Source organism: Heptranchias perlo, chromosome 2 (genome assembly GCF_035084215.1).
Source record: "Heptranchias perlo isolate sHepPer1 chromosome 2, sHepPer1.hap1, whole genome shotgun sequence".
Classification (NCBI taxonomy): Eukaryota; Metazoa; Chordata; class Chondrichthyes; order Hexanchiformes; family Hexanchidae; genus Heptranchias; species Heptranchias perlo.
In genome coordinates, this window is record NC_090326.1 from 166,290,604 (window position 1) to 166,362,692 (window position 72,089).

General features: G+C 45.7%; 2 long non-coding RNA genes across 2 annotated transcripts in view; both read right to left on the minus strand.

Moving 5' to 3' along the window:
• Positions 1–8,725: 8,725 nt before the first annotated feature.
• On the minus strand, positions 8,726–42,926 carry LOC137334629 (uncharacterized). The gene is made up of 5 exons (XR_010966193.1): positions 42,896–42,926; positions 29,682–29,783; positions 14,171–14,221; positions 11,901–11,967; positions 8,726–9,016 (listed from the first exon to the last, which is right to left on the minus strand). It is a non-coding gene; the product is annotated as an uncharacterized lncRNA (long non-coding RNA).
• A 17,677-nt stretch (positions 42,927–60,603) lies between these two features.
• Positions 60,604–72,089, minus strand: part of LOC137334635 (uncharacterized) — an 18,302-nt gene continuing 6,816 nt past the window's right edge. Inside the window, exons 2-3 of the long non-coding RNA XR_010966194.1 lie at positions 63,365–63,412; positions 60,604–60,642 (exon numbers count right to left, since the gene is read on the minus strand). This is a non-coding gene — a long non-coding RNA (uncharacterized lncRNA). The remainder of the gene's footprint in view (positions 60,643–63,364; positions 63,413–72,089) is intronic.

Genomic DNA, 72,089 nt, shown 5'->3' on the forward strand with positions numbered 1-72,089 from the left:
TTTCTGCTTTATCTTGCCCCGTATACTTCCAGACAACCAGGGGGCTCCAGAGTTGGCAGTGCCACCCTTTTTCTTTGAGGGGACGTGTCTGCATTGTACCCGTAGAATTTCATTTTTTAGTGCCTCCCACTGGCTTGCCACTGATTTCTCCTCAAGTAGTTGTGTCCAGTCCACTTCTGCCAAATCACCTCTTGGTTCTGTAAAATTTGCCTTCCCCCAATTTAAAACGTTTACTCCTGATTTAACTCTGTCCTGTTCCATAATAATGCTAAAACTAACTGAATTGTGGTCACTGTCCCCAATATGGTCACCCACTGTCACTTCACCCACTTGCCCATCTTCCTTTCCCAGGACTAAATCTAGAATTGCATCCCCTCTTGTTGTCACGTACTGGCTTAAAAAGTTCTCCTGGACACTGATCAAGAATTTTGCGCCTTCTGTGCCCCTCACACTGTTTGAATCCCAGTTGATGTTAGGGTAGTTGAAGTCCCCTACTATTATTGCCCTCTTATTTTTGCACTCAGAAATTTGCCTACATATTTGTTCTTCTATCTCCCTTTCGCTATTCGGGGGTCTATAGTACACTCCTAGTAGTGTGACTGCCCCTTTTTTATTTCTTAGCTCAACCCATATGGCCTCGATTGATGATCCATTTAGCATATTATCCCTTCTCACAACTGTAATTGATTCTTTAACCAATAATTCTACCCCCCCCTCCTTTTTTATCACCCACTCTACCCTGCCTGAAAACTCTATATCCAGGGATATTGAGCTGCCAATTATCCCCCGCTTTAAGCCAGGTTTCTGTTATAGCAGTGATATCATGCTGCCATGTGTCTATCTGTGCCCTTAGCTCATCTGCTTTGTTTGCAATACTCCTTGCATTGAAGTATATACCCTTTAACCCCGTCAAATTCCTGTGCTGAACACTATTTAACCTTTGCTTCTTTTGCCTTTCTGAGTCGCTAACTATGTCATTAACTGCTTTTCTACTTCCCGTTTCCTGCTTTGAATTTGTCCTATCTGTACCTGCCCTTTGGTACCCATCCCCCACCATACTAGTTTAAACCCTCCCCAACAGAACTAGCAAATGCCCCCAAGAGGATATTGAATCATAGAATCATAGAAGTTTACAACATGGAAACAGGCCCTTCGGCCCAACATGTCCATGTCGCCCCGTTTATACCACTAAGCTAGTCCCAATTGCCTGCACTTGGCCCATATCCCTCTATACCCATCTTACCCATGTAACTGTCCAAATGCTTTTTAAAAGACAAAATTGTACCCGCCTCTACTATTGCCTCCGGCAGCTCGTTCCAGACACTCACCACCCTTTGAGTGAAAAAATTGCCCCTCTGGACCCTTTTGTATCTCTCCCCTCTCACCTTAAATCTATGCCCCCTCGTTATAGACTCCCCTACCTTTGGGAAAAGATTTTGACTATCTACCTTATCTATGCCCCTCATTATTTTATAGACTTCTATAAGATCACCCCAAAACCTCCTGCTCTCCAGGGAAAAAAGTCTCAGCCTATCCAACCTCTCCCTATAAGTCAAACCATCAAGTCCCGGTAGCATCCTAGTAAATCTTTTCTGCACTCTTTCTAGTTTAATAATATCCTTTCTATAGTAGGGTGACCAGAACTGTACACAGTATTCCAAGTGTGGCCTTACTAATGTCTTGTACAACTTCAACAAGACATCCCAACTCCTGTATTCAATGTTCTGACCAATGAAACCAAGCATGCTGAATGCCTTCTTCACCACCCTATCCACCTGTGACTCCACTTTCAAGGAGCTATGAACCTGTACTCCTAGATCTCTTTGTTCTATAACTCTCCCCAACGCCCTACCATTAACGGAGTAGGTCCTGGCCCGATTCGATCTACCAAAATGCATCACCTCACATTTATCTAAATTAAACTCCGTCTGCCATTCATCGGCCCACTGGCCCAATTTATCAAGGTCCCGTTGCAATCCTAGATAACTTTCTTCACTGTCCACAATGGCACCAATCTTGGTGTCATCTGCAAACTTACTAACCATACCTCCTAAATTCTCATCCAAATCATTAATATAAGTAACAAATAACAGCGGACCCAGCACCAATCCCTGAGGCACACCGCTGGACACAGGCCTCCAGTTTGAAAAACAACCCTCTACAACCACCCTCTGTCTTCTGTCGTCAAGCCAATTTTGTATCCAATTGGCTACCTCACCTTGGATCCCGTGAGATTTAACCTTATGTAACAACCTACCATGCGGTACCTTGTCAAAGGCTTTGCTGAAGTCCATGTAGACCACGTCTACTGCACAGCCCTCATCTATCTTCTTGGTTACCCCTTCAAAAAACTCAATCAAATTTGTGAGACATGATTTTCCTCTCACAAAACCATGCTGACTGTTCCTAATCAGTCCCTGCCTCTCCAAATGCCCGTAGATCCTGTCTCTCAGAATACCCTCTAACAACTTACCCACTACAGATGTCAGGCTCACTGGTCTGTTGTTCCCAGGCTTTTCCCTGCCGCCCTTCTTAAACAAAGGCACAACATTTGCTACCCTCCAATCTTCAGGCACCTCACCTGTAGCGGTGGATGATTCAAATATCTCTGCTAGGGGACCCGCAATTTCCTCCCTAACCTCCCATAACGTCCTGGGATACATTTCATCAGGTCCCGGAGATTTATCTACCTTGATGCGCGTTAAGACTTCCAGCATCTCCCTCTCTGTAATATGTACACTCCTCAAGACATCACTATTTATTTCCCCAAGTTCCCTAACATCCATGCCTTTCTCAACCGTAAATACCGATGCGAAATAGTCATTTAGGATCTCACCCATCTCTAGTGGTTCCGCACATAGATGACCTTGTTGATCCTTAAGTGGCCCTACTCTCTCCCAAGTTACTCTTTTGCCCCTTATGTATTTGTAGAAACTCTTTGGATTCACCTTTGCCTTATCTGCCAAAGCAATCTCATATCCCCTTTTTGCCCTCCTGATTTCTCTCTTCACTCTACTCCGGCAATCTCTATACTCTTCAAGGGATCCACTTGATCCCAGCTGCCTATGCATGTCATATGCCTCCTGACTATTCTTTTATATTTTTGGTTTCTAGATGATTTTCTATTGCATCTTTGAATAAGGATTTCATTATCTTTCCTACCACCAACGTTAAGCTAATAGAAACATAGAAACATAGAAAATTGGAGCAGAAGTTGGCCATTCGGCCCTTCGAGCCTGCTCCGCCATTCAAGGTCCCGTTGCAATCCGAGATAACCTTCTTCACTGATCCTGGCTGATCCTCTATCTCAATACCATATTCCTGCTCTCTCCCCATACCCCTTGATGCCTTTTGTGTCTAGAAATCTATCAAGCTCCTTGTTAAATATATTCAGTGACTTGGCCTCCAGTCAGAATTTTATATGCTTCAATGAGATCCCCTCTCATTCTTCTAAGCTCAAGTGAATACAGGCCTCGCCGACCCAATCTCTCCTCATGACAGTCCTCATATGCACGTTCCCCTCCAAGTCACACATCAGCACGACTTGGAAATATACCACCATTCCTTCATCGTCGCTGGGTCAAAATCCTGGAACTCCCTTCCTAACAGCACTGTGAGAGAACCTTCACCACACGGACTGCGGCGGTTCAAGAAGGCGGCTCACCACCACCTTCAAAAGGGCAATTAGGGATGGGCAATGCATGCTGGCCTTGCCAGAGTTGCCCACATCCCATGAACGTATATAAAAAAAAGTCCTGCCATCTTAGGGATCAGTCTGGTGAACCTTGGATGCACTCCCTCCATGGCAAGTATACCCTTTCTTAGGTAAGGAGACCAAAACTGCATACAATACTCCAGGTGTGGTCTCACCAAGGCCCTGTATATCTGCAGTAAGACATCCATGCTTCTATGCTCAAATCCTCTTGCAATGAAGGCCAACATACCATTTGCCTTCCTAACTGCTTGCTGCACCTGCATGTTTGCTTTCAGTGACTGGTATACAAGGACACCCAGGTACCTCTGTACATCAACATTCCCAAATCTATCATCATTTAAATAATACTCTGGCTTTCTGTTTTTCTTTCCGAAGTGGATAACTTCACATTTATCCACATTATACTACATCTGCCATGTATTTGCCCACTCACTCAACTTGTCTAAATCTCCTTGAAGCCTCTTTGCATCCTCCTCACAACTCACGATCCCACCTAGTTTTGTGTCATCAGCAAACTTGGAAATATTACATTTGATTCCCTCATCCAAATCATTGATATATATTGTGAATAGCTGGGGCCCAAGCACCGATCCCTGCGGTACCCCACTAGTCACTGCCTGCCATCCCGAAAAAGACCCATTTATTCCTACTCTCTGTTTCCTGTCTGTTAACCAATTTTCAATCCATGCCAGTATATTACCCCCAATCCCATGTTCTTTAATTTTGCACAATAACCTCTTATGTGGGACTTTATCAAAGGCCTTCTGAAAATCCAAATAAACCACATCCACTGGTTCTCCCTTATCTATTCTACCAGTTACAGCCTCAAAAAACTCCAGTACATTTGTCAAACATGATTTCCCTTTCATAAATCCTTGTTCACTTTGTCTAATTCCGTTGATATTTTCTAAGTGTCCTGTTATCACACACTTTATTATTGACTCGAGCATTTTCCCTACTACTGATATTAGGCTAACCGGTCTGTAGTTCCCTGTTTTCTCTCTCCCTCCTTTTTTAAATAGTGGGGTTACATTTACCACCCTCCAATCTGCAGGAACTATTCCATAATCCATAGAATTTTGGAAGATGACAACTAATGCATCCACTATTTCTATGGCGACCTCTTTTAGTACTCTGGGATGCAGATTATCAGGTCCTGGGATTTATTGGATTTCAGTCCTTTTAGTTTCTCCAGCACTATTTTTTTACGAATACTAATTTCCTTCAATTCCTCCTTCTCACAAGTCCCTTGGTTCCCTCGCATTTCTGGGAAGTTATTTGTGTCCTCTTCCATGAAGACAGAAGCAAAGTATTTGTTTAATTGCTCTGCCATTTCCCCGTTCCCCATTATTAATTCTCCCTGTTCTGACTGTAAGGGACCTACATTTGTCTTCACTAATCTTTTTCTTTTTAAATACTTGTAGAAGCTTTTACAGTCTACTTTTAAGTTCCTTGCAAGTTTATTCTCATACTCTATTTTTCTCCTCTTGGTCCTTTTTTGCTGAATTCTAAACTGCTCCCAATCCTCAGGCTTTTCTGGCAACTTTATATGACTCCTCTTTGAATCCTTAATTTCTTTTGTTAGCCATGGTTGGGCTGCTTTTCCTTTTGTGTTTTTGCGGCAGAAAGGAATGTGTAATTGTTGCAATCCATGCATTAGTTTATTAAATGTTAGCCATTGCCTATTCACCGTCATGCCTTTTAATGAAGCTTCCCAATCTATCATAGCCAACTCACTCCTCATACCATCGTAGTTTCCTTTGTTTAGATTTAGGAGCCTAGTTTCAGATTGGACTACTTCACTTTCCATCTCAATGACGAATTCTATCATGTTATGGTCACTCTTCCCTAAAGGACCCTGCACAACAAGATTATAAATTAACCCCTTCTCATTGCACAATACCCAATGTACTGGTCTAAAAAAACATCTCATACACACTGCAGGAATTCACCCTCCACAGTATTATTGCCAATTTGTTTTGGCCAGTCTATATGTAGATTAAAGTCACCCATGATTACTGTAGTACCCTTGTTACATGCATCTCCAATTTCCTGTTTGATCCCATCCCCTACATTACGACTACTGTTTGGAGGCCTATAGACAACTCCCACCAGTGTTTTCTGCCCCTTGGTGCTTCTTAACTCCACCCAGACTGATTCTACATCTTGATTTTCTGAGCGAATATCCTTTCTCACTATTGCTCTGATTTCATCCTTTACTGACAAAGACACTCCACCTCCTTTTCCTTTTTGCCTGTCCTTCCTAAATATCAAATACCCTTGCATATTCAGCTCCCAGCCTTGGTCACCCTGCAGCCATGTCTCTGTAATTGCAATTATATCATATCCGTTTACATCTATTTGCACTGTTAATTCATCTAAAATATTATGAATGCTTCGAGCATTCAGATACAGTGCATTTAGGTTTGTCTTTTTAACATTTTTTTGTACTATAGCCCTATTTGTCTTATTAACATTTTTTTTTATTCGTTCATGGGATGTGGGCGTCGCTGGCAAGGCCAGCATTTATTGCCCATCCCTAATTGCCCTTGAGAAGGTGGTGGTGAGCCGCCTTCTTGAACCGCTGCAGTCCGTGTGGTGAAGGTTCTCCCACAGTGCTGTTAGGAAGGGAGTTCCAGGATTTTGACCCAGTGACGATGAAGGAATGGCGATATATTTCCAAGTCGGGATGGTGTGTGACTTGGAGGGGAACATGCAGGTGGTGGTGTTCCCATGTGTCTGCTGCCCTTGTCCTTCTAGGTGGTAGAGGTCGCGGGTTTGGGAGGTGCTGTCGAAGAAGCCTTGGCGAGTTGCTGCATTGCATCCTGTGGATGGAACACACTGCAGCCACAGTGCACCGTTGGTGAAGGGACTGAATGTTTAGGGAGGTGGATGGGGTGCCAATCAAGTGGGCTGCTTTGTCCTGGATGGTGTCGAGCTTCTTGAGTGTTGTTGGAGCTGCACTCATCCAGGCAAGTGGAGAGTACTCCATCACACTCCTGACTTGTGCCTTGTAGATGGTGCAAAGTCTTTGGGGAGTCATGAGGTGATTGACTTGCTGCAGAATACCCAGCCTCTGACCTGCTCTTGTAGCCACAGTATTTATGTGGCTGGTCCAGTTAAGTTTCTGGTCAATGGTGACCCCCAGGATGTTGATGGTGGGGGATTCAGCAATGGTTATGCCGTTGAATGTCAAGGGGAAGTGGTTAGACTCTCTCTTGTTGGAGATGGTCATTGCCTGGCACTTGTCTGGCACAAATGTTACTTGCCACTTATCAGCCCAAGCCTGGATGTTGTCCAGGTCTTGCTGCATGCGGGCACGGACTGCTTCATTATTTGAGGGGTTGCGAATGGAACTGAATACCGTGCAATCATCAGCGAACATCCCCATTTCTGACCTTATGATGGAGGGAAGGTCATTGATGAAGCAGCTGAAGATGGTTGGGCCTAGGACACTGCCCTGAGGAACTCCTGCAGCAATGTCCTGGGGTTGAGATGATTGGCCTCCAACAACCACTACCATCTTCCTTTGTGCCGGGTATGACTCCAGCCACTGGAGAGTTTTCCGCTTGATTCCCATTGACTTCAATTTTACTAGGGCTCCTTGGTGCCACACTCGGTCAAATGCTGCCTTGATGTCAAGGGCAGTCACTCTCACCTCACCTCTGGAATTCAGCTCTTTTGTCCATGTTTGGACCAAGGCTGTAATGAGGTCAGGAGCCGAGTGGTCCTGGCGGAACCCAAACTGAGCATCGGTGAGCATGTTATTGGTGAGTAAGTGCCGCTTGATAGCACTGTCGACAACACCTTCCATCACTTTGCTGATGATTGAGAGTAGGCTGATGGGGCGGTAATTGGCCAGATTGGATTTGTCCTGCTTTTTGTGGACAGGACATTCCTGGGCAATTTTCCACATTGTGGGGTAGATGCCAGTGCTTTACCTGAACTGGAACAGTTTGGCTAGAGGCGCGGCTACTTCTGGAGCACAAGACTTCAGCACTACAGCTGGGATTTTGTCGGGGCCCATAGCCTTTGCTGTATCCAGTGAACTCAGCCGTTTCTTGATATCACGTGGAGTGAATCAAATTGGCTGAAGACTGGCTTCTGTGATGGTGGGGATATCGGGAAGAGGCCGAGATGGATCATCCACTCGGCACTTCTGGCTGAAGATGTTTTCTTTTGTTTGTACGCTCTCTCCCTTCCTGACACAATCTGGTTATCCTTACCCCAATCACTTTCCTGCACTGCTTCTTTGTCTTTTCTCTTTAGTATTCTGGATTTCTTTCCACTGGGACCCTCCCCCCCCCATCTTATTTAGTTTAGAGCCCTATGGGTCTATAGTTCCCTGGACTTGTTCTATCTCCCTTTATAAATATAGGAATCACATTAGCTGTCTGACAGTCCTCAGGCACTGTTCCCTTTTCAAATGAATTGTTATATATATGTAATAGTGCCTCTGCTATCTCTTCCCTCACTTATTTTACAATGTGGGACTAAGAGGTCACACATCAGCGGCAGGACTGCCCAGTGAGAAGGTACAGGCACTTGCTGGGCTACAGATTTCCTGGACACTAGCAGCAAGCTGGCAGCCTTACCCATGTGGCCATTCTTGATGTGTGAGCCTGAACAGTGACAATTGGGAGCTATTTGACCGCAGAAGATGGGGCCTCATAGCTGTGCCCATTCACCTGAGGTCTATAAAAGCCCAAATTCCAGCATGTGCACTGGCTAGTGACCAGGAGCAGGGCTTTGGCTGTTTTTTTTTTGTCCTTCTGTAGCCTAAAGGCACTGAAGGCCAATAGTAGCACCTACACAACTGCCCAATCTGTGATCAACCAACTCCACAAAGATGCAGGTAATAACCCTGTCATTATTCCTTCCTGGTTTATGAGATTACCATGTAGTGCATTGACCCACTGAGCCACAGAGGGCACTGTCATCGCTTAGATTGAGAACGTGAGAGGAGGACTGTTTTTACTCTACACTTCAAACTGAAATGAAAGTCTCTTTATTGCCACTGCTAATCAAACACCGTCCAATCAATGAAGGTGCCGCACTGCGATGACCTTTCCTCAATGCGGTGACCTTTCCTCACTGAGATGACCTCTTATCAACTTGTTGCTCACTGGGTAATTCCACAAGCTGCATCAGCATGTCGGGTGAGGTGGGGTTATGGTAACGTTATTGCACACTGAGCTTGGAACGCTGTCGGGATTCTCTGTGAATTAGGAGGATGACTCATTCCCCGCGTTCCTATGTTTTTGAATGTAGCGAGCGTCTATGTCTTTCACCTTCTAAAGCCTGAAGAAGAAATTGATAGTTCCATCAGACAGTTGTCCCCTTTTTTATCGGATTGATACCTGCCCAGCTTGGTACCACAGTGCCCTCCAGCTCCATAACTGCAGCATTGGCAGACATCAGGAAACAGTCCACACCCACCTAGACCATCGTCCAATGATGGCGCCTCACTCAGCGGGACCCGCAAAGGCCAAATGGGTGAAAGTACATAAAGGTCAAAGGATTATGGGGTTTTTGCCTCTGTCCTGAACCATAGAAGTTTGCAGCACAGAAGGAGGCCATTCAGCCTATCATGTTTGTGCTGGATGTTTGCAAGTCAAAACTGATCCCACTTGCCTGCGCTCATCCCCATTCCCCCATATGTTCCTTTACAACAACAACTTGCATTTATATAGCACCTTTAATGTAGTAAAATGTCCCAAGCGGTTTCACAGGAGCGATTATCAAACAAAATTTGACACCGAGCCACGTAAGGAGATATTAGGACAGGCGACCAAAAGCTTGATCAAGGAGGTAGGTTTCAAGAAGTGTCTTAAAGGAGGAGAGAGGCAGAGAGGTTTAGGGAGGGAATTCCAGAGTTTAGGGCCTCGGCAGCTGAAGGCAAATGGTGGAGCGATTAAAATCGGGGATGCGCAAGAGGTAAGAATTGGAGGAGTGCAGAGATCTCGGAGGGTTGTAGGGCTGAAGGAGGCTACAGAGATAGGGAGGGAAGTATCTACTTCTAATTGCTGGCTAGAAATTCTGGCAGAATTCATTGCCTTGAGTCCTTCTGAGAAACCTGGGGAAATGTGAGGTTATTCACTTTGGTAGGAAGAATAGAAAAGCAGAATATTTTTTAAATGGTGAGAAACTATTAAATGTTGGTGTTCAGAGAGATCTGGGTGTCCTGGTACAAGAAAGACAGAAAGTTAGCATGTCGGTACAGCAAGTAGTTAGGAAGGCAAATGGCATGTTGGCCTTTATTGCAAGGGGGTTGGAGTACAAGAGTAAGGAAGTCTTGCTACAATTGTACAGGGCTTTGATGAGACCACACCTGGAGTACTGCGTACAGTTTTGGTCTCCTTATCTAAGAAAGGATATACTTACCTTAAAGGCGTTCCAGTGAAGGTTCACTAGATTAATTCCTGGGATGAGAGGGTTGTCCTATGATGAGAGATTGGGCCTATATTTTCTGGAGTTTAGAAGAATGAGAGGTGATCTCATTGAAACATGTAAGATTCTGAGGGGGCTTGACAGGGTAGATGCTGAGAGGTTCTTTCCTATGGCTAGAGAGTCTACAACTAGGGGGCATAGTCTCAGGATAAGGGGTCGGCCATTTAAGACTGAGACGTGGAGGAATTTCTTCACTCAGAGGGTTGTGAATCTTTGGAATTCTCTACCCCAAAGGGCTGTGGATGCTGAGTCATTGAGTATATTCAAGGCTGAGATAGATAGATTTTTGGAAACTAGGGAAATCAAGGGATATGGGGATCGGGCGGGAAAGTGGAGTTGAGGTCGAAGATCAGCCATGATCTGATTGAATGGCGCAGCAGACTCGAGGGGCCGTATGGCCTACTCTGGCTCCTAAATACTATGTTCTTATGTTAAACCTGAGTGGGGAGTAAATGTACTGAGTCAAGGCCACCTGGAAGTACTTGGACCCAATACTGAGGGTGGGAAAAAGCTGAGATCCAATCATCCTGGGTAAGATTTACTGAGCCATGAAATTCTTTCAACATATTTTTACAGTAAAAACATCTTTTATATCTCTCATTTCCTTCTGTCTGATTGGTTAAGTGTCTGCATTTTCCCGCTTCTCAATAGGTTACCTCACCAGTCACATTGTACCAAAACAAAATTAGCCTGGTTTTTTATCTTTTTTTTGTCTTTCCCAGGAGATCAGATGGTTTCCGGGTGGGGTGGGGAATGTATATATTGTGATGCAGAGTCTGTTCCTGCCTGTCATTGTCTTACGTTCACATGTAAAAATTCTCCTTTCTGGGCCTCCCCACGGTTGACCGCTCAACTAAATGACCCGAGCCTCCAGCTCATGTGACGCACTGTAACAAAAAGAAACTTTCAAGGCAAGAGATAATAGGGCTTTGTATTTAAAAACACAAATGAAAGAAAAACAATGTAATGCCCCTTTAGTCAAATTTACGTGAGAGACTGAAGGGACTCACCACGTGTCCTGGACTCGCCCCATGTGTCTAGGACTCTCCCCGCGTCTGGGACTCTCCATGTGTCTGGGACTCTCCCCGTGTCAGGAATTCCACACCTGTCTGCGACTCTCCCCGTGTCAGGGACTTCCCACATGTCTGGGACTCTCCACCTGTCTGTGACTCTCCACATGTCAAGGACTTCCCATGTGTCTGGGACTCTCCTCGTGTCGGGGATTCTCTCTGTGTTTGGGACTCTCCATATGTCTGGGACTCTTGTGTCTGGGACTCTCTCCGTGTCAGGGACTCTCTCCGTGTCAGGGACTCTCTCCGTGTCAGGGACTCTCTCCGTGTCAGGGACTCTCTCCGTGTCAGGGACTCTCTCCGTGTCAGGGACTCTCTCCGTGTCAGGGACTCTCTCCGTGTCAGGGACTCTCTCCGTGTCAGGGACTCTCTCCGTGTCAGGGACTCTCTCCGTGTCAGGGACTCTCTCCGTGTCAGGGACTCTCTCCGTGTCAGGGACTCTCTCCGTGTCAGGGACTCTCTCCGTGTCAGGGACTCTCTCCGTGTCAGGGACTCTCTCCGTGTCAGGGACTCTCTCCGTGTCAGGGACTCTCCATCTGAAGACTGTCTGGTTACGAGTCCACATCCTGTCACTCGATGACACGTGGCTTTGCACTGACAGCAGAATAACTGTGAAAGCAGAGGCCCATTGTTCATGTTAAGGTTTTCAGAGCTTTAGAACTTACTTGATTCAGTGTCAGAATAGTTGCAGGGCTTGAGATCTCGGTGGTCATTGTGTGCATGGTCATGGTCCTGTCATTAATAAGGGAACAGAAACACTTAGTACAAACCTTGTAGATCAAAACCATCAAAAGCAAATCCAGTTGAGGATAACCAAACAGTATTAGATGAGAGTTGGAGGGGCAAGAGAGGTGGACTGTAGTTAACTACAAAACGTTTTCACCGATTTTATAACACCACTCCCCACCATCCAAGAGTGCACTGCACCTGTCCAGGTCTATGATCACCATTATTTCCTGTCCTGGGTCATTAACATGGTATGAGGGCGCCCCTAGCACAGACCCGCCCCCTGACAGAGATAGCAAAGGTGGGAGGAGAGCTTAGCACAGCTGCAGCAGCATTCCTGGTCATTGGGTACCAACCAGAATGCGCTGAGACCCTGAGGTTTTCCTAGTGGGGAGGTGGTGGGGTTTAAAGCAAATGAAATAAAAAAAACTTGCCTTCAGGTTTACTCACACCAAGTCCTATTCACCCATTGCCCCTGTGCTCATTGACCTACATTTGCTCCGGGTCTGGCGACGCCTCAATTTTAAAATTCTCATCCTTGTTTTCAAATCCCTCCATGGCCTCGCCCCTCCCCATCTCTGCAACCTCCACCAGCCCTACAACCCGCCGAGATCTCTGCGCTCCTCCAATTCTGGCCTCTTGCGCATCCCCGATTTCGATCACTCCACCATTGGCGGCCGTGCCTTCAGCTGCCCGGGCCCTGGGTTCTGGAATTCCCTCCCATAGCCTCACCGCCTCTCTATCTCTCTCTCCTCCTTTAAGACACTCCTTAATTCCTACCTCTTTGACCAAGCTTTTGTTCGCCTGTCCTAATATCTTTTTATGTGGCTCGATGTCAAATTTTTGTTTGATAACTCCTGTGAAGTGCCTTGGGATGTTTTACTACATTAAAGGCGCGATATAAATGCAAGTTATTGTTGTTCTTACTCAGGCTGGCCCCGGAACCCTCATAGACCTGCGTGGGTTCTGGCGCTATCCCTAACATCTAGTTTCTTCAGGTGCCCATCCAATTGGGAGCCCAACAAGCCAACAATGAGGAAAGTAAGGCAGGAGGCTGGGAGCTTCCGCTCCCACTCATTTGCATGGGTTTGTTTGGCTTGCATCTTGTGCAGCTACAGGCCAACCTTGTCTCCGAAAACTCCCAGAATTATTGGGGCAATATAAAGGGAGCATAGATCCAGCAAAACAAGTGTCATCCCCTTTCTCCTAGGGAATAAGGGCATTCCCTAGGAGAAAGGGGATGACACCATGTCCTGGGTACTCCCTAGGGACAAAGCCCCCCTTCCCCTTGTTAAAGATTCAGGAGGTTTAATAGAAATATTCTGGACATGGCAAGTGTGGTAAAGATTATTTTTGAAGAGGGCCGAAATTCCGATGGTCCTATTCTGCCGGAGGAAAGGTGCTAGAGCAGAGTCCAAGTCTGCTGACTCAGCGGGATACAGAGTCCATTCCAAATGGCCTAGGGACTGGCTCATCACCATGGTCAGGGTGGGCTGCATCGCACCTGTAAGAGCACATAAGTGGTACCTGTCCCAACGGAGGGCCAGAATGCCAGAATGTGGCCATGCTGTTCCAACACAACAAAGGCAGCCCAGGAATAGCCTCCCAGAAATAGTGCAGCAGAACTCCCACAGGAGCTATTGGGCCATCCCTACAAGGTAATCAATTCCCTGACTATCCAAAGATACTGTCAGGAACAACCAGTGTGCATTAAGAAGGATTAGGGAATTTCACGCTAATGCACAGATATTTTGAGGAGGTTTAAAGAATAACTGATGGAATGGGACTATCCCACGGATATAATTTACTTGGAATTTCAGAGGAATTTAGCAATGGTTGACAAGTCCACTGACAATTTCCAGGTCTTATATTGGATGCACCTTAATGGGATTGGGGTTGAACCTGTCTCTCGACAGTACTGAGTAGATCAGTGGTGAATCCCTCCCTGTAGAAAAGGGCCTGACCTTCTCCCCTTCAGCACATAACCATCAAGGCCTAGCTGAGGCTTGCCACACCAATCTAGCATCTCATTGCTCCACAATACAGGGCATCATTTGCATAGGTTTCTTTGGCTTGCATCTTGTGGAGCTACAGGCCCAGCATTCAATGGCCCTGTATCACTAGGCTGCTATCAAAACATTAGCATTTTTAATCTATAGCATCCAATATATATATTTCAATTTTAGTCTTTCTTCACTCTAGAACCTACCTCATCGACGCCGAGCACAGTTTCTTCTGTTAGCCCTCCTTCGTGCTCGACCTATTGTTATTAAACAATGAATAGAAGTACTTGGTTCAAACTTTGCACATCTAAATTGTCTTAACTATTCAATTAGAATTACATTTACAGTTAAAGGACTCTCCTTGGAAGGGATCAAGTTAATTTTTTTTTGCTTCATTCTCGGGGTGTGACCGTCGTTGGCAAGGCCGACATTTATTGCCCATCCCTAATAGCCCAGAAAAGGACGTGGTTGGTGGGCCTTCTTTTAACTAGAGTGGCTTACTAGGTCACTTCAGAGGGCAGTTGAGAGTCATCCATGTTGGTGTGGGACTGGAGTCACATTTCGGCCCAGACCGGGTAAGGACGGCAGGTTTCCTTCCCTAAAGGACATGAGTGAACCAGTTGGGTTTTTACGACAATCTGACAGCTTCCACGTGGTAACTTTTACTGATTTACTTACTTTTATTTCCAGATTTTTCTTTCAATTGATTTCAAATTCTCAAACTGGCATGGTGGATTACTAGTCCAGTAATAACCACTACGCTACCTTAGCCCTCCTTTTTTTAGCCAATGACATCATAGTCCACCGCCAATTTGACACAGGTCACGGGGTTATAAGTGGGTCCTTCCTGGCTACCTTAAATAACTACCTTCACAAACTGAGTCACAGCCGTTGCATGTCCCTGTAAAATGACATGTCTTCAGCCACCCAGTCACTCCTCTCCTGACACCGATGCTAGATGATGTTTACAATAGATCCAATTTTTTCAGGCACCAGCCCTCTCCATCGATCCCCTCTTCAAAAACAACGCCCTCGGCCCTTCTGTGCTCTCCTAGCTGCCGTTCCATATCTCAGCTCCTTTTGCTTTTACTTTCTTAGGTCCTCAAATGCTTCCCGATCTCTCAAAACTCCTCGGTCATATCCCTCCAGTCTGGGTTCTACTCTTCTTACGACAATGAGGTGGCCCGGGCCAAAGTCTTGAACTACATCATCGATGACAATTATCATGTTGCATGATCCCTCCTGGTCCTCCCTGCTGTGTTTGATACATTGGACCGTGCCAATGTCTCTCCTCTGTTGTCCTGTTTCATGGGACTGCCTGGCATGGTTTTATTCCTATCGATTCAACCATAGCCAACGTTTCCCCAGCAAAGGCTTCTCTTCAGACCCTGTCACCTCCTGAGTCCCCCTCTATTTCCTCATCTACATTCTGCTCCTTAGTAATTTCATCCACAGACATGGGGTCAGCTTCCATATGTATGTTACATCCAGCTCTACCTCTCCACCAACTCTTTTGACCCTACTGTTTATAAGAATTCTTTTCCAATATCAACTTCCTTCAACTGAACATCAGGAAAAACAAAGTCATCATTTTCAGCCCTCACCATAAAATCAGCTTCCAGGCCGCTAATTCCAACCCTCATCCCAGCCACTCATGCAGGCTGTGTCAGACTGTGCAAAACCTTGATTCCCTGTTTGGCCCAGACAGGAGCCTGAAATCCTGTCCATCACTAAGGCCATTTACGCTGAACGTTCCAGTGTCATTCGCCTCTGTTCTTTTCTCAGCCTCTCCATGCTTTTATCACCTCTAGACACCATTATTCCAATGCCCTCCTTGCCCTCCTCCCATCCTCCATCTGATACAAAATCCAACTTTTCCAAACCTCAGCTGCCCATATCCTGCTCGCCTATTATCTCCATCCTCACTGTTGGCTGCTTGTCCATCAATGCATTCAATTTAAAATCCTGGTCCTTCTCATTAAATCCACTCTATCCCTGTAACTTCCAGCCTTACATCCCATCCCACACCTTAGGTCCTCTGTCTCTGGCCTTTTGCGCTTCCTCCCACCTTCCTTCATCCAACCTGTGGTGACTAGAGTTGTCAGTTGCCTTGGCCCTACTCTCTAGAACTCCATCTCTAAAGCCCTCCACCTTTAAGCTTTTGGTCACCTCTTCTAATCTCTCCCTCCGTGGCTCAGCATCGATTCCCCAGTGACGATTTGGCTTTAAAGGCGCTAAATGAATACAAGTAGTAGTTGTTTCCATCAATAAGGTTGAGATGCTGGGAGTGATGGAGCTGCTCATGTTCAGACAAGCTCCCAACCTAGAACTCCCTCCCACAGGCGTCCCACCATCAAAACAAAGATGACAAAACAGAGCTGGGTACAGACTGAGGAGGCCGTCAGAACCCAGGAAACCTTCCACATCCTAAATCGAAACTGGGGACTGAACTTACTTGCTATGAAGGTGCCTGGAAATAAAAGTGATGCAAGCAAGTTTAGGAGAGCATAACCAAGGCCTTCCCACCCCACCACAGAAGTACACCAACAGTAGGCCCCTCCCCTGCTCAAAGAGCCAAGTGATGGCTTTAAGACAAGGATAAAGTGAGGGGATCTCCTTTCATTCTGATACAACTTCTTGGAGTGGTGGGTCTTATTGACCCAACAGTGCTCTGGAAAATGGAGCATGGGCTGGTAGACTGGAGCTAGGAGAAGGTCTGGATGGCCAAGGAACGAGATGGGTTGGAATAGAGGGAGTGCTCCTCATGGCACACAAGGTGCTGGGTTCATTGTGACTTTGGGCAAAAGTGCAATACAGGCAATATTGATTCAGACGCCGTTTATACATCTCTCCCGATTTTCATTTTATAGAATCATAACAGCACAGAAGGAGGCCATTCAGCCCATCGAGCTTGTGCACGCTGTTTGTAAGAGCAGAATACTCAGCCTCTGACCTGCTCTTGCAGTCACAGTATTTATATGGCTGGTCCAGTTAACTTTCTGGTCAATGGTGACCCCAAGGATGTTGATGATGGGGGATTCGGCGATGGTAATGTCGTTGAATGTCAAGGGGAGGTGGTTAGACTCTCTCTAGTTGGAGATGGTCATTGCCTGGCACTTGTCTGGCACGAATGCAACTTGCCACTTATCAGCCCAAGCCTGGATGTTGTCCAGGTCTTGCTGCATGCGGGCACGGACTGCTTCATTATCTGAGGGGTTGCGAATGGAACTGAACACTGTGCAATCATCAGCGAACATCCCCATTTCTGACCTTATGATGGAGGGAAGGTCATTTTTGAAGCAGTTGAAGATGGTTGGGCCAAGGACACTGCAAGGACCGAGTATGGTAGTATAGTGGTTATGTTTACTGGACTAGTAATCCAGAGGCCTGGACGAATAAGCCGGAGTGTACTACACTTCCAAGTTTTGTGTCATCTGTAGATTTTGAATTTGTGCCCTGTACACCCAAGTCCAAGTCATTAATACATATCAAAAAAGCAGCGGTCCTAGTACCGACCCCTGGGAAACATCACTATACACCTCCCTCCAGTCCGAAAAACAACAGCTCACCACTACTCTTTGTTTCCTGTCACTTAGCTAATTTTGTATCCATGCTGCCACTGTCCCCTTTTATTCCATGGGCTTCAATTTTGATGACAAGCCTATTATGTGGCACTTTATCCAACAGCTTTTGAAAGTCCATATACACAACATCAACCGCATTGTCCTCATCAGCCCTCCCTGTTACCTCATCAAAAAACTCAATCAAGTTAGTTAAACACGATTTGCTGTTAATAAATCCGTGCTAGCTTTCCTTAATTAATCCACACTTGTCCAAGTGACTGTTAATTTTGTCCCGGATTATTGTTTCTAAAAGCTTCCCCACCACTGAGGTTAAACTGACTGGCCTGTAGTTGCTGGGTTTATCCCTACACCCTTTTTTGAACAAGGGTGCAACATTTGCAATTCTCCTGTCCTCTGGCACCACCCCCATATCTAAAAAAGATTGGAAAATTATGGCCAGCACCTCTGCAATTTCCACCCTTACCTCCCTCAGCAACCGAGGATGCATCCCATCCAGACCTGGTGACTTATCTACTTTAAGCATAGCCAGCCTTTCTAGTACCTCCTCTTTATCAATTTTCACCCCATCCAGTATCTCAACTACCTCCCCTTTTACTGTGACTATGGCAGCATCCTCTTCCTTGGTAAAGACTGATGCAAAGTACTAACTTAGTACCTCGGCCATGCCCTCTGCCTCCATGCACAGATCTCTTTTTTGGTCCCTAATTGGCCCCACCCCTCCTCTTACTACCCGTTTACTATTTATATGCCTATAGGAGACTTTAGGATTCCCTTTTATGTTTGCTGCCAGTCTATTCTCATACTCTCTCTTTGTCCCTCTTATTTCCTTTCACATTTCTCTTCTGAACTTTCTTTATTCAGCCTGGTTCCCACTTGCATTATCAACCTGACATCTGTCATATGCCCCCTTTTTCTGCTTCATCTTACTCCTTATTGCTTTTGTCATCCAGGGAGCTCTGGCTTTAGTTGCCCTACCTTTCCCCCTTGTGGGAAGGTACCGAGACTGAACCCGAACCATCTCCTCTTTAAAGGCTGTCCATTGTTCGGTTACAGTTTTGCCTGCCAATCTTTGATTCCAATTTACCCGGGCCTGATCCGCTCTCAACCCACTGAAGTTGGCCATCTTCCATTTAAGTATTTTTACTCTAGATTGCTCCTTGTCCTTTTCCCTAATCTAATTCTTATGATACTATGATCATTGTTCCCTAAATGTTCCCCCACTGACACTTGGTCCACTTGACCTACCTCATTCCCCAGAACCAGATCCAGCAATGCCTCCTTCCTCGTTGGGCCGGAAATACATGATCAAAAAAGTTCTCCTGAACACACTTCAGAAATTCTTCCCCGTTTGCCCTTTACACTATCACTATTAATATTAGTCAGAGTATTAATCATGAAATAATTGGAGCTTGTAACAAAGGTTATACAGTAATCGTGGGGGACTTTAATCTTCATATAGACTGGGCAAATCAAATTGGCAAAGGTAGTTTGGAGGACGAATTCATGGAATGCATTTGAGATGGCTTCCTGGAGCACTACGTCCTGGAACCAACGAGGGAACAAGCTATTTTAGATCTTGTATTATGAAACGAGACAGGGTTAATTAGTAATCTCACAGTAAGAGATCCTCTGGAGAAGAGTGATCATAATATGATAGAATTTCACATTGAATTTGAGAGTGACACACTTAAGTCAGAAACTAGAGTCTGAAACTTAAATAAAGGCAATTACATGGGTAGGAGGGGCGAGTTGGCTAAGGTAGATTGGGAAACCAAATTAAAGGGTACGGTGGTTGAAAAGCAATGGCAAACATTTAAAGAAATATTTCAATATTCTCAAAAAATACTCATTCCATTGAGAAATAAAAACTCCACTGGAATAGTGATCCACCCGTAGCTAACTAAAGAAGTTAAGGATAGTATTAGATTAAAAGAAGAGGCCTATAATGTTGCCATGAAGAGTAGTAAGCCTGAGGATTGGGAGAGTTTTAGAAACCAGCAAAGGACGACAAAAAAATTGATGAGAGAAAATAGAATATGAAAGTAAACTAACAAGAAATATAAAAACGGATTGGAAGAGCTTCTACAAGTGTGTAAAAAGGAAGAGAGTAGCAAAAGTAAACGTTGGTCCCTTAGAGGCTGAGGCAGGAGAAATTATAATGGGGAATCAGGAAAAGGCAAATGCATTAAACAAATATTTTGTATCTGTCTTCACAGTAGAAAACACAAAAAACATACCAGAAATGGTGGGGAACCAATGGTCCAATGAGAGTGAGGAACCTAAAGTAATTAATGTCAGTAGAGAAAAAGTACTTGAGAAACTAATGGGAATAAAGCTGATAAATCCCCTGGACCTGATGGCCTACGTCTAAGGGTTCTAAAAGAGGTGGCTGCAGAGATAGTGGATGCATTGGTTATGATCTTCCAAAATTCCCTAGATTCTAGAATGGTCCCAGCGGATTGGAAGGAAGCAAATGTGACCTCACTATTCAAGAAAGGAGGGAGAGAGAAAACAGGGATCTATAGGCCAGTTAGCCTGACATTAGTCATCGGGAAAATGCTGGAATCCATTATTAAGGAAGTGGTACCAGGTCACCTAGAAAACCATACTATGATTAGGCAGAGTCAACATGGTTTTATGAGAGGGAAATCGTGTTTGACAACCTATTAGAATTTTTTGAGGATATAACGAGCAGGGTAGATAAAGGGGAACCAGTGGATGTCATATATTTGGATTTTGAAAAGGCATTCGATTAGATGCCACATAAAAGGTTGAATCATAAAATTATAGAAAATTTACGGCACAGAAGGAGGCTATTCGGCCCATCGTGTCCGTGCCGGCTGAGAAACAAGCCACCCAGCCTAATCCCACTTTCCCGCATTTGGTTCATAGCCCTGCAGGTCACGGCTCTGCAGGTGCACATCCAGGTATTTTTTTAAATGAGTTGAGGGTTTCTGCCTCCACCACCCTCTCCGGCAGTGAGTTCCAGGCCCCCTCTGGGTGAAACTTTTTTTTCTTCATTTCCGCTCTAATCCTTCTACCAATCACTTTAAATCTATGCCCCCTGGTTATTGACCCTCTGCTAAGGGAAATAGGTCCTTCTTATCCACTCTATCTAGGCCTTTCATAATTTTGTACACCTCAATCAAATCACCCCTCAGCCTCCTCTGTTCCAAGGAAAACAACCCCAGCCTACCCAATCTGTCATCATAGCTAAAATTCTCCAGTCCTGGCAACATCCTCATAAATCTCCTCTGCACCCTCTCTAGTGCAATTACATCCTTCCTGTAATGTGGTGACCGGAACTGTGTGCAGTACTCAAGCTGTGGCCTAACTAGTGTTTTATACAGTTCCAGCATAACAGCCCTGCTTTTATATTCTATGCCTCGGTTAATAAAGGAAAGCATTCCATATGCCTTCTTAACCACCTTATCTACCTGTCCTGCTACCTTCAGGGATCTGTGGACATGCACACCAAGGTCCCTCACTTCCTCTACACCTCTCAGTATCCTCCCATTTCTTGTGTATTCCCTTGCCTTGTTTGCTCTCCCCAAATGCATTACCTCATACTTCTCTGGATTGAACTCCATTTACCAATTTTCTGCCCATCTGACCAGCCCATTAATATCTTCCTGCAGTCTACAGCTTTCCTCCTCACTATTAATCACATAGGAACATAGGAACAGAAGTAGGCCATTCAGCCCCTCGAGCCCGCTCCGCCATTGATAAGATCATGGCTGATCTGTGATCTAACTCCATATACCTGCCTTTGGCCCATATCCCTTAATACCTTTGGTTGCCAAAAAGCTATCTATCTCACATTTAAAATTAGCAATTGAACTAGCAAGTTTGGAAGAAAGTTCCAAACTTCTACCACCCTTTGTGTGTAGAAGTGTTTTCTAATCTCGCTCCTGAAAGGTCTGGCTCTAATTTTTAGACTGTGCCCCCACTCCTAGAATCCCCAACCAGCGGAAATAGTTTCTCTCTATCCACCCTATCTGTTACCCTTTATATCTTACAAACAAATAGATCACCCCTTAACCTTCGAAACTCTAGAGAATACAACCCCATTTGTGTAATCTCTCCTTGTAACTTAACCCTTGAAGTCCGGGTATCATTCTAGTAAACCTACGCTGCACTCCCTCCAAGGCCAATATGCCCTTCCGAAGGTGCGGTGCCCAGAACTGCTCACAGTACTCCAGGTGCGGTCTAACCAGGGTTTTGTATAGCTGCAGCATGACTTCTGCCCCCTTGTACCCTAGTCCTCCAGATATAAAGGCCAGCATTCCATTAGCCTTCCTGATTATTTTCTGCATCTGTCCATGACACTTCAAAGATCTCTGTACCTGAACCCCTAAGTCCCTTTGGACAGCCACAGTTTTTAACACTTTACCATTTAGAAAGTACCCTGTTCTGTCCTTTTTTGGTCCAAAGTGGATGACCTCACATTTGCCGACATTGAATTCCATTTGCCACAGTTTTGCCCATTCACCTAATCTATCAATATCCCTTTGTAATTTTATGTTTTCATCTACACTGAACACGGCCTCTCTTCGTGTCATCCGCAAATTTCTTAATCATGCCGCCTACATTTAAGTCCAAATCGTTAATATATACCACAAAAAGCAAAGGACCTAGTACTGAGCATGCAGCACCCGCAGCCTTCCAATCACAAAAACACCCGTTGACCATTACCCTTTGCTTCTTGCCACTGAGCCAATTTTGGATCGATTTTCCACTCTCCCTTGGACCTTTACTTTTTTCACCAATCTGCCATGTGGGACCTTGTCAAAAGCATTGCTCAAATCCATGTAGAAACATAGAAACGTAGAAAATAGGAGCAGGAGTAGGCCATTCGGCCCTTCGAGCCTGCTCCGCCATTCAATATGATCATGGCTAATCCTCTGTCTCAATACCATATTCCTGCTCTCTCCCCATACCCCTTGATGCCTTTTGTGTCTAGAAATCTATCCAGCTCCTTCTTAAATATATTCACAGCCTCCTGCGGTAGGGAATTCCACAGGTTCACCACCCTCTGAGTGAAGAAATTTCTCCTCATCTCAGTCCTAAATGTCCTACCCCGTATCCTGACACTGTGACCCCTCATTCTGGACCCTACAGCCAGGGGAAACATCCTCCCTGCATCCAGTCTGTCTAGCCCTGTCAGAATTTTATATGTTTCAATGAGATCACCTCTCATTCTTCTAAACTCGAGTGAATACAGGCCGAGTCGACCCAATCTCTCTTCATACGACAGTCCTGCCATCCCAGGAATCAGTCTGGTGAACCTTCTATGGCACTCCCTCTATGGCAAGTATATCCTTTCTTAGGTAAGGAGGCCAAAACTGCACACAATACTCCAGGTGTGGTCTTACCAAGGCCCTGTATAACTGCAGTAAGACATCCTTGCTCCTATACTCAAATCCTCCTGCAATGAAGGCCAACATACCATTTGCCTTCCTAACTGCTTGCAGCACCTGCATATTTGCTTTCAGTGACTGGTGTACAAGGACACCTAGGTCCCTTTGTACATCTACATTCCTCAATCTATCACTATTTAAATAATACTCTGCCTTTCTGTTTTTCCTTCAAAGTGGATAACTTCACATTTATCCACATTATACTGCATCTGCCATGTATTTGCCCACCTAACTTGTCTAAATCGCCTTGAAGCATCTTTGCATCCTCCTCACAACTCACGATCCCACCTAGTTTTGTGTCGTCAGCAAACTTGGAAATATTACATTTGGTTCCTTCATCCAAATCATTGATATATATTGTGAATAGCTGGAGCCCAAGCACTAATGCTGCGGTACCCCACTAGTCACTGCCTGCCACCCCGAAAAAGACCCATTTATTCCTACTCTCTGTTTCCTGTCTGTTAACCAATTTTCAATCCTTGCCAGTATATTACCCCCAATCCCATGTGCTTTAATTTTGCACACTAAACTCTTATGTGGGACTTTATCAAAGGCCTTCTGAAAATCCAAACAAACCACATCCACTGGTTCTCCCTTATCTATTCTACCAGTTACATCCTCAAAAAACTCCAGTAGGTTTGTCAAACATGATTTCCCTTTCATAAATCCATGTTGACTTTGTCTAATCCCGTTGATATTTTCCAAGTGTCCTGTTATCACATCCTTTATAAAAGACGAGCATTTTCCCTACTACTGATGTTAGTTCCCTGTTTTCTCTCTCCCTCCTTTTTTAAATACTCGGGTTACATTTGCCACCCTCCAATCTGTAGGAACTGTTCCACAGTCTATCGAATTTTGGAAGATGACAACTAATGCATCCACTATTTCAATGGCTAGCTCTTTTAGTACTCTGAGATGCAGATTATCATGTCCTGGGGATTTATCGGCTTTCAATCCCATTAATTTCTCCAGCACTATTGTTTTACTAATACTAATTTCCTTTAATTCCTCTTTCTCACTAGTCCCTTGGTTCCCTAGCATTTCTGGGAAGTTATTTTTGTCCTCTTCCGTGAAGACATAAACAAAGTATTTGTTTAATTGCTCTGCTATTTCCCCATTCCCCATTATAAATTCTCCCGTTTCTGACTGTAAGGGACCTACATTTGTCTTCACTGATCTTTTCTTTTTACATACTTGTAGAAGCTTTTACAGTCCACTTTTATGTTCCTTGCAAGTTTACTCTCATACTCTATTTTCCCCCTCTTAATCAATCTCTACATATATAGACTACATCAATTGGGCTACCCGCATCGATCCTCCTTGTCACCTCCTCGAAAAATTCAATAAAGTTAGTCAGACACGACCTCTCCTTAACAAACCCATGCTAACTGTCCTTGATTAGTCCGTGCCTTTCTAAGTGACAATTTATCCTGTCCCTCAGAATTGATTCCAATAATGTGCCCACCACCGACGTTAGGCTGACTGGCCTGTAATTACTCGGTCTATCCTTTGCTCCCTTTTTAAACAATGGTACAACGTTAGCATCCAGGACAAAGCAGCCTGCTTGATTGGTACCTCATCCATTACCCCAAACATTCACTCCCTTCACCACCAGCACGCTGTGGCTGCAATGTGTCCCATGCACAGGATGCACTGCAGCAACTCGCCAAGGCTTCTTCGACAGCACCTCACAAACCCGCGACCTCTACCACCTAGAAGGACAAGGGCAGCAGGCACATGGGAACAACACCACCTGCACGTTCCCCTCCAAGTCACACACCATCCCGACTTGGACACGTATCGCCGTTTCTTCATCGTCACTGGTCAAAATCCTGGAACTCCCTTCCTAACAGCACTGTGGGAGAACCTTCACCACACGAACTGCAGCGGTTCAAGAAGGCGGCTCACCACCACCTTCTCGAGGGCAATTAGGGATGGGCAATAAATGCTGGCCTCACGAGCGACGCCCACATCCCATGAACGAATATTAAAAAAAAGCAGTCCTCCAATCCTCCGGCACTATGCCTGCATCCAGTGAAATTTAGAAAATGATTGTTAAAGCCTCCGCTATTTCCTCCCTGGCTTCTTTTAATAGCCTGGGATACATTTCATCCGGCCATGGTGATTTATCCACTTTCAAATATGCTGATCCCCTTAATACTTCCTCTTTCACTATGTTTATCCCTTCCAATATTTCACACTCCTCCTCCTTAACTTCAATCCCTGTATCATCCCTCTGCTTTGTGAAGACAGATACAAAGTATTCATTAAAAACCCGCATCTTCCACCTCCACACATAGTTTACCTTTTTGGTCTCTAATCGGCCCTATTCTTTCCTTAGTTAGCCTCTTGCTCTTAATGTATTTATCAAACATCTTTGGGTTTCTTTGATTTTACCTGCTAATATTTTTTCATGCTCTCTCTTTGCTTTCCTAATTTCCTTTTTAACTTCACCCCTGCACTTTGTAAACTCCTCTAAGCTAAGTATTGAGTTCCCGGAGTCTATCATAGGCTTTCTTTTTCTGCCTTATCTTACCCTGAATGCTTCTTGACATCCAGGGGGCTCTAGATTTGGCAGCCCCTCCCTTTTTCTTTGTGGGAACATGTTTACCCTGAACCCCTTGAATCACCCCTTTGAATGTCTCCCACTGCTCTGACACTGATTTACCTTCAAGTAGCTGTTTCCAGTTTACTTCTGCTAAATCACTTCTCAGTTTAGTAAAATTGGCCTTTCCCGAATTGAAAACTTCAACTCCTGCTCTGTCTTTGTCCTTTTCCATAACTATATTAAAACTAACTATATTGTGATCACTACCACCAAAATGTTCTCCCACTGCTACTTCTTCCACCTGCCCCTCTTCATTTCCTAGAACCAAATCCAGAACTGCCCCCCCTCTCTCGTTGGGCTTGCTACATACTGGCTAAAAAAATTCTCCTGTGTGCAATTTAAGAATTCTGCACCCTCTATACCATTCACACTGTTTGTATCCCAGTTAATATTAGGGTAGTTGAAATCCCTTACTATTACTGCCCTATTATTTATGCACTTCTTAGAAATTTGCCTACATATTTGCTCCTCTATCTCCCGCTGACTGTTTGGGGGTCTATAGTACATTCCCAGTTGTGTGACTGCCCCTTTTTTGATCTTTAGCTCAACCCATAAGGCCTCATTTGATGCTCCTTCTAAAATATCATCCCTCCTCACAACTGTAATTGTTTCCTTAACCAAAATTGCCACCCCCCCTTCCTTTTTTAATCCCCCTCTCTATTGCGTCTGAAAACCCTGTAACCAGGGACGTTGAGCTGCCAGTCCTGCCCCTCTTTAAGCCATGTTTCTGTAATAGTTAAGATATCATACTGCCACGTGTCTATCTGTGCCTTCAGCTCATCCGCCTTATTTCCTATACTCCTTGCATTGAGGTAAATACATTTAAGGATTGCCAAACTCCTCTGTTTATTTTCAAGATAAGGGCTCATGGGGTTGGGGTAACATATTAGCATGGATAGAGGATTGGTTAACGGACAGAAAAAAGAGTGGGGATAAACAGTTCATTTTCAGGCTGGCAGGCTGTAACTAGTGGGGTGCTGCAAGGATCAGTGCTTGGGCCTCAGCTATTTACAATCTATATTAATGACTTAGATGAAGGGACTGAGTGTGATGTATCCAAGTTTGCTGACAATACAAAGCTAGGTGAGAAAGTGAGCTGTGAGGAGGACACAAAGAGTCTACAAAGGGATATAGACAGGTTAAGTGAGTGGGCAAGAAGGTGGTAGATGGAGTATAATGTGGGGAAATGTGAGGTTATTCACTTTGGTAGGAAGAATAGAAAAACAGAATATTTTTTAAATGGTGAGAAACTATTAAATATTGGTGTTCAGAGAGACTTGGGTGTCCTGGTACACGAAACACAAAAAGTCAGTATGCAGGTACAGCAAGCAATTTGGAAAGCAAATGGCATGTTGGCCTTTATTGCAAGGGTGTTGGAGTCCAAAAGTATGGAAGTCTTACTACGATTGTACAGGGCTTTGGCGAGACCTCACCTGGAGTACTGTGTACAGTTTTGGTCTCCTTATCTAAGGAAGGATGTACTTGCCTTAGAGGCGGTGCAGCGAAGGATCACTAGATTAATTCCTGGGATGAGAGGGTTGTCCTATGAGGTGAGGTTGAGTAAAATGGGCCTATATTCACTGGAGTTTAGAAGAATGAGAGGTGATCTCATTGAAATATATAAGATTATGAGGGGGCTTGACAGGGTCGATGCTGAGAGATTGTTTTCCATTGCTGGAGAATCTAGAACTAGAGGGCATAGTCACAGGATAAGGGGTTGGCCATTTAAGACTGAGATGAGGAGAAATTTCTTCACTCAGAGAATTTTTGGAATTCTCTACCTCAGAGGGCTGTGGATGCTGAGTCGTTGAATATATTCAAGGCTGAGATAGACAGATTTCTGGACTCTAGGGGAATCAAGGGATATGGGAATCAAGCAGGAAAGTGGAGTTGAGGTCGAAGATCAGCCATGATCTTAGTGAATGGCGGAGCAGGCTTGAGGGGCCATTTGGCCCACACCTGCTCCTATTTCTTATGTTCTTATCCCAGTGTATATTAGGATAGTTGAAGTCCCCCATTATCACTACTCTATAGTTCTTGCACCTCCCTGTAATTTCCCTGTATATCCTTCCCACCAGTTGGTGGCCTATAGAATACATCCAATAGTGTAACGGCACCTCTATTGTTTCCTAACTCTAACCAAATAGATTCTGTTCTTGAATCCTCAAGAACATCCTTTCTCTGTCCAGCACTGCAATATTCTCCCTAATCAGTACTGTCAAACCCCCCCTCCTTTTTTTCCTTCCCTATCTTTCCTGAACACCTTATATCCAGGAATATTTAGCTCCCAATCGTGGCCTTTTTTGAGCCAGGTCTCCGTTATTGGCACTATATCATATTCCCATGTGGCTATTTGCGCCTGCAGCTCACCAACTTTATTTAACATGCCTAGTGCGTTTACACAAATGCACTCTAAACCTATCTTCGACCTACTTGTATCTTCTCTCAGTCCGTTCCCACTTAATGAAGTAGTATTTCTTACTCCAGTGCCATCTGTCTCTCCCAATCCTTCGTACACCTTGTTTCTCCTTTCTATTGCTACATCTTGGCGCCCATCTCCCTGCCAAATTAGTTAAACCCCCCCCCACTGCGCCAGTGTACGTTCCCACAAGGACATTGGTCCCAGCTCTGTGGAGGTGCAATCCATCTGTCTTGAACAGATCCCTCCTGCCCCAGAATTGGTCTCAATGCCACAAGAATCTGAAGCCCTCCCTCTTGCACCATGTCTCCAGCCACATATTAACCTGCCTTATCTTCCTATTTCTGTACTCACTAGCATGTGTCACTGGGAGTAATCTAGACATTGCTACCTTTTGAGGTCCTGCTTTTTAACTTCCTCCCTAGCTCCTGAAACTCCAGCCTCAGGACCTCATCCCTTTTCTTTCCTATGTCGTTGGTACCCACATGGACCACGACTTCTGGCTGTTCCCCTTTCCCCTGCAGAATGTTCTGCACCCTCTCCATGATGTCCTTTACCCTGGCACCAGGGAGGCAACATACCATGCAGGACTCATGTCGATGGTCACAGAAATGCCTGTCTGTCCTCCTGACTATCGAATCCCCTATGACTACTGCGTTTTTACACTTCACTGTGCCCCCCTGTGCGGTCCTTTGCCCCATGGTGTCATGCTCAGGACTGCACTCCTTCGAGGTGTTGTCACCCTCACTGGTACCGGTTTGAGTGTGCCGCACACCCAGGAGATTCCTGCACTGCCTGCCTCTTCCTACCCTTTCGGATAGGTACCCACTTGCTATCCAGAACTCTGTGGCTGCTGGGTGACCACCTCCTGGAAAGTACGATCCAGGAAATCTTCAACCTCCCTTATGCTCTGCAGTGACTCTAGCTGCCTCTCATGCTCAGACATTTCCGGAATTGAAAATGGAGAGAAGTGTGTAACGGGCAGCTGAATCGATATCACCCGTTTTATACTATCGCCCAAAATCAAAGCCGCCCAAAATCAAAGCCACCCCAAGGTGAGAGAAAACAAGTCTATTCTTTACACTAATAGTTGCTCAATTATCAGTCCATTTATGCGAGAGCTCAGACAACAGAAACCATGAGAATCAATATCTGAATGAGGTGATCTCAACTTGCAGATAAGTGTGGTTAGAAATTGTATACGTACTGTCGCAAGATGAACAGATTTGCAGCATGGCAGTTTATGTCCCAATAATTATTACGGACCCGCCTCATAGTCGCGTGCCGCAGAGGATCTTGGGTTATAAAAGAACATTGAATGACCAGCCTCCGTCCACTTTACCATGGAATAGAAACATAGAACGGTCACAGAATGGAAGGAGGCCATTCGGCCCATCGAGTCTGTGCGGCTCTATGCAAGAGCAATCCAGCCCGTCCAACTCCCCTGCCCTGTTGCTGTACCGCTGCAAATTTTTTACTTATCCTGTTCCCTTCTGAAAGCCCCTCTTACTTCCTTTTTCACTTTCCATCTGAACTTTCTATATTCAGCCTGGTTCTCACTTGTGTTATCAATCTGACATTTGTCATATGCCCCTTTTTTCTGCTTCAACTCACTACACCAGCAGTCATGCTCAGCATCGAGCTCATCCTTAAACTGCTACATCATCAGACTAAGCTGTAACGTACATGGGCCACATGCTTTCGGGTGCTTCCGCGGTGGGTTTCCACGGTAATTCCGCCGACTGACGTGTGTCCGACGAAGGCTGCAGGCGTTCGGAGCTTTTCTCTCTGGTGGGGCAGTGATTAAAGAATGAATAGCAGGACTCCACTCACACCTCACACATTAAACAGTGAATAGCAGGACTCCACTCACACCTCACACATTAAACAGTGAATAGCAGGACTCCGCTCACACCTCACACATTAAACAGTGAATAGCAGGACTCCGCTCACACCTCACACATTAAACAGTGAATAGCAGGACTCCGCTCACACCTCACACATTAAACAGTGAATAGCAGGACTCCGCTCACACCTCACACATTAAACAGTGAATAGCAGGACTCCGCTCACACCTCACACATTAAACAGTGAATAGCAGGACTCCACTCACACCTCACACATTAAACAGTGAATAGCAGGACTCCGCTCACACCTCACACATTAAACAATGAATAGCAGGACTCCGCTCACACCTCACACATTAAACAGTGAATAGCAGGACTCCGCTCACACCTCACACATTAAACAGTGAATAGCAGGACTCCACTCACACCTCACACATTAAACAATAAATAGCAGGACTCCGCTCACACCTCACACATTAAACAATAAATAGCAGGATTCCGCTCACACCTCACACATTAAACAATAAATAGCAGGACTCCACTCACACCTCACACATTAAACAGTGAATAGCAGGACTCCACTCACACCACACACATTAAACAGTGAATAGCAGGACTCCACTCACACCTCACATTAAACAATAAATAGCAGGATTCCGCTCACACCTCACACATTAAACAATAAATAGCAGGACTCCGCTCACACCTCACACATTAAACAATAAATAGCAGGACTCCGCTCACACCTCACACATTAAACAGTGAATAGCAGGACTCCGCTCACACCTCACACATTAAACAGTGAATAGCAGGACTCCGCTCACACCTCACACATTAAACAATAAATAGCAGGACTCCGCTCACACCTCACACATTAAACAATAAATAGCAGGACTCCGCTCACACCTCACACATTAAACAGTGAATAGCAGGACTCCGCTCACACCTCACACATTAAACAATAAATAGCAGGACTCCACTCACACCTCACACATTAAACAATAAATAGCAGGACTCCACTCACACCTCACACATTAAACAGTGAATAGCAGGACTCCGCTCACACCTCAAACATTAAACAATAAATAGCAGGACTCCACTCACACCTCACACATTAAACAGTGAATAGCAGGACTCCACTCACACCACACACATTAAACAATAAATAGCAGGACTCCACTCACACCTCACACATTAAACAGTGAATAGCAGGACTCCACTCACACCACACACATTAAACAGTGAATAGCAGGACTCCACTCACACCTCACATATTAAACAGTGAATAGCAGGACTCCACTCACACCTCACACATAAACAATGAATAGCAGGACTCCACTCACACCTCACACATTAAACAATAAATAGCAGGACTCCACTCACACCTCACACATTAAACAATAAATAGCAGGACTCGGCTCACACCTCACACATTAAACAATAAATAGCAGGACTCCACTCACACCTCACACATAAACAATGAATAGCAGGACTCCACTCACACCTCACACATTAAACAATAAATAGCAGGACTCCACTCACACCTCACACATTAAACAATAAATAGCAGGACTCCACTCACACCTCACACATTAAACAGTGAATAGCAGGACTCGGCTCACACCACACACATTAAACAGTGAATAGCAGGACTCCACTCACACCTCACACATTAAACAGTGAATAGCAGGACTCCACTCACACCTCACACATTAAACAGTGAATAGCAGGACTCCGCTCACACCTCACACATTAAACAGTGAATAGCAGGACTCCACTCACACCTCACACATTAAACAATAAATAGCAGGACTCCACTCACACCTCACACATTAAACAGTGAATAGCAGGACTCCACTCACACCTCACATATTAAACAGTGAATAGCAGGACTCCACTCACACCTCACACATTAAACAGTGAATAGCAGGACTCCGCTCACACCTCACATATTAAACAGTGAATAGCAGGACTCCACTCACACCTCACATTAAACAGTGAAGAGCAGGACTCCACTCACACCTCACACATTAAACAGTGAATAGCAGGACTCCACTCACACCTCACATTAAACAGTGAAGAGCAGGACTCCACTCACACCTCACACATTAAACAGTGAATAGCAGGACTCCACTCACACCTCACACATTAAACAGTGAATAGCAGGACTCCACTCACACCTCACACATTAAACAGTGAATAGCAGGACTCCACTCACACCTCACACATTAAACAGTGAATAGCAGGACTCCACTCACACCTCACACATTAAACAGTGAATAGCAGGACTCCACTCACACCTCACACATTAAACAGTGAATAGCAGGACTCCACTCACACCTCACACGTTAAATAACAGGACTCCGCTCACACCATGAGTGGCCATGAAACTACCAGATTGTCATAAAAACCCATCTGGTTCACTTATGTCCTTTAGGGAAGGAAACCTGTCGTCCTTACCCAGTCTGGCCTACATGTGACTCCAGACCCACAGCAATGTGGTTGATTCTTAATTGCCTTCTGAAATGGCCTAGCAAGCCATTCAGTTGTAAAATCTCGCTGAAAAAGGTCATAATAAGAATAAAACCGGACGGACCACCCGGCATCGGACCACTTGGCATGGGACACGACAAAGGCAAACCAAGCCCAGTCGACCCTGCAAGGTCCTCCTTACTAACATCTGGGGACTTGTGCCAAAATTGGGAGAGCTGTCCCACAGACTAGTCAAGCAACGGCCTGACATAGCCATACTCACAGAATCATACCTTTCAGCCAACGTCCCAGACTCTTCCATCACCATCCCTGGGTATGTCCTGTCCCACCGGAAGGACAGACCGATCAGAGGTGGCGGTACAGTGATATACAGTCAGGAGGGAGCAGCCCTGGGAGTCCTCAACATTGACTCCGGACCCCATGAAATCTCATGGCATCAGGTCAAACATGGGCAAGGAAACCTCCTGCTGATTACCACCTAGCGTCCTCCCTCAGCTGATGAATCAGTCCTCCTCCATGTTGAACACCACTTGGAGGAAGCACTGAGGGGAGCAAGGGCACAGAATGTACTCTGGGTGGGGGAATTCAATGTCCATCATCAAGAGTGGCTCGGTAGCACCACTACTGACTGAGCTGGCCAAGTCCTGAAGGACATAGCTGCCAGACGGGGGGTGAGCGAACCAACACGAGGGAAAAACTTACTTGACCTCGTCCTCACCAATCTACCTGTCGCAAATGCATCTGTCCATGACAGTATTGGTAGGAGTGACCACCGCACAGTCCTCGTGGAGACGAAGTCCCGTCTTCGCACTGAGGACACCATCCAACGTGTTGTGTGGCACTACCAACGTGCTAAATGGGATAGGTTCAGAACAGATCTAGCAGCTCAAAACTGGGCATCCATGAGGCGCTGTGGGCCATCAGCAGCAGCAGAAATGTATTCCAGCACAATCTGCAACCTCATGGCCCGGCATATTCCTCACTCTACAATTACCAACAAGCCAGGGGATCAACCCTGGTTCAATGAGGAGTGTAGAAGAACATGCCAGGAGCAGCACCAGGCATACTTAAAAATGAGGTGCCAACCTGGTGAAGCTCCAACTCAGGACTACTTGCATGCTAAACAGCGGAAGCAACATGCCATAGACAGAGCGAAGCAATTCCACAACCAACGGATCAGATCAATGCTCTGCAGTCCTGCCACATCCAGTCGTGAATGGTGGTGGACAATTAAACAACTAACGGGAGGAGGAGGCTCTGCAAACATCCCCATCCTCAATGATGGCAGAGTCCAGCATGTGAGTGCAAAAGACAAGGCTGAAGCATTTGCAACCATCTTCAGCCAGAAGTGCCGAGTGGATGATCCATCTCGGCCTCCTCCCGATATCCCCACCATCACAGAAGCCAGTCTTCAGCCAATTCGATTCACTCCATGTGATATCAAGAAACGGCTGAATGCACTGGATACAGCAAAGGCTATGGGCCCCGACAACATCCCGGCTGTAGTGCTGAAGAATTGTGCTCCAGAACTAGCTGCGACTCGAGCCAAGCTGTTCCGGTACAGCTACAACACTGGCATCGACCCGACAATGTGGAAAATTGCCCAGGAATGTCCTGTCCACAAAAAGCAGGACAAATCCAATCCGGCCAATTACCGCCCCATCAGCCGACTCTCAATCATCAACAAAGTGATGGAAGATGTGGTCAACAGTGCTCTCAAGCGGCACTTACTCACCAAGAACCTGCTCACCGATGCTCAGTTTGGGTTCCGCCAGGACCACTCGGCTCCAGACCTCATTACAGCCTTGGTCCAAACATGGACAAAAGAGCTGAATTCCAGAAGTGAGGTGGAGTGAATGCCCTGGACATCAAGGCAGCATTTGACCGAGTGTGGCACCAAGGAGATCTAGTAAAATTGAAGTCAATGGGAATCAGGGGGAAAACTCTCCAGTGGCTGGAGTCATACCTAGCACAAAGGAAGATGGTAGGAGCTGTTGGAGGCCAATCATCTCAGCCCCAGGGCATTGCTGCAGGAGTTCCTCAGGGCAGTGTCCTCGGCCCAACCATCTTCAGCTGCTTCATCATTCACCTTCCCTCCATCATAAGGTCAGAAATGGGGATGTTCACTGATGATTGCACGGTGTTCAGTTCCATTCGCAACCCCTCAAATAATGAAGCAGTCCAAGCCTGCATGCAGCAAGACCTGGACAACATCCAGGCTTGGGCTCATAAGTGGCAAGTAACATTCGCACCAGACAAGTGCTAGGCAATGACCATCTCCAACAAGAGAGAGTCCAGCCACATCCCCTTGACATTCAATGGCATTACCATCGCCGAATCCCCCACCATCAACATCCTGGGGGTCACCATTGACCAGAAACTGAACTGGACCAGCCATATAAATACTGTGGCTACAAGAGCAGGTCAGAGGCTGGGCATTCTGTGGCGAGTGACTCACCTCCTGACTCCCCGAAGCCTTTCCACCATCTACAAGGCACAAGTCAGGAGTGTGATGGAATACTCTCCACTTGTCTGGATGAGTGCAGCTCCAACAACACTCAAGAAGCTCGACTCCATCCAGGACAAAGCAGCCTGCTTGATTGTCAGACCCATCCACCGCACTAAACATTCACTCCCTTCACCAGCGGCGCACAGTGGCTGCAGTGTGTACCATCCATAGGATGTACTGCAGCAACTCGGCAAGGTTTCTTCGACAGCACCTCCCAAACCCGCGACCTCTACCACCTAGAAGGACAAATGCAGCAGGCACATGGGAACAACACCACCTGCACGTTCCCCTCCAAGTCACACACCATCCCGACTTGGAAATATATCGCCGTTCCTTCATCGTCGCTGGGTCAAAATCCTGGAACTCCCTTCCGAACAGCACTGTGGGAGAACCTTCACCACACGGACTGCAGCGGTTCAAGAAGGCAGCTCACCAACACCTTCTCAAGGGCAATTAGGGATGGGCAATAAATGCTGGCATCACCAGCGACGTCCACATCCCATGAACGAATAAAAAAAAACCTCACACGCTAAACAGTGAATAGCAGGACTCCGCTCACACCTCACACATTAAACCGTGAATAGCAGGACACCGCTCACACCTCACACATTAAACCATGAATAGCAGGACTCCACTCACACCTCACACATTAAACAGTGAATAGCAGGACTCCACTCACACCTCACACATTAAACAGTGAATAGCAGGACTCCACTCACACCTCACACATTAAACAGTGAAGAGCAGGACTCCGCTCACACCTCACACATTAAACAGTGAAGAGCAGGACTCCGCTCACACCTCACACATTAAACAGTGAAGAGCAGGACTCCGCTCACACCTCACACATTAAACAGTGAAGAGCAGGACTCCGCTCACACCTCACACATTAAACAGTGAATAGCAGGATTCCGCTCACACCTCACACATTAAACAGTGAATAGCAGGACTCCGCTCACACCTCACACATTAAACAGTGAAGAGCAGGACTCCGCTCACACCTCACACATTAAACAGTGAATAGCAGGACTCCACTCACACCTCACACATTAAACAGAGAATAGCAGGACTCCGCTCACACCTCACACATTAAACAATAAATAGCAGGACTCCACTCACACCTCACACATTAAACAGTGAATAGCAGGACTCCGCTCACACCTCACACATTAAACAATAAATAGCAGGACTCCACTCACACCTCACACATTAAACAATAAATAGCAGGACTCCACTCACACCACACACATTAAACAATAAATTGCAGGACTCCACTCACACCACACACATTAAACAGTGAATAGCAGGACTCCACTCACACCTCACACATTAAACAGTGAATAGCAGGACTCCACTCACACCACACACATTAAACAGTGAATAGCAGGACTCCACTCACACCTCACACGTTAAACAATAAATAGCAGTACTCCGCTCACACCTCACACATTAAACAGTGAATAGCAGGACTCCACTCACACCTCACACATTAAACAGTGAATAGCAGGACTCCACTCACACCTCACACATTAAACAGTGAATAGCAGGACTCCGCTCACACCTCACACATTAAACAATAAATAGCAGGACTCCACTCACACCTCACACATTAAACAGTGAAGAGCAGGACTCCACTCACACCTGACACATTAAACAGTGAATAGCAGGACTCCACTCACACCTCACACATTAAACAGTGAATAGCAGGACTCCACTCACACATTAAACAATGAATAGCAGGACTCCACTCACACCTCACACATTAAACAGTGAATAGCAGGACTCCACTCACACCTCACACATTAAACAGTGAATAGCAGGACTCCACTCACACCTCACACATTAAACAGTGAATAGCAGGACTCCGCTCACACCTCACACATTAAACAGTGAATAGCAGGACTCCACTCACACCTCACACATTAAACAGTGAATAGCAGGACTCCACTCAAACCACACACATTAAACAATAAATAGCAGAACTCCACTCACACCTCACACATTAAACAATAAATAGCAGGACTCCACTCACACCTCACACATTAAACAATAAATAGCAGGACACCACTCACACAACACACATTAAACAATAAATTGCAGGACTCCACTCACACCTCACACATTAAACAGTGAAGAGCAGGACTCCACTCACACCTCACACATTAAACAGTGAGGAGCAGGACTCCGCTCACACCTCACACATTAAACAGTGAATAGCAGGACTCCGCTCACACCTCACACGTTAAACAATAAATAGCAGGACTCCACTCACACCTCACACATTAAACAGTGAATAGCAGGACTCCACTCACACCTCACACATTAAACAGTGAATAGCAGGACTCCGCTCACACCTCACACATTAAACAATAAATAGCAGGACTCCACTCACACCTCACACATTAAACAGTGAATAGCAGGACTCCACTCACACCTCACACGTTAAACAGTGAATAGGAGGACTCCACTCACACCTCACACATTAAACAGTGAATAGCAGGACTCCGCTCACACCTCACACATTAAACAATAAATAGCAGGACTCCACTCACACCTCACACATTAAACAGTGAATAGCAGGATTCCGCTCACACCTCACACATTAAACAGTGAATAGCAGGACTCCGCTCACACCTCACACATTAAACAGTGAAGAGCAGGACTCCACTCACACCTCACATATTAAACAATAAATAGCAGGACTCCGCTCACACCTCACACATTAAACAGTGAATAGCAGGACTCCACTCACACCACACACATTAAACAATAAATCGCAGGACTCCACTCACACCTCACACATTAAACAGTGAATAGCAGGACACCACTCACACCTCACACATTAAACAATAAATAGCAGGACTCCACTCACACCACACACATTAAACAATAAATAGCAGGACGCCACTCACACCACACACATTAAACAATAAATAGCAGGACTCCACTCACACCTCACACATTAAACAGTGAATAGCAGGACTCCACTCACACCTCACACATTAAACAGTGAATAGCAGGACTCCACTCACACCACACACATTAAACAATAAATAGCAGGACTCCACTCACACCTCACACATTAAACAATAAATAGCAGGACTCCACTCACACCACACACCTTAAACAATAAATAGCAGGACTCCGCTCACACCTCACACATTAAACAATAAATAGCAGGACTCCACTCACACCACACACATTAAACAATAAATAGCAGGACTCCACTCACACCACACACATTAAACAATAAATCGCAGGACTCCACTCACACCTCACACATTAAACAGTGAATAGCAGGACTCCACTCACACCTCACACATTAAACAGTGAATAGCAGGACTCCACTCACACCTCACACATTAAACAGTGAATAGCAGGACTCCGCTCACACCTCACATATTAAACAGTGAATAGCAGGACTCCACTCACACCTCACATATTAAACAGTGAATAGCAGGACTCCACTCACACCTCACACATTAAACAGTGAATAGCAGGACTCCACTCACACCTCACACATTAAACAGTGAAGAGCAGGACTCCACTCACACCTCACACATTAAACAATAAATAGCAGGACTCGGCTCACACCTCACACATTAAACAGTGAATAGCAGGACTCCACTCACACCTCACACATTAAACAGTGAATAGCAGGACTCCACTCACACCTCACACATTAAACAATAAATAGCAGGATTCCGCTCACACCTCACACATTAAACAGTGAATAGCAGGACTCCACTCACACCACACACATTAAACAATAAATCGCAGGACTCCACTCACACCTCACACATTAAACAGTGAATAGCAGGACTCCACTCACACCACACACATTAAACAATAAATAGCAGGACTCCACTCACACCACACACATTAAACAATAAATAGCAGGACTCCACTCACACCACACACATTAAACAATAAATAGCAGGACTCCACTCACAAGTCACACATTAAACAGTGAATAGCAGGACTCCACTCACACCTCACACATTAAACAATAAATCGCAGGACTCCGCTCACACCTCACACATTAAACAGTGAATAGCAGGACTCCACTCACACCTCACACATGAAACAATAAATAGCAGGACTCCACTCACACCTCACACATTAAACAATAAATCGCAGGACTCCGCTCACACCTCACACATTAAACAGTGAATAGCAGGACTCCACTCACACCTCACACATTAAACAGTGAATAGCAGGACTCCACTCACACCTCACACATTAAACAGTGAATAGCAGGACTCCACTCACACCTCACACATTAAACAATAAATAGCAGGACTCCACTCACACCTCACACATTAAACAATAAATAGCAGGACTCCGCTCACACCTCACACATTAAACAATAAATAGCAGGACTCCGCTCACACCTCACACATTAAACAATAAATAGCAGGACTCCGCTCACACCTCACATATTAAACAGTGAATAGCAGGACTCCACTCACACCTCGCACATTAAACAATAAATAGCAGGACTCCACTCACACCTCACACATTAAACAGTGAATTGCAGGACTCCGCTCACACCTCACACATTAAACAGTGAATAGCAGGACTCCACTCACACCTCACACATTAAACAGTGAATAGCAGGACTCCACTCACACCTCACACATTAAACAATAAATCGCAGGACTCCGCTCACACCTCACACATTAAACAGTGAATAGCAGGACTCCACTCACACCTCACACATTAAACAATAAATCGCAGGACTCCACTCACACCTCACACATTAAACAATAAATAGCAGGACTCCGCTCACACCTCACACATTAAACAATAAATAGCAGGACTCCGCTCACACCTCACACATTAAACAATAAATAGCAGGACTCCGCTCACACCTCACACATTAAACAATGAATAGCAGGACTCCACTCACACCTCACACATTAAACAATAAATAGCAGAACTCCACTCACATCTCACACATTAAACAATAAATAGCAGAACTCCACTCACACCTCACACATTAAACAGTGAATAGCAGGACTCCACTCACACCTCACACATTAAACAGTGAATAGCAGGACTCCACTCACACCTCACACATTAAACAGTGAATAGCAGGACTCCACTCACACCTCACACATTAAACAGTGAATAGCAGGACTCCACTCACACCTCACACATTAAACAGTGAATAGCAGGACTCCACTCACACCTCACACATTAAACAATAAATAGCAGGATTCCGCTCACACCTCACACATTAAACAATAAATAGCAGGACTCCACTCACACCTCACACATTAAACAATAAATAGCAGGACTTCACTCACACCTCACACATTAAACAGTGAATAGCAGGACTCCACTCACACCTCACACATTAAACAATAAATAGCAGGACTCCGCTCACACCTCACACATTAAACAATAAATAGCAGGACTCCACTCACACCTCACACATTAAACAATAAATAGCAGGACTCCACTCACACCTCACACATTAAACAATAAATAGCAGGACTCCACTCACACCTCACACATTGAACAGTGAATAGCAGGACTCCACTCACACCTCACACATTAAACAATAAATAGGAGGACTCCACTCACACCTCACACATTAAACAGTGAATAGCAGGACTCCGCTCACACCTCACACATTAAACAGTGAATAGCAGGACTCCACTCACACCTCACATATTAAACAGTGAATAGCAGGACTCCACTCACACCTCACACATTAAACAGTGAATAGCCGGACTCCACTCACACCTCACACATTAAACAATAAATAGGAGGACTCCACTCACACCTCACACATTAAACAGTGAATAGCAGGACTCCGCTCACACCTCACACATTAAACAGTGAATAGCAGGACTCCACTCACACCTCACATATTAAACAGTGAATAGCAGGACTCCACTCACACCTCACACATTAAACAGTGAATAGCAGGACTCCGCTCACACCTCACACATTAAATAGTGAATAGCAGGACTCCACTCACACCTCACACATTAAACAATAAATAGCAGTACTCCGCTCACACCTCACACATTAAACAGTGAATAGCAGGACTCCACTCACACCTCACACATTAAACAGTGAATAGCAGGACTCCACTCACACCTCACACATTGAACAATAAATAGCAGTGCTCCGCTCACACCTCACACATTAAACAGTGAATAGCAGGACTCCACTCACACCTCACACATTAAACAATGAATAGCAGGACTTCACTCACACCTCACACATTAAACAGTGAATAGCAGGACTCCACTCACACCACACACATTAAACAGTGAAGAGCAGGACTCCACTCACACCTCACACATTAAACAGTGAATAGCAGGACTCCACTCACACCTCACACATTAAACAATAAATAGGAGGACTCCACTCACAAGTCACACATTAAACAGTGAATAGCAGGACTCCGCTCACACCTCACACGTTAAACAATAAATCGCAGGACTCCGCTCACACCTCACACATTAAACAATAAATCGCAGGACTCCGCTCACACCTCACACATTAAACAATAAATAGGAGGACTCCACTCACAAGTCACACATTAAACAGTGAATAGCAGGACTCCGCTCACACCTCACACATTAAACAATAAATCGCAGGACTCCGCTCACACCTCACACATTAAACAATAAATCGCAGGACTCCACTCACACCTCACACATTAAACAATAAATCGCAGGACTCCGCTCACACCTCACACATTAAACAGTGAATAGCAGGACTCCACTCACACCTCACACATTAAACAATAAATCGCAGGACTCCGCTCACACCTCACACATTAAACAATAAATAGCAGGACTCCGCTCACACCTCACACATTAAACAATAAATAGCAGGACTCCGCTCACACCTCACACATTAAACAATAAATAGCAGGACTCCGCTCACACCTCACATATTAAACAATGAATAGCAGGACTCCACTCACACCTCACACATTAAACAGTGAATAGCAGGACTCCACTCACACCTCGCACATTAAACAATAAATAGCAGGACTCCACTCACACCTCACACATTAAACAATAAATAGCAGGACTCCACTCACACCTCACACATTAAACAATAAATAGCAGGACTCCACTCACACCTCACACATTAAACAATAAATAGCAGGACTCCACTCACACCTCACACATTAAACAGTGAATAGCAGGACTCCGCTCACACCTCACACATTAAACAGTGAATAGCAGGACTCCACTCACACCTCACACATTAAACAATAAATAGCAGGACTCCACTCACACCTCACACATTAAACAATAAATAGCAGGACTCCGCTCACACCTCACACATTAAACAGTGAAGAGCAGGACTCCACTCACACCTCACACATTAAACAGTGAATAGCAGGACTCCACTCACACCTCACACATTAAACAGTGAATAGCAGGACTCCGCTCACACCTCACACATTAAACAATAAATAGCAGGACTCCACTCACACCTCACACATTAAACAGTGAATAGCAGGACTCCACTCACACCTCACACATTAAACAGTGAATAGCAGGACTCCACTCACACCTCACACATTAAACAGTGAATAGCAGGACTCCACTCACACCTCACACATTAAACAGTGAATAGCAGGACTCCGCTCACACCTCACACATTAAACAGTGAATAGCAGGACTCCACTCACACCTCACATTAAACAGTGAATAGCAGGACTCCGCTCACACCTCACACATTAAACAGTGAATCGCAGAACTCCACTCACACCTCACACATTAAACAGTGAATAGCAGGACTCCGCTCATATCACACACATTAAACAATAAATAGCAGGACTCTTGGTTTGTGTGGTTTAAGATTGACCAGGTGGTAACCTGGCCTCCATTGACCTTGACTGGCTAACTGAGCTGTGGAGTTCACCATATGCCGAATTGCGGACAAGAACCAGTGCCTTGCTGTTCGCTCCCAGAGTGTTCGATCACCAATGCTCAAACTCCTTCCAACGGCTTTTTCTGAAAAAAACCTTAAATGTCTTCCAACTTAAGACTACCTATAATTGTACTTACGATATGTAGGCGGTGGCACCTCGAGTGAATCTGCACTCATTTGACACGCTGCTATTATAGAAAGGAGAAGGTCTCAGTACTCACATTATATATCAATGAAAGTGTTGAATACGATTAGCTGGTCATTAACAGTAAATGTGCCTCATAATGTAGACAAACAGAGCCCAGATCTGTGACTCGCTCTCTATTCTACAACGTTCCTTCTGGGCCTATTAGAGATGAGTATACAGGACATCTCTTGGATTTGCAATAGAGTGGGGGGTGCGGGCGGGTGTTAGTCGCTCTCAGTAAAAGATCTTGACCTGAATGTGTTCGTACTGGTGCTCATTTGTAATACTTTGTGCCCCAAGGTGTAAATTCACTGCTTGCTGACTTCCTACTGAGAGTTTCTGTTGTTGGATCGCGTTGGACCCATTCTTCACCCCTCACGAAACGTTATAGTTCTGTCGTTGTTCATCATATGTAATCACACTCCAGTGGGGCACACATTCATGCTGCAGCTTACAAAGCACGCTTACATTTTCGAAGGGCTTTGCACAACCAAGCAGCAGGGTGTATGGTCACTTCCTGTCACCAAGGATGGGCTACAGGTTGGACATCAGACTGTCACTATCTCCACCCACACAGATATATGTCCATCCCTTCTAACCCTCCAATAAAGAGTTACTCTCCCTCTACAACCCCTGCATACCGATATACTCATCCCCTCTAACGCCCCCCACAGAGGTACTCTCTACCACTAATCCCCCAGAGATATACTCTCCTCCTCCAACACCCCCCCCCCCCCCCCGCCACACACAGAGGCACTCTCTACCTCTAAGCTAAAACCCTTCAAAATCCCCCTCAGTTTATACAGATACTCTCCCCCTCTAAATTCTCCCTCCCTTTCACAAAGGCACTCGATCCTTCTAAACAGTCTCCCCATTCACAGGTCTACGGTCCACCTAAGATTAGCTAACTTAATATCGACTGAGTTGACCCTGGCACCATTTGGTTTCCACGTCTTATCATTAACGTGTCCTCCTATTACCTTGACAAGCTATCCGAGTGAATTGTGAACAAGAACCGGTGCCTTGCTGTTCTGTCCCACAGAGCATTGGATCACCAATGCTCCAACTCCTTCCAATGGCTTTTTCTGAAACAACCTAAATGTCTTTCAATTTAAGACTATCTATAATTGTACTTACATGTGAGAAGTCCAGACTGTGACATCTCGAGCGAATCATCACTCATTGAATATGCTGCCATTAAAGAAAGGAGAAGGTCTCAGTGCTCACATTGTACATCAATGAAAGTGCTGAATACGATTCGCTGGTCATTAACAGTAAATGTGCCTCATAATGTGGATAGACAGAGCCCAGATCTGTGGCTCGCTCTCTCTGCACCTGGGCTGATGAGTGATGAGTATTCTAGGGTTGCAAGGGGGGTTCGTAGCTCAGTAAAGGAACTTGACTTGAACGTGCAGGTTCGGCTGCTCATTTGTAATACTTTTTGCCCCTGGGTGTAAATTTACTGCTTGGTGACTTCCTATCGGGAGTTTCTGGTGTTGGACTTTGTTTTCAAAGAGCTGCAGCTAAACTTGGATGGGTTATGGCCAATTAAAGGTAAATTTTGAACCTTTTCTAAGGTTCTGCAGGGAAAGAACTAGTTTCAGCCAAAAGAAATATGGACTCCTTTGTCATGTGATGGAGCATGTGCCCCCTGAATCTTTTGTTTCTTTGCCGGTGAAATGGAGGTGTTGCTGCATAGCAGCAGGAACAGATCATTCAGCCCCTTGAGCCTCTTCTGCCACTCAATTAGATCATGGGTGATCTGTATCTTAACTCCATCCACCCAACTTGGTTCTGTCACCCTTGCCTAACAAAAATCTATCAATCTCAGTTTTGAAATTTTCAATTGACCTCCAGCCTCAACACCTTTTTAGGGGAGAAAGTGTTTCCTGACATCACCCCTGAATGACCTAGCTCTAATTTTAAAGTTATGCCCCATTGTTCTGGACTCCCCCACCAGAGGAAATAGTTTCTTTCCATCTACTCCATCAACTCCTTTAATCACCTTAAACACCTCATGTGAGTGTGAGAAGGATTGTCCCTCTTGGCAATGCAGGGCACCCTACACAGAAGACCAGAATGCCTGGCAGGGGGTGGCAACCAAGCTCCACATTGTATAAACTACTCACACAGCCTAGAACCAGACATGGAAGGAGATAGCTCACCTTAAGGAAGCTGCGAAAGTGAGACTATCTCACCATGCCATTTACAAGTGTTCATGTCTCAAAGTGTTGCTCTTAATCTTTACATTAAATTGCATTGAATTACATAGAATCTACAACTCAGAAACAGACAATTCTGACCAACTGGTCAATGCCGGCATTTATGCCCCACACGAGCCTCCTCCCATCCCTCTTCATCTAATCTCTTTTCCATTTACTTCCGGCCCTTATCAGATCCATGCTTGAAACTTCACAAAACCTTAGAGTTCTTTCATTATTGATCACACTCCAGTGGGGCACATTTTCAAGCTGCAACTTACAAATGAAAGATTTAGCACGCTCACATTCCGAAAGAGCTTCACACAACCAAGCAGCAGGATGCATGCTCACTTATTCTCGCACAGGATGGACTGCATAGAGTCATAGAGTCATACAGCACGGATAGAGGCCCTTCGGCCCATCGTGTCCGCGCCGGCCATCAAGCCCTGTCTACTCTAATCCCATATTCCAGCATTTGGTCCGTAGCCTTGTATGCTATGGCATTTCAAGTGCTCATCCAAATGCTTCTTGAATGTTGTGAGGGTTCCTGCCTCCACAACCCTTTCAAGCAGTGAGTTCCAGACTCCAACCACCCTCTGGGTGAAAAAGTTCTTTCTCAAATCCCCTCTAAACCTCCCGCCTTTTACCTTGAATCTATGTCCCCTTGTTATAGAACCCTCAACGAAGGGAAAAAGCTCCTTAGTATCCATCCTATCTGTGCCCCTCATAATTTTGTACACCTCAATCATGTCCCCCCTCAGCCTCCTCTGCTCCAAGGAAAACAAACCCAATCTTCCCAGTCTCTCTTCATAGCTGAAGCGCTCCAGCCCTGGTAACATCCTGGTGAATCTCCTCTGCACCCTCTCCAAAGCGATCACATCCTTCCTGTAGTGTGGCGACCAGAACTGCACACAGTACTCCAGCTGTGGCCTAACCAGTGTTTTATACAGCTCCATCATAACCTCCTTGCTCTTATATTCTATGCCTCGGCTAATAAAGGCAAGTATCCCATATGCCTTCTTTACCACCTTATCTACCTGTTCCGCCGCCTTCAGGGATCTGTGAACTTGCACACCAAGATCCCTCTGACCCTCTGTCTTGCCTAGGGTCCTCCCATTCATTGTGTATTCCCTTGCCTTGTTAGTCCCTCCAAAGTGCATCACCTCGCACTTTTCCGGGTTAAATTCCATTTGCCACTGTTCCGCCCATCTGACCAACCCATCTATATCGTCCTGCAGACTGAGGCTATCCTCCTCGCTATTTACCACCCTACCAATTTTTGTATCATCAGCGAACTTACTGATCATACCTTTTACATTCATATCCAAGTCATTAATGTAGACCACAAACAGCAAGGGACCCAGCACCGATCCCTGTGGTACCCCACTGGCCACAGGCTCCCAGTCACAAAAACAACCTTCGACCATCACCCTCTGCCTTCTGCCACTAAGCCAGTTTTGTATCCAAAGTGCCAAGGCACCCTGGATTCCATGGGCTCGTACCTTCTTGACCAGTCTCCTGTGGGGGACTTTATCGAAGGCCTTACTGAAATCCATGTATACCACATCCACTGCGTTACCCTCATCCACACGCCTAGTCACCCCCTCAAAAAATTCAATCAAATTAGTCAGACATGATCTTCCCTTGACAAAGCCATGTTGACTATCCCTGATTAATCCTTGCTGCTCCAAGTGGAGACTAATTTTGTCCTTCAGAATTTTTTCCAATAATTTTCCTACCACTGATGTTAGGCTCACTGGCCTGTAGTTCCCCGGTTTTTCCCTACTCCCCTTCTTGCAGGTTGGGTATATGACTGTTATTGCCTCTATACCCCAGCTAGCTCCGCCTATAAAGGTGTTTTCTCCCTGGCACACCCACTCAAACAGAGACACTCTCTCTCTCTCTTTCTAATACCTCCATAAGAAGTACTCTCCCCTTCTAAATCCCCCAGGTCACAGAAAGAATTCTCCCCTGCTAACTCGCCCCATTTCATAGAGGAACATAGAAACATAGAAAATAGGAGCAGGAGTTGGCCATTCGGCCCTTCGAGCCTGCTCCGCCATTCAATATGATCATGGATGATCATCTATTTCAATACCATATTCACGCTCTCTCCCCATACCCCTTGATGCCGTTTGTTTCGAGAAATCTATCTAGCTCCTTCTTAAATATATTCAGCGACTTGGCCTCCAAAGCCTTCTGTTGCAGAGAATTCCACAGGTTCACCACCCTCTGAGTGAAGAAATTTCTCCTCATCTCGGTCCTAAATGTCCTTCCCCGTATCCTGAGTCTGTGACCCCTCGTTCTGGACCCCCCCAGCCAGGGGAAACATCCTCCCTGCATCCAGTCTGTCTAGCCCTGTCAGAATTTTATACCTTTCAATAAGATCCCCTCTCATTCTTCTAAACTCGAGTGAATACAGGCCGAGTCGACCCAATCTCTCCTCATACGACAGTCCTGCCATCCCAGGAATCAGTCTGGTGAACCTCCTATGGCACTCCCTCTATGGCAAGTGTATCCTTTCTTAGGTAAGGAGACCAAAACTGCACACAATACTCCAGGTGTGGTCTCACCAAAGCCCTGTATAACTGCAGTAAGACATCCTTGCTCCTGTACTCAAATCCTCTTGCAATGAAGGCCAACAGACCATTTGACTTCCAAACTGCTTGCTGCACCTGCATGTTTGCTTTCAGTGACTGGTGTACAAGGACACCCAGGTCCATTTGTACATCAACATTTCCCAATCTATCACCATTTCATTAATGCTCTGCCTTTCTGTTTTTCCTTCCAAAGTGGATAACTTCACATTTATCCACATTATACTGCATCTGCCATGTATTTGCCCACTCACTCAACTTGTCTAAATCGCCTTGAAGCCTCTTTGCATCCTTCTCACAACTCATGATCCCACCTAGTTTTGTGTTGTCAGCAAATTTGGAAATATTACATTTGGTTCAAATCATTGATATATATTATGAATAGCTGGGGCCCAAGCACTGACCCCCGCGGTACCCCACTAGTCATTGTGAAATTACGACGGGAAAGAAATTCATTGCCCATTTTCCACAGATAAAACGTTCGCTGGGCCTGCAGGTTTCGGGTGGTCACCTCACGTGCCCAATCAATGCTGCAAGTGAGCCGGTCCCCATATTCGAGTCAGGGTCTTTTAGGTGTCCAGGGTGCCCATCTGAAATGGTTATAGGCAAATCAGGGTCTTAACGCTGGTTGTAGGTCCTCAGAGGTAATTTTGGGCATAAAATGGTCACTGGGTCTGCAAATTTAGGATTGTGATAGGATTGCCAACCCTCCAGGATTGCCCTGGATCCTCCAGGAATTGAAGATTAATCTCCTGACACTGCGGTGAGCAAACCCAAGAGAACAATCATAGGGGAATTAATAGAAAATGGTACATTTAAAAAAAAAATCTTTTGTTTATTAATTATCAAAAATATTGGAGATTCAGACGGTCAACAATCCTCCAATCGGGTAATAGAGTCTGTTCATTTTCCAATCAATGGAGGAAGGCTGAGTGCCGTGAGGATGGACATGTCGGGTGACCAATGGCGGGAGCCTCGGTGGGGCAGGAGGTCATGTGATGAATGTGATGAATGTGATGAAACAGCCCCACATACGTCCAACCAGAGCTGGCAATACTAGATGGTGACGTCCTGCTTCTTGTAACCCCCAATATACTCAACCCCTTTAACGCCCCCAGAGATACGCCCACCCTCTAACCCTCCCATACAGCTACTCTCCCCTTCTAACCCCACAATAGAGATACTCTCCTCCTCTAACCCCCCATACAGAAATACTCTCCCTCCTTTAATCCCCCAGACAGAGATACTCTCCCCCACTAACCCCCCATACAGAAATACTCTCCCTTCTATAACCCCCCAGACAGAGATACTCTCCCCCACTAACCCCCCATACAGAAATACTCTCCCTTCTCTAACCCCCCAGACAGAGATACTCTCCCCTTCTAACCCCCCATACAGAAATACTCTCCCCTTCTAACCCCGATAGAGATACTCTCCCCTTCTAACACCCCATACAGAGATACTCTCCCCTTCTAACACCCATACAGAGATAATCTCCGCTTCTAACCCCTATACACAGATAATATACCCTTCCAACACCCATACAGAGATAATCTCCCCTTCTAACCCCCCATAGAGAGATACTCTCCCCTTCTAACACCCATACAGAGATACTCTCCTCTTCTAACCCCCACACAGAGATAATCTCCCCTTCTAGCCCCAATAGAGATACTCTCCCCTTTTTAAAAATTTGTTCATGGGATGTGGGCGTCGCTGGCAAGGCCAGCATTTATTGCCGATCCCTAATTGCCCTTGAGAAGGTGGTGGTGAGCCGCTTTCTTGAACCGCTGCAGTCCTTGTGGTGAAGGTTCTCCCACAGTGCTGTTAGGGAGCTCTAGGAATTTGACCCACGATATATTTCCAAGTGGGGATGGTGTGTGACTTGAAGGGGAACGTGCCTGCTGACCTTGTCCTTCTAGGTGGTAGAGGTGCTGTCAAGGAAGCCTTGGCGAGTTGCTGCAGTGCATCCAGTAGATGGTACACACTGCAGCCACGGTGCGCCGGTGGTGAAGGGTGTGAATACTTAAGGTGGTGGATGTGTTGCCAATCAAGCGGGCTGCTTTGTCCTGGATGGTATCGAGCTTCCTGAATGTGGTTGGAGCTACACCCATCCAGGCAAGTGGAGAGTATTCCATTACACTCCTGACTTGTGCCTTGTAGATGGTGGAAAAGCTTCGGGGACTCAGCAGGTAATCAATCACCGCAGAATACCCAGCCTCTGACCTGCTCTTGTAGCCACAGTATTTATATGGCTGGTCCAGTTAAGTTTCTGGTCAATGGTGACTCCCAGGATGTTGATGGTAGGGGATTCGGCGATGGTAATGCCGTTGAATGTCAAGAGGAGGTGGTTAGACTCTCTCTTGTTGGAGGTGGTCATTGCCTGGCACTTGTCTGCTGCAAATGTTACTTGCCACTTATCAGCTCAAGCCTAGATGTTGTCCAGGTCTTGCTGCATGCGGGCACAGACTGCTTCATTATCTGACGGGTTACGAATGGAACTGAACACCGTGAAATCATCAGTGAACATCGCCATTTCTGACCTTATGATGGAGGGAAGGTCATTGATGAAGCAGCTGAAGATGGTTCCTCTAGCAGACTGCCCTGAGGAACTCCTGCATCAATGTCCTGGGGCTGAGACGATTGGCCTCTGACAATTAAGGAGAGTATTAGATCTAAAGAGGAGTTACATAAAGTTGCCAGAAAAAGTAGCAAGCCTGAGGATTGGGAGCAATTTAGAATTCAGCAAAAAAGGACCAAGAGATTGATTAAGAGGGGAAAAATAGAGTATGAGAGTAAACTGGCAAAGAACATAAAAGTGGACTGTAAAAGTTTCTACAAGTATGTAAAAAGAAAAAGATTAGTGAAGACAAATGTAGGTCCCTTACAGTCAGAAACGGGAGAATTTATAATGGGGAACAGGGAAATGGCAGAGCAATTAAACAAATACTTTGCTTCTGTCTTCATGGAAGAGGACACAAATAACTTCCCAGAAATGCTAGGGAACCAAGGGACTTGTGAGAAGGAGGAATTAAAGGAAATTAGTATTCATAAAAAAATAGTGCTGGAGAAATTAATGGGACTGAAAGCCGATAAATGCAAGGGCCTGATAATCTGCATCCCAGAGTACTAAAAGAGGTCGCCATGGAAATAGTGGATGCATTAGTTGTCATCTTCCAAATTTCTATAGATTATGGAACAGTTCCTGCAGATTGGAGGGTGGCAAATGTAACCCCACTATTTAAAAAAGGAGGGAGAGAAAACAGGGAACTACAGACCGGTTAGCCTAACATTAGTAGTAGGGAAAATGCTAGAGTCTATTATAAAGGATGTGATAACAGGACATTTAGAAAATATCAATGGGATTAGACAAAGTCAACATGGATTTATGAAAGGGAAATCATGTTTGACAAACCTACTGGAGTTTTTTGAGGATGTAACTGGTAGAATAGATAAGGGAGAACCAGTGGATGTGGTTTATTTGGATTTTCAGAAGGCCTTTGATAAAGTCCCACATAAGAAGTTAGTATGCAAAGTTAAAGCACATGGGATTGGTGGTAATATACTGGCATGGATTGAAAATTGGTTAACAGACAGGAAACAGAGAGTAGGAATAAATGGGTCTTTTTTGGGGTGGCAGGCAGTGACCAGTGGGGTGCCCACAGGGATCAGTGCTTGGGCCCCAGCTATTCACAATATATATCAATGATTTGGATGAGGGAATCAAATGTAATATTTCCAAGTTTGCTGACGACACAAAACTAGGTGGGATCGTGAGTTGTGAGGAGGATGCAAAGGTGCTTCAAGGCGATTTAGTCCAGTTGAGTGAGTGGGCAAATACATGGCAGATGCAGTATAATGTGAATAAATGTGAAGTTATCCACGTTGGAAGGAAAAACAGAAAGGCAGAGTATTAGTTAAATGGAGATGGATTGGGGAATGTTAACGTACAAAAGGACCTGGGTATCCTTATACACCAGTCACTGAAAGCAAACATGCAGGTGCAGCAAACAGTTAGGAAGTCAAATGGTATGTTGGCCTTCATTGCAAGAGGATTTGAGTACAGGAGCAAGGATGTTTTACTGCAGTTATACAGGGCCTTGGTGAGACCACACCTGCAGTATTGTGTGCAGTTTTGGTCTCCTTACCTAAGAAAGGATATACTTGCCATAGAGGGAATGCAGCGAAGCTTCACCAGATGGGATGGCAGACTGTCATATGAGGAGAAGTTAGGTCGAGTCGGCCTGCATTCACTCGAGTTTAGAAGAATGAAAGGGGATCTTATTGAAACGTATAAAATTCTGACAGGGCTCGACAGACTGGATGCAGGCAGGTTGTTTCCCCTGGCTGGGGGGGTCCAGAATGAGGGGTCACAGTCTCAGGATACGGGGTAGGACATTTAAGACTGAGATGAGGAGAAATTTCTTCACTCAGAGGGTGGTGAATACTCTACCACAGAAGGCTATGGAGGCCAAGTCACTGAATATATTTACGAAGGAGCTAGATAGATTTCTAGACACAAAAGGAATCAAGGGGTATGGGGAGAGAGCGGGAATATGGTATTGAGATAGAGGATCAGCCATGATCATATTGAATGGCAGAGCAGGCTCGAAGGGCCCAATGGCCTGCTCCTCCTCCTATTTTCTATGTTTCTAACCACTACCATCTTCCTTTGTGCCGGGTATGACTCCAGCCACTGGAGAATTTCCCCGATTCCCATTGACTTCAATTTTACTCGGGCGCCTTGGTGCCACACTTGGTCAAATGCTGCCTTGATGTCAAGAGCATTCACTCTCACCTCACCTCTGGAATTGAGCTGTTTGTCCATGTTTGGACCAAGGCTGTAATGAGGTCTGGAGCCGAGTGGTCCTGGCGGAACTCAAACTGAGCATCGATGAGCAGGTTATTGGTGAGTAAGTGCCACTTGATAGCACTGTAGACGACACTTTCCATCACTTTGCTGATGATTAAGAGTGGACGGATGGGGCGGTAATTGGCCGGATTGGATTTATCCTGCTTTTTGTGGACAGGACATACCTGGGCAATTTTCCACATTGTCGGGTAGGTGCCAGTCTTGTAGCTGTACTGGAACATCTTGGCTAGAGGCGCAGCTAGTTCTGGAGCACATGTCTTCAGCACTTCAGCCCGGATGTTGTCGGGGCCCATAGCCTTTGTTGTATCCAGTGCATTCAGCCGTTTCTTGATATCACATGGAGTGAATCAAATTGGCTGAAGACTGGCTTCTGTGATGGTGGGGACATCGGAAGGAGGCCAAGATGGATCATCCACTTGGCACTTCTGACTGAAGATGGTTGCAAATGCTTCAAGCCTTGTCTTTTGCACTCACGTGCTGGACTCTGCCATCATTGAGGATGGGGATGTTTACAGGAGGAGCCTCCTCCTCCCATTCGTTGTTTAATTGTCCACCACCATTCACGACTGGATGTGGCAGAACTGCAGAGCTTTGATCTGATCCGTTGGTTGTGGAATCGCTTAGCTCTGTCTGTAGCATGTAGCTTCTACTGTTTAGCATGCATGTAGTCCTCTGTTGTAGCTTCACCAGGTTGGCACCTCATTTCTAGGTACACCTGGTGCTGCTCAAGGCATGCTCTTCTACAATCCTCATTGAACCAGGGTTGATCCCCTGGCTTGTTGGTAATGGTAGAGTGAGGTTGCAGATTGTGCTGGAATACAATTCTGCTGATGGGCCACAGCGCCTCATGGAGGCCCAGTTTTGAGCTGCTAGATCTGTTCTGAATCTATCCCATTTAGCACAGCGGTAGTGCCACACAGCACGTTGGATGGAGTCCTCAGTGTGAAGACAGGACTTCATCTCCACAACGACTGTGTGGTGGTCACTCCTACCAATACCATCATAGACACATGCATCTGCGACAGGTAGATTAGTGAGGACAAGGTCAAGTACGTTTTTCCCTCGTGTTGGTTCGCTCACCACCTGCCGCAGGCCCAGTCTGGCAGCTATGTCCTTCAGGACTCGGTCAGCTCGGTCAGTCGTGGTGCTACCGAGCCACTCTTGGTGATGGACATTGAAGTCTCCCACCCAGAGTATATTCTGTGCCCTTGTTGCCCTCAGTGCTTCCTCCAAGTGGTGCTCAACATGGAGGAGGACTGATTCATCAGCTGAGGGAGGGCGGTAGGTGGTAATCAGCAGGAGGTTTCCTTGCCCACGTTTGACCTGATGCCATGAGATTTCATTGTGCCCGGAGTCAATGTTGAGGACTCCCAGGGCCACTCCCTCCTGACTGTATATTACTGTACCGCAACCTCTAGTGGGTCTGTCCTGCCGGTAGTTCGTTTATGAAGAGTCTGGGACGTTCGATGAAAGGTATGATTCTGTGAGTATGGCTATGTCAGGCTATTGCTTGATTAGTCTGTGGGACAGCTCTCCCAATTTTGGCACAAGTCCCCAGACGTTAGTGAGGAGGGCTTAGCAGGGTCAACTGGGTTTCGTTGTGGCTTTCTCTTGTCCGATGCCGGGTGGTCCGTCTGGTTTTATTCTTATTATGACTTTTTGTGGCAAGATTGTACAACTGAGTGGTTTGCTAGGCCATTTCAGAGGGTGATTAAGAATCAATCACATTGCTGTGGGTCTGGAGTCACATATAGGCCAGGCCAGTGTTTAGGACGGCAGGTTTCTTTCCCTAAAGGACATTAGGGAACCAGATGGGTTTTTACAACAATCCAGTAGTTTCATGGCCAGCATTACTCATACTAGTTTTTTTTAATCCAGATTTTAAAAAATTTAATTAATTGAATTTAAATTCCCCAGCTGCCGTGGCAGAATTTGAACTTATGACTCCGGATTATTAGTCCAGGACTCTAGATTAATAGTCCAGTAACATAACTACTATGCTACCGTACCTTCTAACCACACCCCCCAACCCCCAAAACAGAGATACTCTCCCCCTTTAATACCCCATACAGAGATACTCTCCCCTTCTAACCCCCCAAACAGAGAAACTCTCTCCTTCCAATACCCATACAGAGATACTCACCCACTCTAATCCCCCATACAGAGATACTCACCCACTCTAATCCCCCATACAGAGATACTCACCCACTCTAACCCCTCATACAGAGATACTCTCCCCCTCTAATCCCCCATACAGAGATACTCACCCACTCTAGTCCACCATACAGAGATACTCACCCACTCTAACCCCTCATACAGAGATGCTCTCCCCCTTCTAATCCCCCCCTATATCGAGATACTCTCCCCATCTAATCCACAGAGCTACTCCTCCTCTACCCCCCATACAGAGGTACTCTCTTTCTCTAATCCCTTTTACACAGGTACTCTCCCTGTTACATTGCACCAATAGAGGTGTCAGCCACGGCTGAGTGGGCAGCACCCTCGCCTCTGAAGGTTGTGGGTTCAAATCCATCTACAGAGACTTGAGCACACAAAGTATATTGAAGGTTGAGATAGATAGATTTTTGGACTCTAGGGGAATCAGGGTACATGGGAATCGGGCAGGAAAGTGGAATTGAGGTTGAAGATCAGCCATGATCTGATTGAATGGTGGAGCAGGCTCGAGGGGCAGTATGGCCTACTCCTGCTTCTATTTCTTATGTTACTATGTTCTTATCCAGGGTGACAATCCAGTGCAGCACTAAGGGGGTGCTGCAATGTTGGCGGTGGCGTCTTGTGGAGGTGATATCTGCCCTCTCGGGTGGACGTAAAACAGCCCATGACAGTATTTTGAAGAAGAGCAGGGGAGTTCTGCCTGGTGTCCCGGCCAATATTTATCCCTCATCCAACATCACTCAAACTGATTGGCTGCGCATTTCCTACATTACAACAGTGACTACACTTCAAAAGTACATAATTGGCTGTAAGGGGCTTGGGGACGTCCTGTGATCGTGAAAGGTGCATTATAAAAAATTACAAGTTAAGTGAATTCACAGAGATTCTCTCCCCCTCTAAATCCCTTCAATTCATAGAGGCACTCTATCCTTTTAAACACTCCTCCCACTTCACAGGTCAACTGACTCAGTGCCGACCCAGAATCGACCTTGGGATCTTTTGTTTTGTGTGGTTTAACATTAACCGAGCGGTAGCATGGCCTCCATTGAACGGGATAAAGTGAGCTGTGAAGTTCACCATATCGTGAATTGTGGACAAGAACCAGTACCTTGCTGTTTAGTCCCAGAGTGTTGGATCACCAATTCTCCAACTCCTTCCAACGGCTTTTTCTGAAACAAACCTAATGTCTTTCAATTTAAGGCAAGCTATAATTGTACTTACGGTGTGTAGACTGTGACACCTCGAGTGAATCTGCACTCATTGAATATGCTGCCATTAAAGAAAGAAGGTCACATTATACATCAATGAAAGTGCTGAATACGAAAAATAGTACTCGAGAAATTAATGGGACTGAAAGTTGATAAATCCCAAGGACCTGATGATCTACATCCCAGGGTTTTGAAAGAGGTGGCTGTAGAGATAGTGGGTGCATTGGTTGTCATCTTCCAAAATTCTATAGATTCTGGAATGGTTCCTGCAGATTGGAGGGTGGCAAATGTAGCCCCACTATTTAAGAAAGGAGGGAGAGAGAAAACAGGGAACTACAGACCTGTTAGCCTGACATCAGTAGTAGTGAAAATTCTAGAACCTTATAAAGGATACAATAACAGGACACTTAGAAAATAATAATAGGATTTGACAGAGTCAACATGGATTTATGAAAGGGAAATCTTGTTTGACAAACCTATTGGAGTTCTTTGAGGATGTAACTAATACAATGGATAAAGGGGAACCTGTGGATGTGGTGCATTTGGATTTTCAGAAGGCTTTCAATAAGGTCTCACAAAGGAGGTTGTTGAACGAAGTTAGAGCACATGGAATTAGGGGTAATATACTGGCATGGATTGAGAATTGGTTAACAGACAGAAAACAGAGAGTAGAAATAAACGGGTCTTTTTCAGATTGGCAGACTGTGACTAGTGGGGCACCGCAGGGATCGGTGCTCGGGCTCCAGCTATTCACATATGTACGAAAATACAAACATACGAGTTAAGGGCAGAAGTAGGCCATTCAGCCCCTCGAGCCTGCTCTGCCATTTGATAAGATCATGGACGATCTGATTGTGACCTCAACCCTACTTTCCCGTCTACCCACTATTTTGACTCCCTTGCTAATCAGGAATCTATCTAACTCAGCCTTAAAAATATTCAATGACCCTGCCTCCACCGCTCTCTGGGGAAGGGAGTTCCACAGACTCATGACCCTCTGAGAGAAACAAATTCTCTTTAGCTCAGTCTTAAATGGGAGACCCATTATATTTAAACTGTGGCCCCTAGTTCTAGTCTCTCCCACAATCTATATGAATGATTTGGACAAGGGGAGCAAATGTAATATTTCCAAGTTTGCCGATGACACAAAACTAGGTGAGAGTGTGAGTTATGAGGAGGATGCAAAGAGGCTTCAAGGGGATATGGACAGGCTAAATGAGTTGGCAAGAACATGGCAGATGGAATATAATGTGGAAAAATGTGAAGTTATCCACTTTGGTAGAAAAAACAGAAATGCAGAGTGTTTTTTAAATGGTAAGAGATTGGGAAATGTTGATGTTCAAAGGGACCCGGGTGTCCTTGTACATGAGTCACTGAAAGCTAACATGCAGATGCAGCATGCAATTGGGAAGGCAAATGATATGTTGGCCTTTATTACAAGAGGATTTAAGTACAGGAGTAAAGATGTCGTACTGCAATTATATAGGCCGTTGGTGAGACCGCACCTGGAGTATTGTGTACAATTTTGGTCTCCTTACCTAAGAAAGGATATACTTGCCATAGACAGAGTGCAACAAAGGTTCACCAGACCGATTCCTGGGATGGCAGGATTGTCGTATGAGGAGAGATTGAGTAGACTAGGCCTGTATTCACTCGAGTTTAGAAGAATGAGAGGTGATCTCATTGAAACATACAAAATTTTTATAGGGCTCAACAGAGTAGATGCAAGGAGGATGTTTCCCCTGGCTGGGGAATTGAGAACCAGGGGTCACAGTCTCAGAATAAAGGGTAGGCCATTTAGGACTGAGGTGAGGAGATATTTCTTCACTAAGAGGGTGGAGGATCTTTGGAATTCTTTACCCCAGGGGGCTGTGGAGGCTCGGTCATTGAGTACATTCAAAGCAGAGATTGATAGATTTCTAGATATTAAAGGCATCAAGTGATATGGGATGGTGCAGGAAAATGAGGTAGAAGATCAGCCATGACCTTGTTGAATGGCGGAGCAGGCTCGAGGGACCGGATGGCCAATACCTGCTCCTATTTCATATGTTCTTATGATTAGCTGGTCATTAACAGTAAATGTGTCTCATGATGTAGACGGGCAGAGACCAGATCTGTTACTCGCTCTCTATTCTACCACGTCCCTACCTGGGCCTATTAGAGATGAGTATACGGAACATGTATTAGGTTCTCAATGGGGGTTAATAGCTCTCAGTAAAGGAACTTGACTTGAACGTGCACACAGCAGCAGCCTGTATGGTCAGTTACTATCAGCCACAATGGTCTGCAGGTTGGACATCTGTCTCTCATTGTGCTTGTGTCCCTTCAAATTACTATGGGGAAGAAATTCAACTGATCATTGCCCAATTTTCAGGGGTAAAATGTTCAATGGGCCTGCAGGTTTTGGGTGGCCACCTCACGTGCCCGATTAGCACTGCAAGTAAGCCGGTCCCCATATTCAAAGCAGGGCCTTTTAGGTGTCCAAGAAGTCTGGCTGCAATGGGCGTTAGACATCTTGCATATGCAAATCAGGGACCTAAGGACGGCTGAAGGACCCTAGTGCAAAATTGGGCATAAAATGGTCAATAGGTCAGCAAATTTAAGGTCTTAATAGGATTGCCAACTTTCCAGGATTGTCCTGGGGTCTCCAGGAATTGAAGATTAATTTCTTGGACACTGCTGCTAACAAATCTGCTAACTGCTGCTATTAATTATAAAAGTATTGGAGATTCTGACAGTCAAGAATCGTCCAATCGGGCAATGAAGAGTCTGTTTGCTTGTTGATCACCCTTAGTGATGACGTTCTCCTTCCTGCAATCCCCCACAGTATAATCTCCACTTCTAACCCCCCATACAGAGATACTCTCCCCTTATAACCCCCCATACAGAGATACTCTCCTCTTCCAACCCCCATACAGAGATACTCTCCCCTTCTAACCCCCCATACAGAGATACTCTCCCCTTCTAACCCCCCATACAGAGATACTCTCCCCTTCTAACCCCCCATCCCGCGCTAGTCACCCACTCTAACCCCCCCATAGAGATACTCAGCTGTTCTAAACCCCCATACAGAGGAACCCTCCCCTTCTAACCCCACATACAGACATACTCACCCACTCTAACGCCCCGTAAAGAGATACTTACTCACTCTAACCACCCCCTCAGAGATACTCTCCTCTCTCACCCCCCATACAGAGATATTCTCCCCTTCTCTGATCACCGATAGAGAGATACTCTCCCCGTCTAAGCTCCCATACAGAGATACTCACCCCCTCCAACACCCTATAGAGAGATGCTCACTCACTCTAACCCCCCCCCATACAGAGATACTCACCCACTCTAAACCCTCAGAGTTACTCTCGCATTCCAACACCCCCTTCAGAGATACTCGCCCACTCTAACCCCCGATACAGTGATACTCTCCCCTTCTAATTCGCCATACAGAGATACTGTCATCTCTAATCCCCCCATATGGAGATACTCTCCCCCTCTAACCCCCCCATACAGAGACGCTCTCCACCTCTAACCCCCCCATACAGAGAATCTCTCCACCTCTAACCCCCATACAGAGATGCTCTCCCCCTCTAACACCCCCATATATCGAGATACTATCCCCCTCTAATCCACAGAGCTACTCTCCCTCCACCCCCCATACAGAGGTACTCTCCCTCTCTAATCCCTTTTACACAGGTACTCTCCCTGTTACATTGCACCAATAGAGGTGTCAGCCACGGCTGAGTGGGCAGCACCCTCGCCTCTATAGGTTGTGGGTTCAAGTCCACTACAGAGACTTGAGCACACAAAGTATATTGAAGGCTGAGATAGATAGATTTTTGGACTCTAGGGGAATCAAGAGATATGGAAATCGGGCAGGAAAGTGGAGGTTGAAGATCAGCCATGATATGATTGAATGGCAGAGCAGGTTCGAGGGGCCGTATGGCCTACTCCTGCTCCTATTTCTTATGTTCCTATGTTCTTATCCAGGGTGACAATCCAATGCAGCACGAAGGGAGTGCTGCACTGTTGGCAGTGCCGTCTTGCAGAGGTGATGTCTGCCCTCTTGGGTGGACGCAAAAGGGCCAATGGCAGTATTTCGATGTAGAGCAGGGAAGTTCTGCCTGGTGTCCCGGCCAATTTTTATCCCTCATCCAATATCAGTAAAACTGATTGGCTGCGCATTTCCTACATTACAACAGTGACTACACTTCAAAAGTACATGATTGGCTGTAAGGGGCTTGGGGACATCCTGAGATTGTGAAAGGTGCTATATAAAAAATTGCAAGTCAAGTCAATTCACAGAGATTCTCTCCCCCTCTAAATCCCTTCAATTCATAGAGGCACTCTATCCTTTTAAACACTCCTCCCAATTCACAGGTCAACTAACTCAGCGCCGGCCCAGAATCAACCTTGGGCCTCCAGCGACCGGATGAGCTGATCGAGCTGTGAAGTTCACCATATCGTGAATTGTGGACAGGAAACAGTGCCTTGCTGTTCAGTCCCAGAGTGTTGGATCACCAATGCTCGATTTCCTTCCAGCAGCTTTTTCGGAAACAAACCTAAATATCTTTCAATTCAAGGCTAGCTATAATTGTACTTACGGTGTGTAGACCATGACATCTCGAGTGAATCTGCACTCATTGAATATGCTGCCATTAAAGAAAGGAGAAGGTCTCAGTACTCACATTATATATCAATGAAAGTACTGAATACGATTAGCTGGTCATTAACAGTAAATGTGCCTCATAATGTAGACAGACAGAGCCCAGATCTGTGACTCGCTCTCTATTCTACAACGTTCCTACCTGGGCATGTTGGAGATGAGTATACGGAACATCTATTAGGTTCTCGATGGGGGTTAATAGCTCTCAGTAAAGGAACTTGACTTGAACGTGCACACACCAGCAGCTTGTATAGTTTTGCTATCAGACACGATGGCCTGCATGTTGGACATCTGTCTCTCATTGTGCTTGTGTCCCTTCAAATTGCTACGGCGAAGAAATTCAACGGATCATTGCCCAATTTTCAGGGGTAAAATGTTCACTGGGCCTGCAGGTTGTGGGAGGCCACCTCACATGCATGATCAGCACTGCAAGTGAGCTGGTGCCCATATTCGAAGCAGGGCCTTTTAGGTGTCCAAGAAGCCTGGCTGCAATGGGCGTTAGACAACTTGCATATGCAAATCAGGGTCCAAAGGACGGCTGAAGGACCCGAGTGTATAAAATGGTCAACAGGTCAGAAAATTAAAGGTCCTAATAGGGTTGCCAACCTTCCAGGATTGTCCTGGGGTCTCCAGGAATTGAAGATTAATTTCCTGGACACTGCTGCTCGCAAATCCAGGTGAACCATCATAGGGGAATTAATAAAAGTTTGTCTATTTTTTTTCATTTCCTTTGAGCACTTTCGTTTGTTAATTATAACAGTATCGGAGATTCTGATGGTCAAGAATCGTCCAATCGGATAATGAAGAGTCTGTTTGCTTGTTGGTCGCCCAAGGTGGTGACGACTTCCTGCCTGCAATCCCCCACAGTATAATCTCCACTTCAAACCCCCCCATACAGAAATACTCTCCCCTTCTAACCCCCCATACAGAAATACTGTCCCCTTCTAACCCCCAGACAGAGATACTCTCCCCTTCTAACTCCCCATACAGAGATACTCTCCCCTTCTAACTCCCCATACAGAGATACTCTCCCCTTCTAACCCCCCATACAGAGATACTCTCCCCTTCTAACCCCCCATACAGAGATACTCTCCCCTTCTAACACTCATACAGAGATACTCTCCCCTTCCATCACCCCATACAGAGATACTCTCCCCTTCTAACACTCATACAGAGATACTCTCCCCTTCCATCACCCCATACAGAGATACTCTCCCCTTCTAACACTCATTCAGAGATACTCTCCCATTCTAACACCCCCACACAGAGATACTCTCCCCTTCTAACTCCCCATACAGAGATACTCTCCCCTTCTAACCCCACATACAGAGATACACTCCCCTTCTAACACTCATACAGAGATACTCTCCCCTTCTAACACTCATACAGAGATACTCTCCCCTTCCATCACCCCATACAGAGATACTCTCCCCTTCTAACACCTCATACAGAGATAGACTCCCCTTCTAACCCCCCACACAGAGATACTCTCCACTTCTAACACCCATACAGAGATACTCTCCCCTTCTAACCCCCCATACAGAGATACTCTCCCCTTCTAACACCCCATACAGAGATAGACTCCCCTTCTAACCCCCCATACAGAGATACTCTCCACTTCTAACACCCCATACAGAGATACACTCCCCTTCTAACACCCTATACAGTGATGCTCCCCCCTCTAATCCCCCCATATATCGAGATATCTCCCTCTCTAACTCCACATACAGAGTAATTCTCCCCCTCTAACACGTCATACATAAATGCTCTGCCCCTCTAATCCCCCCATATATCGAGATACTCTCCCCCTCTAATCAACAGAGGTACTCCCCCTCCACCCCCTATGTTGAGGTACGCTCCCTCTCTAATCCCTTTTACGGAGGAACTCTCCCATTTACATCGCCCCAATAGAGTTATCAGCCATGACTCAGTGGATAGTGCCCTAGCTTCTGATGGTTGTGGGTTCAAGTCCCACTCCAGGGACTTGAGCACACAAAGTATATTGAAGGCTGAGATAGATAAATTTATGGACTCCAGGGGAATCAAGAGATATGGAAATCGGGCAGGAAAGTGGAATGAGGTGGAAGGTCAGCCATGATCTGATTGAATGGCGGGGCAGGCTTGTGGGCCCTATGGCCTACTCCTGCTCCTATTTCTTATGTTCATATCCAGGCTGACACTCCAGTGCATCACTAAGGGAGTTTAATCCCTCATCCAACATCATTCAAACTGATTGGCTGCACAATTCCTACATTACAACAGTGACTACACTTCTCAAGTACATGATTGGCTGTAAGGGGCTTGGGGACGTCCTGAGATTGTGAAAGGTGCTGTATAAAAAATGCAAGTCAAGTCAATTCACAGAGATTCTCTCCCCCTCTAAATCCCTTCAATTCATAGAGGCACTCTATCCTTTTAAAAACTCCTCCCACTTCACAGGAAAACTGACTCAGTGACGAACCAGAATCGATCTTGGGACCTTTTGGTTTCCGTGGTTTAACATTAACTGAGTGGTAACCTGGCCTTGATTGACCTTGATGAGCTAACTGAGCTGTGAAGTTCACCATATCCCGAATTGTGGACAAGAACCAGTGCCTTGCTGTTCAGTCCCAGAGTGTTGGATCACCAATTCTCGAATACCTTCCACGTATTTTTCTGAAACAAACCTAAATGTCTTTCAATTTAAGGCTAGCTATAATTGTACTTACGGTATGTAGACTGTGACAAATCGAGTGAATCTGCACTCATTGAATATGCTGCCATTAAAGAAAGGAGAAGGTCTCAGTGCTCACATTATACATCAATGAAAGTGCTGAATACGATTAGCTGGTCATTAACAGTAAATGTGCCCCAGAATGTGGACAGACAGAGCCCAGATCTGTGACTCGCTCTCTATTCTACAACGTTCCTACCTGGGCCTATTAGAGATGAGTATACGGAACATCTATTAGGTTCTCAATGGGGGTTAATAGCTCTCAGTAAAGGAACTTGACTTGAACGTGCACACAGCAGCAGCCTGTATGGTCAGTTACTATCAGACACAATGATCTGCAGGTTGGACATCTGTCTCTCATTGTGTTTGGGTCCCTTCAAATTGCTACGGGGAGGAAATGTAACTGATCTTTGCCCATTTTTCAGGGATAAAATGTTCGCTGGGCCTGCAGTTTTCGTGCGGCCACCTCACGTGCCCGATCAGCACTGCAAGTGAGCCGGTCCCCATATTCAAATTGGGGCCTTTTATGTTGGGCCCCAGTTGTTTACAATCTATATCAATGATTTGGATGAGGGGACCAAATGGAATATTTCCAAGATTATGTCCAAGACACAAAACTAGGTGTGAATGTGAGTTGTGAGGAGAATGCAAAGAGGCTTCAAGGGGATATAGACAGGCGAAGTGAGTGGGCAAGAACATGGCAGATGGAATATAATGTGGAAATATGTGAAATTATCCACTTTGGTAGGAAAAACAGAAATGCAGAGCATTTTTTAAATGGTGAGAGACTGGGTAATATTGATGTTCAAAGGGGCCTGTGTGTCCTTGTACATGCAGGTGCAGCAAGCAATTAGGAAGGCAAATGGGATTTTGACCTTTATTACAACTGGATTTGAGTACAGGAGTAAAGATGTCTTACTGCAATTATATAGGGCCTTGGTGAGACCGCACCTGGAGTTTTGTGTACAATTTTGGTCTCCTTACCGAAGAAAGGATATACTTGCCAGAGAGGGAGTGCAACGAAGGTTCACCAGAGTGATTCCTGGGATGGCGGGATTGTCGAATGAGGAGAGATTGAGCAGACCAGGCTGTATTCGCTAGAGTTTAGAAGAATGAGAGGTGATCTCATTGAAACATACAAAATTGTTACAGGGCTCGACAGGGTAGATACAGGGAGGATCTTTCCACTGGCTGTGGAATCTAGAACCAGGAGTCACAGTCTCAGAATAAAGGGTAGGCCATTTAGGACTGAGATGAGGAGAAATCTCTTCAGTCAGAGGGTGGTGAATCTTTGGAATTCTCTACTCCAGAGGGCTGTGGAATTTCAGTCATTGAATATATTCAAAACAGAGATCGATAGATTTCTAGATATTAAAGGCATCAAGGGATATGGGGATGGTGCAGGAAAATGGCATTGAGGTAGAAGTTCAGCCATGATCAGGAGTAGGCCATCCGGCCTCTGAGGCTCAAGAGGCCGAATGGCCTACCCTGCTCCTATTTCTTATGTTCTTATGTTCGAGGGGTCCAAGATGCCTGTCTGCAATAGGTGTTAGACATCTTGCATATGGAAATCAGGCTCCTAAGAAACATAGAAAAAAGGAGCAAGAGTAGGCCATTCGGCCCTTTGGGCCTGCTCCGCCATTCAAAATGATCACGGCTGATCGTCCAACTCAGTACCCTGTTCCCGCTTTTTCCCCATATCCCTTGATCCCTTTAGCATTAAGAAATATATCTGTCTCCTTCTTGAATACATCTAATGACTTGGCCTCCACTGCCTTCTGTGGTAGAGAATTTCACAGGTTCACCACCCTATGAGTGAAGAAATTTCTCCTCATCTCGGTTCAAAATGGCAAACCCCGTATCCTGAGACTGTGACCCCTGGTTCTGGACTCCTCAGCCATCAGGAATATCCTCCCTGCATCTCGTCTGTCTAGTCCTGTGAGAATTTTATATGTTTCGATGAGATCACCTCTCATTCTTCTAAACTCTAGTGAATATAGGCCGAGTCGACCCAATCTCTCCTCATATGTCAGTCCTGCCATCCCAGGAATCAGTCTGGTAAACCTTCATTGCACTCCCTCCATGGCAGGGACATCCTTCCACAGATAAGGAGAACAAAACTGCACACAATACTCCAGATGTGGTCTTACCAAGGCCCTGTATAACTGCAGTAAGACATCCCTGCTCCTTTACTCAAATCCTCTTGCAATGAAGGCCAACATACCATTCGCCTTCCGAACTGCCTGCTGCACCTGAATGCTCGCTTTCAGCAACTGGTGTACAAGGACACCCAGGTCTCGTTTCACCTCCCCTTTTCCCAATCTATCACCATTCAGATAAAAATCTGCCTTTCTGTTTTTACAACCAAAGTGGATAACCTCACATTTATCCACGTTATACTGCATCTGCCATGTTCTTGCCCACTCACCCAACTTGTCTAAATCACATTGGAGCCTCTATGCATCCCCCTCACAGCCCCGATAGAGAGATACTCTGCCCTGCTAACCCCCCATACAGAGATAATCTCCCCTTCCAACCGTGCATACAGAGATATTCTCCCCTTCTAACCCCCCCATACAGAGACACTCTCCTCTTCGAACCCCCCATACAGAGATACTCTCCCCTTCTAACCCCCCATACAGAGATAATAACCCCTTCTAACCCCCCATACAGAGACACTCTCCCCTTCAAACCCCCCATACAGAGATAATAACCCCTTACAACCCCTCATACAGAGATACTCTCAACTTATAACCACCCATACAGAGATACTCTCCACTTCTAACCCCCCATACAGAGATACTCTCCTCGTCTAAACCCCCATACAGAGATAATAACCCCTTCTAACCCTACATTCAGAGATACTCTCCATTTCCAACGCCCCATACAGAGACACTCACCCCTTCCAAACCCCCATCCAGAGATACTCTTTCCTTCTACCCCCCGATACAAAGATACTCTCCCCTTCTAAACCCCCATACAGAGATACTCTCCCCTTCTAACCCCCCATACAGAGATACTCTCCCCTTCTAACCCCCCATACAGAGATACTCTCCCCTTCTAACCCCCCATACAGAGATACTCTCCCCTTTTAACCCCCCATACAGAGATACTCTCCCCTTCTAACCCCCCATACAGAGATACTCTCCCCTTCTAACCCCCCATACAGAGATAATAACCCCTTCTAACCCTACAGAGAGATACTCTCCCTTTCCAATGCCCCATACAGAGACACTCTCCCCGTCCAAACCCCCATCCAGAGATACTCTCCCCTTCTGACCCACCATACAGAGATACTCCCTCCTTCCAACGCCCCATCCAGAGATCATAGAGTCATAGAGTTATACAGCACGGATAGAGGCCCTTCGGCCCATCGTGTCCGCACCGGCCATCAGCCCTGTCTATTCTCCCCTTCTAACCCCACACACTGAGATACTCTCTCCTTTCAACAACCCATCCAGAGAAACTCTCCCCTTCTAATCCCCCAATACAGAGACACTCTCACCTTCCAAACCCCCATCCAGAGATACTCTTTCATTCTACCCCCCATACAGAGATACTCTCCCCTTCTAACCCCCCATACAGAGATACTCTCCCCTTCTAAACCCCCATCCAGAGATACTCTCCCCTTCTAACCACCCATACAGAGAAACTCTCCCCTTCTAACTCCCCATACAGAGATACTCTCCCCTTCTAACCCCCCATACAGAGATACTCTCCCCTTCTAACCCCCCATGTTGAGATACTCTCCCCTTCTAACCCCCCATACAGAGATACTCTCCCCTTCTAACCCCCCATGTTGAGATATTCTTTCCTCTCTAATACACAGAGGTACTCCTCACTGTATCCTCTGATAGAGGTGCTCACCCTCTTTAATCCCTCTTGCAAAGGTACTCTGCATTTTAAATCCCCCCAATATAGGTTTCAGCTGTGACTCGGTGATTACACTTGCACCTCTGAGTCAGAAAGATGTGGGTTCAAGCCCCACTCCAGAGGCTTGAGCACATAATTTTGGCTGACATTCCAGTACGGTACGGAGGGAGTGCTGCACTGTCAGAGGTGCCGTCTTTCAGATGAGATGTTAAATGGAGGCCCAGTCTGCCCTCTCAGGTGGACTTAAAAGGTCCCATGGCATTATTTCAAAAATGAGCAGTGGATCTCTCCCTGGTGTCCTGGCCAATTCATATCCATCAACCAACATCACTAAAACATTATTTGGTCATAATCACATTGCTGTTTGTGGGACCTTGCTTGTGTTCAAATTGACTGCTGGGTTTCCAACATTACAAAGTGACAATACTTCAATCCATGCCAGTATATTACCCCCAATCCCATCTGCTTTAATTATGCACACTAACCTCTCATGTGGGACTTTATCAAAGGCCTTCTGCAAATCCAATACAACATGTCCACTGGTTTTTCCTTATCTATTCTACGAGTTACATCCTCAAAAAACTCCAGGAGGTTTGTCAAACACTATTTCCCTTTCATAAATCCATGTTGACTTTGTCTAATAAGGTTGATATTTTCTAAGTGTCCAGTTATCGCATCCTTTATAATAGACTCCAGCATTTTCCCTACTATTGATGTTAGTAGGGAAAATGCTAGAGTCTGTTAAAGGCTGAGATCGATTTTTGGACTCTAGGGGAATCAAGGGATATGGGAATTGGGCAGGAAAGTGGAGTTGAGGTGGAAGATCAGCCATGATTTGATTGAATGGCGGAGAAGGTTTGAGGGGCTATATGGCCTTCTCCTGCTCCAATTTCTTATGTTCTTATCTTCTCAATAAGGGGGTGCTGCACTGTTGGCGGTGCCGTCTTGCAGAGGTGATGTCTGCCCTCTCGGGTGGACGCAAAAGAGCCCGTGGCAGTATTTTGAAGAAGAGCAGGGGAGTTCTGCCTGGTGTCCCAGCCAATTTTTAGCCCTCATCCAACATCACTAAAACTGATTGGCTACGCATTTCCTGCATTACAACAGTGACTACACTTCAAAAGTACATGATTGGCTGTAAGGAGCTTGGGGACGTCCTGAGATTGTGAAAGGTGCTATATAAAAAATGCAAGTCAAGTCAATTCACAGAGATTCTCTCCCCCTCTAAATCCCTTCAATTCATAGAGGCACTCTATCCTTTTAAACACTCCTCCCACTTCACAGGAAAACTGACTCAGTGACGAACCAGAATCGATCTTGGGACCTTTTGGTTTCCGTGGTTTAACATTAACTGAGTGGTAACCTGGCCTTGATTGACCTTGATGGGCTAACTGAGCAGTGAAGTTCACCATATCCCGAATTGTGGACAAGAACCAGTGCCTCGCTGTTCAGTCCCAGAGTGTTGGATCACCAATTCTCAAATACCTTCCACGTCTTTTTCTGAAACAAACCTAAATGTCTTTCAATTTAAGGCTAGCTATAATTGTACTTACGGTGTGTAGACCGTGACACATCGAGTGAATCTGCACTCATTGAATATGCTGCCATTAAAGAAAGGAGAAGGTCTCAGTGCTCACATTATACATCAATGAAAGTGCTGAATATGATTAGCTGGTCATTAACAGTAAATGTGCCCCAGAATGTGGACAGACAGAGCCCAGATCTGTGACTCGCTCTCTATTCTACAACGTTCCTACCTGGGCCTGTTGGAGATGAGTATACGGAACATCTATTCGGTTCTCAATGGGGGTTAATAGCTCTCAGTAAAGGAACTTGACTTGAACGTGCACACAGCAGCAGCATGTATGGTCAGTTACTATCAGACACAATAATCTGCAGGTTGGACATCTGTCTCTCATTGTGTTTGGGTCCCTTCAAATTGCTACGGGGAGGAAATGTAACTGATCTTTGCCCATTTTTCAGGGATAAAATTTTCGCTGGGCCTGCAGGTTTCGTTTGGCCACTTCACGTGCCCGATCAGCACTGCAACTGCTGCAGGAGTTCCTCAGGGCAGTGTCCTAGGCCCAACCATTTTCAGCTGCTTCATCAATGACCTTCCCTCCATCATAAGGTCAGAAATGGGGCTGTTCGCTGATGACTGCACAGTGTTCAGTTCCATTCGCAACCCCTTAGATAATGAAGCAGTCCGAGCCCGCATGCAGCAAGACCTGGACAACATCCAGGCTTGGGCTCATAAGTGGCAAGTAACATTCGCGCCAGATAAGTGCCAGGCAATGACCATCTCCAACAAGAGAGAGTCTAACCACCTCCCCTTCACATTCAACGGCATTACCATCGCCGAATCCCCCACCATCAACATCCTGGGGGTCACCATTGACCAGAAACTGAACTGGACCAGCCATATAAATACTGTGGCTACGAGAGCAGGTCAGAGGCTGGGTATTCTGCGGCGAGTGACACACCTCCTGACTCCCCAAAGCCTTTCCACCATCTACAAGGCACAAGTCAGGAGTGTGATGGAATACTCTCCACTTGCCTGGATGAGTGCAGCTCCAACAACACTCAAGAAGCTCGACACCATCCAAGATAAAGCAGCCCGCTTGATTGGCACCCCATCCACCACCCTAAACATTCACTCCCTTCACCACCGGCGCACTGTGGCTGCAGTGTGCACCATCCACAGGATGCACTGCAGCAACTCGCCAAGGCTTCTTCGACAGCACCTCCCAAACCCGCGACCTCTACCACCTAGAAGGACAAGAGCAGCAGGCGCATGGGAACAACACCACCTGCAAGTTCCCCTCCAAGTCACACACCATCCCGACTTGGAAATATATCGCCGTTCCTTCATTGTCGCTGGGTCAAAATCCTGGAACTCCCTTCCTAACAGCACTGTGGGAGAACCGTCACCACACGGACTGTAGCGGTTCAAGAAGGCGGCTCACCACCACCTTCTCGAGGGCAATTAGGGATGGGCAATAAATGCTGGCCTCGCCAGCGACGCCCACATCCCGTGAACGAATTTTTAAAAAGTGAGCCGGTCCCCATATTCGAATTGGGGCCTTTTATGTTGCGCCCCAGCTGTTTACAATCTATATCAATGATTTGGATGAGGGGACCAAATGGAATATTTCCAAGTTTGTATCCAAGACACAAAACTAGGTGGGAGTGGGAGTTGTGAGGAGAATGCAAAGAGGCTTCAAGGGGATATAAACAGGCTTAGTGAGTGGGCAAGAACATGGCAGATGGAATATAATGTGGAAATATGTGAAATTATCCACTTTGGTTGGAAAAACAGAAATGCAGAGTATTTTTTAAATGGTAAGAGATTGGGAAATGTTGATGTTCAAAGGGACCTGGGTGTCATAAGAACATAAGAAATAGGAGCAGGAGTAGGCCAATCGGCCCCTCAAGCCTGCTCCGCCATTCAATAGGATCATGGCTGATCTGATCCTAACCTCAAATCGAAATTCATGTCCAATTTCCTGCCCTTTCCCCATAACCCCTAATTCCATTTACTTCTCGGAAACTGTCCATTTCTGTTTTAAATTTATTTAATGATGTAGCTTCCACAGCTTCCTGGGGCAGCAAATTCCACAGACCCAGCACCCTCTGAGTGAAGAAGTTTCTCCTCATCTCAGTTTTGAAAGAGCAGCCCCTTATTCTAAGATTATGACCCCTAGTTCTAGTTTCACCCATCCTTGGGAACATCCTTACCGCATCCACCCGATCAAGCCCCTTCACAATCTTATATGTTTCAATAAGATCGCCTCTCATTCTTCTGAACTCCAATGAGTAGAGTCCCAATCTTCTCAACCTCTCCTCATATGTCCGCCCGCTCATCCCCGGAATTAACCGAGTGAACCTTCTTTGTACTGCCTCGAGAGCAAGTATGTCTTTTCTTAAGTATGGACACCAAAACTGTATGCAGTATTCCAGGTGCAGTCTCACCGCTACCTTATATAACTGCAGCAATACCTCCCTGTTTTTATATTCAATCCCCCGAGCAGTAAAAGCCAACATTCCGTTGGCCTTCTTGATCACAAGTGTTCAAATTGACTGCTGGGTTTCCAACATTACAAAGTCACTACACTTCAATCCATGCCAGTATATTACCCCCAATCCCATCTGCTTTAATTTTGCACACTAACCTCTCATATGGGACTTTATCAAAGGCCTTCTGCAAATCCAATACAACATGTCCACTGGTTTTCCCTTATCTATTCTACTGGTTACATCCTCAAAAAACTCCAGGAGGTTTGTCAAACACTATTTCCCTTTCATAAATCCATGTTGACTTTGTCTAATAAGGTTGATATTTTCTAAGTGTCCAGTTATCGCATCCTTTATAATAGACTCCAGCATTTTCCCTACTATTGATGTCAGTAGGGAAAATGCTAGAGTCGGTTATAAAGGCTGAGATAGATTTTTGGACTCTCGGGGAATCAAGGGATATGGGAATTGGGCAGGAAAGTGGAGTTGAGGTGGAAGATCAGCCATGATTTGATTGAATGGCGGAGAAGATTTGAGGGGCCGTATGGCCTCCTCCTGCTCCAATTTCTTATGTTCTTATCTTCTCAATAAGGGGGTGCTGCACTGTTGGCGGTGCCGTCTTGCAGAGGTGATGTCTGCCCTCTCGGGTGGACGCAAAAGAGCCCGTGGCAGTATTTTGAAGAAGAGCAGGGGAGTTCTGCCTGGTGTCCCAGCCAATTTTTAGCCCTCATCCAACATCACTAAAACTGATTGGCTACGCATTTCCTACATTACAACAGTGACTACACTTCAAAAGTACATGATTGGCTGTAAGGGGCTTGGGGACGTCCTGAGAT